Consider the following 72,089-nt stretch of genomic DNA (forward strand, 5'->3'; position numbering starts at 1 on the left):
GATGATGTCTGGTCAAGTGGAGCAGGGGAGAAAAGATAAACTTCTGAGACTCCGTATGTTGTTCATACCCGTGTTTGCAACCATTAATTCCTGCAATGCAATTTTCCATTACCACCACCAGAGGGTGAAATCTAACTCCAGTTCATAACTGTACACTAGTCAGTTTTAAAATTTCAGTGGAATGGGGACTGGACATTGTTGCTTTATGGATAACTTCCTTTAATTAGTGCTTAGAGATTATTCCTATCTTACATTATCTACATCAGTGGTTCTCACACCTTTTAGACGGAGACCCACTTTGGAGAATGACAATCTGTCTGGGACCCACCGGAAGTGATGTCATCAACCTGGAAGTGATGTCATGGCTGAAAGTGACATCATCAGGCAGGAAATGACATCACTGTTTTCACCTAGTAATTCATAAACTGCAAATGACAAGAGAAAATAGTCCAGCTCAGAAGTTTGTTTCAATTCTCACCACACACATGCACACCCATTTCTACAAAGCATCCCACCTGCTGACTGTATTAAAGGGAGAGTATCTCATGGTATTTTATTAGCTTTTATTGGGTTATTTCTCAGCCATTTTCCAATTGCAAAGTATATTGGAGAAAAAATTGCAAAGTATATAAGGAGAAAAAACCTATTTACAACCTTGACACAAGCAAAATATCCTGGACTACAGGATTGCCAGAGCAAATATTCTGCAAAAGTCAGCTTGGAAGAATATCAGCATCTCAGCTTATCAGAGCCACAAAAGCTGTAGGAAGGGCTTTCTACTGCACCACTTGCAAATCAGGCTTGAAAAACTGTGTCTTGCTCACACACCAGCCAGTATTTTCACTAATAAGTAAAAAGCCAAACAGATAGGCTGCAAAGGAGAGTAAAGGGACAGACTGCTACCTTGCATTTCAAAGACTGTTCCTGGCATAAGACCAACAGATGTACCTTCCCTCCCTACATCTCTAAACAACTGCATCAGCTTACTATAAAGATTCCATAATTAAATGCAAGGACCAAATCCATATCACCTGACCAGTTATTTAGGTTTTGCTTGTATGTTTTCACACAAAAGAATGGTATGCTACAAATAGGCCTGTGTGAACACACCACCAACACCAAGCATCAATATATACGCTTGATAAGCCAAGGGCGCAATCCTAACCCCTTATGTCAGTCCTCAAGTCACAGTTACAATCAGGGGGCTTCCCAGATATATAATTTTTAAAAGTTCATAAATTGAGACATCTATTTCATTTTTAAAAAATGCACAGGACTCCAGAAAAAGCAAAAATCTGCTGAGGTCTAAGTTCCTGGAGGGGGGTGGGAAAGGCAGAGCTTGGGCTGTATAGAAGTGGGGGGAGAGAGGAAAAATGCCCCCACTTACAGGGATCTGCTGAGGCTGAAGTGCCTGCAGGGGGTGGGGAAGGCAGGCCTTGGGCTAGATGGAAGTGGGGGGGGGAGAGGGGGAAAATGCCCCCGCTTACAGGGATCTGCTGAGGCTGAAGTGCCTGCAGGGGGTGGGGAAGGCAGGCCTTGGGCTAGATGGAAGTGGGGGGGGGGAGAGGGGGAAAATGCCCCCGCTTACAGGGATCTGCTGAGGCTGAAGTGCCTGCAGGGGGTGGGGAAGGCAGGCCTTGGGCTTGATGGAAGTGGGGGGGGAGAGGGGGAAAATGCCCCCGCTTACAGGGATCTGCTGAGGCTGAAGTGCCTGCAGGGGGTGGGGAAGGCAGGCCTTGGGCTAGATGGAAGTGGGGGGGGAGAGGGGGAAAATGCCCCCGCTTACAGGGATCTGCTGAGGCTGAAGTGCCTGCAGGGGGTGGGGAAGGCAGGCCTTGGGCTTGATGGAAGTGGGGGGGGAGAGGGGGAAAATGCCCCCGCTTACAGGGATCTGCTGAGGCTGAAGTGCCTGCAGGGGGTGGGGAAGGCAGGCCTTGGGCTAGATGGAAGTGGGGGGGGAGAGGGGGAAAATGCCCCCGCTTACAGGGATCTGCTGAGGCTGAAGTGCCTGCAGGGGGTGGGGAAGGCAGGCCTTGGGCTTGATGGAAGTGGGGGGGGGGAGAGGGGGAAAATGCCCCCGCTTACAGGGATCTGCTGAGGCTGAAGTGCCTGCAGGGGGTGGGGAAGGCAGGCCTTGGGCTTGATGGAAGTGGGGGGGGGAGAGGGGGAAAATGCCCCCGCTTACAGGGATCTGCTGAGGCTGAAGTGCCTGCAGGGGGTGGGGAAGGCAGGCCTTGGGCTTGATGGAAGTGGGGGGGGAGAGGGGGAAAATGCCCCCACTTACAGGGAGGGTTGCAGCCCACCTCAAGATAAACCAGCTCCCTGAAGAGACTCAATAGACACACTCACTCCTGTGCAAGCTGCTCTTTTGCTCCTGGGAGGAGCTTTGAGTACATGCACGCAAGCTGAGGCCAAGGCTGTTCCAGCTTCAAAGATGGCTGCCTGCCCCATTTGCCAGTTTCCAACATGGCCTCGCACATACATCACTTCCTAATGACATCATCTCTGGCCCTCAGCAGGCATAATGAATGCTATTTGGCCCTCGGTATGAAACCAGTTTGACACCCCTGGCTTAGGCAAAGGCAATTCCAGCTTCCAACATGGTGTCACCTGCCTACTTTGCCAGTTTCCAAGATGGTGGTGCACAGGTTTCTGCGACCCACCTGTCCTCAGGTCGTGACCCACAGTTTGAGAAACAATGATCTACATGGTCTAGATTAGAATACCAGTGTATCATGTACTAGTTTGTATTCCAGTCTGCTTTGATTTTCCTGGAACATACTCAGATTAAACACACACACACACACACACAAAGAACCAGGCTTCACTTGCGGGCTTACAATACAATAGACAAGCAAAGAAAATACTAAATGTTTATTAAACTTTACATATATTAGATACAATCAGGTTCACAGTATGGTTTTCTTATAATAATATCGTAATATGCCAAAAGAAGGCACATGAAATTATCTTTAAATGTTTCATTATCTTCTTTCTGTGTACAAAACACGGGTATCATCCTTGGCTCAACAGTCCCAAAGCTCACAGACATTCCCTTTCTTACAAGTAGCCTGTTACCCTGTTGTGCATAGCCTTGTGAGCACCAAAGACACAATGCAAGAAAGGTTTTAGCTCAGTATGTATATATTTGTTATATCACAAATAATACAGTAACATTGATATAAATATTACATTGAAATGAATTTTGCAGCCACCCCCAGAAGTAGGACTATTGTGGCACAACTGGTGCAAGAAAGTCACAGCCCAATCCTGAGCTGCCTGGCATGCAGGGCTGCAGTGGCACAGAAAATGGCTGCCGTTGCATCCTGCGTGCTTTGCAGGCACCACTGGCGGCTCCTCAGGAGAAGGGGACATTTGTTCCCTTCCCCCAGGTAAGCCAGGTTGCCCCGGACAGGGGCTACTCGATTCCATGCCGACCCTTGGGTTGGTGTAGAATTTTGAGCCTCTGTGTCGGGTCAGCAGCCTGAAACAGGCTCAGGATCCAGTGGAGTAAAGCTCATCTGGTCCCGCCTCCCTCCCACCCTCCCCCTGGCATGCCTTCTTCCCACCCTCTCCCCACCCTCCCTACGCCTGCCCCTGCCCCAGGACACCTCCTCCCCGCCTCTCTCCACACCTCCACTTGCCTCACCGCTACCTGGCAGTCCCGCGTGACTGCCAAGTAGCAGAGCTCCAGTGGTCACCCAGCACTACCCCAGCGCCAGTGGTAGCCGGCGCTGGGCTACCACTGGCAGAGCACTGGTGCTAGCGCACACTGAGCTCAGGATTGGGCTCTCAGCCATAGCTTCATATGTAATAAAATTCTGTCCTATAGACATATGTGACTTTCAGTGTTAGCTAAGCATGAATAAAGTTTGCTGTGAAGTATCCCAACTGCAAAAGTCAGTTCTGTTACCAGACTCCAGCACGCTGATTCTTATTTTGTCCTGTGTGTTCAAAAAACATGAAATCCTAAAGAGAAAGAAAAGAAATTGTTATTTAGACAAACTGCAAATTCAATTTTGTTTCCATTTTTGTTTTGTTTTTGTTTTGTTTCCATTTTTATTGACATGACATTTCAGAAATTAAAACTCTATTAGAGAGCAAAACCTTAGCGTGAGAACTACAGAACCCACTTTTTAGTAATATGCATGAAAAGGTAGAATAAAATTCCAGTGTGTTCTGGTTCTTAGAAAATCCCAAACTTGCAACAAATCCCAGGCTTGTACTGCATCCTTAAACTGCCGGCTAAAGAATCATGCATTCCATCATCCTAAACACATTCCATTATGTTAACAATTCCATTTAGTTCCCTAATGGTCTACCACTGGATCAATGGGATTCTGGCAATTACATTTTAGAGCTGGTTGCTGCACAACAGTGCAATTCTACAGATCGGTTTAATCTGTAGCAATGAAAACAATAGTTTAAGCCAGAGGTTCCCAAACTTTTAGCACCAGGACTCACTTTTTAGAATGAAAATCTGTCAGGATCCACCGGAAGTGATGTCATTTTTTTCTCCAAATGCAGTTACATATCATGGTAGCATCAAGTCTTACATATTTTTTAAAAAGCATTGAAATGAATGGGGACCCACATGAAATTGGCTCGCAACCCATCTAATGAGTCCCAACTCACAGTTTGAGAAACACTTGCTTAAGCCAAAGCTCGGTTGCCAACTACTGGAGTAAGAAGTTCTGGCAATTCTGTCCTGCTTTTCAAAACTATCATCTGGGGATTTTGCTCACAGGAAGACCTTTACACCCAATTCAAAAGCAACTGCTTCATTTAATTCAGCATGTGCTGAGATGGTGCCATTAGCAGAGGTTGAGATCATCATACTTACAATGAGGAAGCAAGCCCCAAGCATGACGGCTTTCATTTTAACATCAAGGTTCATTGGGAACTGGATTCCGAAGTTGTCTGCATCAGTAAAGGCCTCCTTCACAAAGCCAGTCCACTGCTTTGAAATTCTTCCAACATTTTCTTTCTCATCTACTGACATCACCTAGTTTTTAAAATGGAAATCTTGTAACAGGGAAAGCTAATTCATACACACTTGCATTTGCCACCAATACCAGCATTTTATATAAGCTTAAAATAAAAATTATGACTAGGTATTCTATATTATAATCTGATTTGAAAATAGAATTTGCTATGATCTATAGAAATAAGCCAAGGGTAAATCTTAGGGGTGTATGAATTTATTTGAATTCTTTGAAAGCAACTTACCATTACATTGTTCTGTGGCAGAAACAGAGAGCCAAAAAGGGGGGGAAAGGATCCATTTTACCTTCTTCTCCAAACAGGAAAGGAGATGAAGACACTTATGGGATCTACAGATACAAACCCCCTGTACTGTATTCCTCACAGAGGCTGCAACTCCCATATCTGTGGTTTCACATATCCACGAATCAGGGATCAGCAGGGCCCTCTGCCCCCCCCACCTTATCCAGATCTTCTGAGGGTCTTCTAAGCCCTCCAGGTCTTCCCTGGTCCTATAATCTTTTAAAGGCATATAAACGTCGCTTCCGGTTTTGGAAAAAAAACAAAAACAAAACTCCATAAGTGCTATTTTCAGTCATTCAGAGCCCAGCAGAGGCCATGGGCAGACGTGGACGGCTGCGTGCTCAGAAGACCCTCTGGAGGTGAGAGGAGGCATCCCCCATACTCATGGATGCGGAGGCACACCAGTACAGTACTTCCATAGCAGCGGCCCACATAAAGACTACAATTCCCATAGGAAGCTTCATCTCTCTTCCAGTTTGAAGAAGAAGCTAAAGTGGCTACCGATTTTTTATTTGCTTTCAGTTTTACCTCAGAGCAATGACTGTTAAGTAAAATGGCTCCGTTTTAATCACCCCCCGAACCCTGTTTCTCAGTCCAGTTCCCCCTCTTCAGCCTTAAGCAGCTGCTCTTAGAAGCTTTCTTGACCATATCAGCTCATGTATAAGTTGACCCACATTTTCTGCGTCAATTTTTCAACTTATGCACACTTAAATGCAGTGTGTGTCCTTGCTTGTGTAAGGAAAAGGTGCAGGGGAGAAGAAAATGCGCTGGAAAAGGAAGAGAGAAGTGTAGTACCTGTTCTGGGTGCTGGCTAGTACCACATTTCTTGGGTAATAGAGGGAACAGGGAGCTTGACATAGCACCAGCAGATGACTGAGCAATTCACAAGCAACACATAACAGTATGCAAGTGAATAGCAAACAGCAGACACGAGGGGTCCGTGACTGAACTTTTTATTACCAAAATTTCTCTAGGAAAGCATAGAGGCTGTTGTGGTATGTACACATCAGGGATCTTTGTTTTGTGCCTTGATGGCCCTGACAGTCCGTCCTTGGCTAGAGAAGGATGCCTCTATTGTACTGCACCACAAATAGGTGGTGACAGAGGGTTACTCCCTGGCTACTTGGGAGGCCTGTGCCTTAATTATTGCGCACCCCTTAACTGAGGTTGCAATGGGGTTGGTGAGGAAAGTCAGGGCTGAAGGCTCTCTTTTGCTAACAACTCTATTTACTCAATGTCGCAAACTTAGGGGGGTTTGGGGTGCTCAGAGTTCTTGGTTCTCGAACCCTAAAGCCCTCAAGGCCTCTCTGTTTAGTAGCATTGCCACCACCCTGTATGTGCCAATGCCTCAGTCCAGGGACACTGAGACCCTCTAGGCTTAACTCTATCCCTTGCAGGCACTGAGCTCTTTCTCCAATTAAAGCTTCAGTCCTCAAGTTACTAGACCTCAATGAGCACTTGGTAGCTTGCTGAACAGCTAGGCAGTATTCTGAAACTTTGCCCCCAACAGACAATGAAACAACTTGGTAAAAGGGATTTTAGTTTATTAAGTACATAAGGTTACATAAGGCAGTAAATGCTAGAGGCATAAACATCTAGGAAATATATCAGCAATAAAATAATAAAGCTAGCTGGCTATCTCTATTAACACCTATCTCTCACCTGGGTCAGTTACTGTTGTAGATCTCTTAGCTCCAGGCTACCTGTGAGGCCAGATGCCAATGGTAGACAATGGAGCTCACAGCGTGCAGGATGTTGCACCCAAAACCTCTGCCCAAGAAGAACCGGACACACCCCTTGGGGCACTCATTATTATACTTCTTATGCTAATAGTTCTGAGGTGACGTCATACTTATTTAGACTGTCCAATCAGAAACTTTTGAGGACAGAACCTTCTCAGAGTGGGTCTGGTTGCTAGCCCTCCTAGTTCTTACCCCTCCCAACTGGAGATCCATAGCTGCATTCCATTCCGTTTGATCAGGCACCCCTCAGTCTACTGAGGTGTTAAACATTCCAATGGGTTGTAATTCTTGTTGTCTGTCCTTTCTAGCCAGCAAAGGAGAGACAACAATCTTTTTGTTTGTTTACTCACATTCTTGCAGCTAGGAACTGCTAGCCACTTCTCCGTTACTGACTTAGTTTGGTTCAGACTTCACATGCTAACCTAGGCCTAAACTGTACGTATTCATGACACTCCAAAGTTTCCACAATGTGACTTGTGTACAGGTTTAAATCTGCTGACCAAGCAAGGTGCTGTTGGCCATGGAATGTTCTAAAAAGAGAAAAGGATTCACTTAAGCCAGCCAGCTAGAATTGGGGGGGGGGGGTGCTCTGAAAAACCAAAGTTTGGCCTTCTCCTAACACCTGTGGAACCTGATACATCCTTGCCATTGCAAAACAGAACGTCGCAAGACTGATCTAGGTCATGTACATGTATGTACAGACAAACATAACACGTGTCACAGGAAAGAATATCAGACAACACACTTTTCTACTAATAGAGTTCCCAAAACAACTGAAGTTATTTTTAAAAAACCACTGAATAATTTTAAAAATCAACAGATAAGCAGCCAGAAGACAGTAGCTTAGACATGAAAAATGCCATCAAATCAAAAGTTAAAAGCTGTCAAATCTTGGGTAAAGATTTGAGTTGGTGCCTGATATATACACAATCAGCTGAACGTTTTGAACGCTGCTCTTAGACACATCAACACATTAATCCACATCGTTAGTCAGATATGAATGAATATGACTGAAACATGGGCTGCTAGCAATGGATACCATTAAATTGGCTTTCCATGTTAATGGGGCCGGATATGTTGCACGTCTGATAAGCAACTCAGAACGACTCGGTACACAGGGATGAAGATTCACAGGCTTTTATTTGAATTTATACAGTTGGTCCACGGGACTCATATCCAAATCACGGACCCGGTTTTGACTGTGTCCAGAACTCTTATAAGACTCTTGGCCCTTTGTCTGAAAATCTAGACTTCCCATTCGCTGAAAATTTGACATCATACATGGGGCTAATTCCTAATAGGATATAGATAAGATACCATTTACATAAAAGATAGAAAATAGGTGGGCAGTAAGTGGGCAAAACCATTGATTGGCTCTGATTTACATACAGGTGGGGTTTCACCTCAAAACTTAGCCAAAATTACACAATGTCCAAAAGTTTTCAAGAACCAGTAGGGTACATTATAATATCATTTTATCCAGTACTGACCCAGTACTGACCCTTACTCGCATCCATCAATCCGATTAGGGACTTTCTTGACAGGTCTCTGTACCATCCTCATTAAGAGGTGACCATTATCTATCTCTGCATGCCTTTCTCCTATGCTAATGTCAACATAGAAACACCTGTGAAGCCTTCCTGCTATGTTGAGATTTTTGTCTGTTCTTAAGTCTTTTCTAAAATCAAGCATTTTGGTTCTTTAAGAATTACTTCTATGGCTAATTCTATATAACTATTGTGACCCTTTTACTTTGGGTACATACGTTGGTTTGGCATCAAAGGTAACTTAGTCTCCATATGTATTGAAAGTATGAAATCTAAAAGTTACAGAGTCTCTCTTGTGCATTCTGGCATTAAGTGTATTTTCTGCCAAGGTCGTGAGGCCCATTTCTCCTGCTTACATTCCAGACTTTGAGGCCTAACTGCTTCTGTAAAACTTCTGTGAAACTAACAAACAGCTTCAAACAGCTTTTCACTATTCTCTGTGTTTCCATGCTTTAGCAATGTGGCTTTTAAGCTTTCTGTACAAATGGTATGCTTTTAAAATCAAGCAGCTCTTTAGCATTGTGTGTATGCTATAGTGTTTCTGGGCTATCCAGTGGCTCTAGGGTCAAAGGTCACCATGCCTCAGCTAAACTAACAGAACAGATATGAAAGCAACGAAATTGGAATTGGGCATTCCTTCTCAGTTTCAACCATTTGAAGGATAGGCAGACGGCCATTGTAAATGTCATAGAGTGAAACAGATATTCTGAGTGTTAACTTACCTCAAAATGAATATCTGCACAACAGCTGCACACTACACAGGGTCCAACAATTTTAAGGATGTCTTCTCTGGCTTCATTTTGGATAACAAATTTAGGCAGACAGGGGTGCCATATCTGTTTAATATATCCAACTGGTGTGCCGGGGGGAGCATGCACCTCAAGCTTAAAAGAAGTTTAAACGCATAATCAGTGTCAATGTTATTCTTCAGTACCTTTAGCAAGCTCACAATATCTGCAAAAGGCATTGTCTTGCAAAGCAACTTGTGTCTGTTTTGAAGGCAGGTGCTTTACTGACAAAAGCACCTGTCAGTTTGTGTGACTGACATTTTTGTGAATGCACACACATGCGCCACCACCAGAAAATTATAGTTGGCATAGAATTGCATAAGGTAGAGGTCTTTAACAGGTGGAAAGAGAGCCAGATGTGGGTTTTGATTTAACCTCAGGTAGGTCACAGTGCTGCCACCATTGTATTTTGAGGCTCAGGCCTGCACAGTTTCCAGGACAAGGGTCTTAAATGAGGAGAACCCACCAGAGGCCTGAGGCTTTTGTCCAAGCCTCCCCCCCAGTCTTCAGGGGGCCCTGTAAGCCTTCCATCCATCTACCAATCTGGCCCTGCTGTGGCACACCTTCTGCTTCATTTCCTCTTTTTTTCTCACCACCTTTCAATATTGAGGGCATGCTGTTGCCATGTCATACTTTGTCTTCTTCTCCCAATTGGACAGACAGGAAAGAAAGGGAAGAAGGAGACAGTACAAGTGCATAGTGCTTGGCCTCTACTCAGTGGGGAAAAAAAAGAGGAACTACATCCATGAAGTTCTTGAGGGTGGGTCCCTCAAGAGGGGAGTTACAGATTAGGGTCTGAGGCGGGTCCCAGCTGTTAACAAATTGAAGACCACCAAGTATACAGGATTCTGACTCTCTCTCTCTCTCTCTCTCTCTCTCTCTCTCTCTCTCTCTCTCTCTCATTGGCATATTAGGAGTTTACAAAGAATAAATATGACATAATAAAATAGATACAGGATGCTCATAAATGGAAAAAAAACAAGAAGAGGGATGAAAGATGGACAAAGAATGGGCTAACTATTAACCAGAAAAACAGACCAGATTATATTATCCCAGGTCAGGCAGGGAGCAGAAGGCGGGGATGGGATCTGGCAGATACGCTGAATCCTAGACTCCATTCCCAAGCAGCGCGGAGCAGCTGCAAACCACTCTGCTCTCCTCAGACTTATGCCACCTCCAGAGGTGTCACAACTCCAAGGAGACCCATTGGGGCTGCAGTGGCTTACCCGGGGTAAGGGGAAGAATTTCCCCTTGCCTCCGGTTGAGCCAATGAATGGTTAACAGTGATTTATATACAGTAATTGTGTTTATCATTCTGAAGGCAGCAAACAATGTATGATCTACTAACTTGAACAATGAGAAAAAGAAGGGCTAAAAGGAAAAGAGAAAAATGATCACTGGTGTTCACATACACACGCTCAACACACAACAAAGATCAATCAGCCTTTGATGGTTGGCCAACCCAATGCCAATTCAATTACATGAGAAGGTAACCCAAGTATTTACATCTTGATTATTAGAAAATGAAGTTTTAAAAGCAAAGAAACAGAGCAACGGCTTAGCCAGAAGGGTGTTTCAACAGTAATTATTGATGGCACTACAACGTGCCATGCAATTGGCCTCTCCTCCTCGCTGCTGGAGCCATACAGGGCAGTGAAAGCAATACACAGGAGATGCCTCCACATTGCTCTCACCACCCGGTTTGGCTCAGATGACAAGGGGGAGAGGCCAATTACATGGCACATTGAGGTAGCATCAATACTTATTATTGTGACCCACCCCTGGATATGCTACTGAAACAGAGCCTCAAGGTGCAACATGATATTTACCTCTTGCAAGCAGCAAGGGAAGCAGCACGAGGAGCATCTCAGAGGTCTTATGAGCTCTATGATGTGTTGGCCCAAATTATCGACGATCTTCATCGTAAAGGGCCGCGATGCCCCACAACAGTTGAGTGTGCAGCAATCATTTTCCTCTGCTGCAAAGTATATCCTTTGCCCCAAAGCATTTTTTATTTCATATTTGTTGGCAGTTTCAAAACCGGTTAATACTGAAAAAGAAGGAACAGAAACAGAACTGTTTATTTGCTCTAATGGCTCATCCACTGAGGTATGCTTCCTTCCCCCTCCCATTTCAATTATATGAGTTAGAAAGATGGAGAATATCATCACGGGCTGGCTCCTATGATACTTTTACCTTCTGTTTAGGCTTCACTCAATTACAAATGGCTGTGCACACACATATAGAATGCAAACCTTAGTTTCTTTCCTTGCTTTATATTTAATTTCTGCCACTGTGGTGGTGTGGGAGTTTGTCTAAACCATTGTGCACAGAGAGGCAGTTGAACAATCCCTACCATGCAGTTATCACAATTATCAGACTAATTAATCTGCAATTAACGGGTTAACATGCAACTAACAGACATTAATAGAGTGAGGGAACCGGTCAAGATGTGCAAGTATGAGAACGTACATTCCTAAATGTGTGGGGCCACTGAGTGCTAAACGCATTATCCAAATTGGTCTAAGATCACAACAGAGATATATGATACTAAACACTACAGGCAGGCGGAGGGAGGGAGGGAGAGGGAAGAGATGCATAGTGTCCATGTTTGGTTGCAGCTACATAACATCTAGTCTGGCTCCAAGAAACATCCTTTAAGTTCAAAACAACAAAAATACAAGAGCCCCATTCCCAAAACTTCCTTGCACTCAGCAAGCATATGAGTGGGATGATGGTGTAGAAAGCATCGTATATCAGTGAGATCTGTGCACAGAGCCTAAAGAATGTACAAAATAGTATGTATATAAGCCCTACCATGTCATCCCCACAAGGATACAAATACATGAGGGCTCCTAGGAGTATGCCAGTCATGTACATGATTAGGCCTGTCCTCTCCACAACAAGTCTCTGTGAGATCAGGTGACAATATTATGGTCAAGATTGAACATACAGTCAATTCTTATTGACTGGGGGGATTATAAGAACATAAGAACATAAGAACATAAGAACAGCCCCACTGGATCAGGCCATAGGCCCATCTAGTCCAGCTTCCTGTATCTCACAGCGGCCCACCAAATGCCCCAGGGAGCACACCAGATAACAAGAGACCTCATCCTGGTGCCCTCCCCTACATCTGGCATTCTGACTTAACCCATTTCTAAAATCAGGAGGTTGCGCATACACATCATGGCTTGTACCCCATAATGGATTTTTCCTCCAGAAACTCGTCCAATCCCCTTTTAAAGGCATCTAGGCTAGACGCCAGCACCACATCCTGTGGCAAGGAGTTCCACAGACCGACCACGCGCTGAGTAAAGAAATATTTTCTTTTGTCTGTCCTAACCCGCCCAACACTCAATTTTAGTGGATGTCCCCTGGTTCTGGTATTATGTGAGAGTGTAAAGAGCATCTCCCTATCCACTCTGTCCATCCCCTGCATAATTTTGTATGTCTCAATCATGTCCCCCCTCAAGCGTCTCTTTTCTAGGCTGAAGAGGCCCAAACGCCGTAGCCTTTCCTCATAAGGAAGGTGCCCCAGCCCCGTAATCATCTTAGTCGCTCTCTTTTGCACCTTTTCCATTTCCACTATGTCTTTCTTGAGATGCGGCGACCAGAACTGGACACAATACTCCAGGTGTGGCCTTACCATCGATTTGTACAACGGCATTATAATACTAACCGTTTTGTTCATTATGTTACTGGAAAATCCTGTGGTTAGCTTTGATCTTATGGGAAAGATGAAAGTAGATTCCCACAGACCCTCTTCACAATACACTTTTGCTATCCATTATAATAAACACATAATTTTGTGTACTGTTCTTGTAAAGACCACTTCCCATACGACAGTACACAAAGATTCATGCAGAGATTTACAAAAAATCTTAGCTTCTCTTAGTGGGGCTCATGTCAATTCTGCATGATAGGCATCTCAGAATTTTTTTCACTACTGTGCATGGACTCAAATGGGTAAAAAGGGACTGTGGCTGTGAATTGGGGTACACTTTTACAGAAGCAAGTAAGTGAATCCACAGGATAGGAATCAGTGGATAACAAGGATTTATGGTACAGAATTTTTTTAAACATATAGACATTGTGCACATGTTCTGCTGTGGGGTATCACAAGAAGCTGTTTATGATATTGTGCATGTCTTTTTAACAAGTCAACAGTGAAGCAAGTTGTTTGTTCAGTGTGATCTGTGATAAAGAAACCTTTTCTTTTGGTTTGGAATGACATTTTAAAAAGGAAAGAAGCTAGAGAAATCAAGGGGAAATACTGAAACACTGAGAAGGGAAGATGTGAGGGGCTGGAAAAGCTTGAGAAAGTCTAGAAAGAAGTAAATGTTTGAGTGCTTCCAAGCTCCAGAGACACACAGACAGGTGGCTTCAGCCCACACTCCGGACTTTTCACACAATATCAGGGCAGTATTTCTCACCTCTTTGGAAAAGCAAACACTGTCAGCAGTGTGGAGAAAAGAAAGTGCATAGAAAAAGAATTCAGAAGACAAGGTCAGTTTAGAGAAAAGGAAGTTCTACAGGAACAAGTTAAAAGGCACTGTAAATGTCAGCCATGTGCACACCCATTCAAAAATGCACCAGTGTGAACTTATTTTGTGCCTTAATGAAACATCAGCATTAAAAGCAGCAGTTCTCTTTCTCAGTGGTAACTGTTCAGTTGTATTGTTTAGGAATTAATGACAATTCTGTTACTAACTTTATATCAAAAGTTGCACGTGTATAGTGCTTTGACATCATAAACCTCTAATCGCTCTCCAAGAAATAAATTAAAAATCCAATTAATAGATTTTAGATTAATTTAATTTAAACTAGATTTTCGATTAATAGATTAATTTAATTTAATTAAAATTAAATTAAGAGTACAGACAGGACCCAAATCCGCTTGTTGATGCATGTGTGCTAAGGAGGCGTGTGCAGCATCTTATGGGGGGAGCAGTCCTGAAGGTCTCCTCAAGGTAAGGGAACCTCCAGTTCCTTACCTTGAGGAAAATCTCAGCTCCCCCTGTGAGTCTCCTCAGTTCTGCTCCAGCTATTTTGCTGGAGCAGAACCAACTGTAGTGGCGGTGGTGCCAATGATCCCACCTCCTCCTCCCCATTCTGCCTCCCTCCCCACCCAGGAACTCCCTCATTCCTCCTCCCTACCCAACCCAACCACTGCCTGACCTGATTTCAGCAGACTGTCCTTAACGCCGGCACAGCTGCCACGACTGCACTGACAACTTTGTTGTGCTCACCAGCAGCATTGTACACTACTGCTTGGATCCTGTCGCTTCCACTGGTGGAATGTTTATTCTGTCAGCAGAACACTTTTAACGGGATTGGGCTGACAATCATTTAAAATATATTTGAATGCACCAATAATATCAAGTAGCATGAGAAGATACATACTTTCCAGAAGCTCAATCTGCTGATGAATTAATAGCTGGTCAATCTAAATCGGAGTAAAAGAAAATATTGAAGCTGAAGTGTCATCAGAAATCATCTTACACAATTATTTTACATTTTCTTGTTCTCCAATCACAAAGTCCTTTGGCACTTAGGAATAAAATAAGGTGAGGCATCTTATTGAGAGGCATCTTATGAATAAAATAAGGTGAGGCCATTCATTCAGTGAGGCATCTTTTCAAGCACAGATACTTGCAGATAATGTCCTTCACTTGATTTGAATATCCAGGATATGTCAGTGGTGTTATCTTATCCAACAGTCTATTTTTCACTCTGGGAGTAAGGGTAGTAGTCTCTACATTTTAGCCTTATGCAGTGCTTGTTTTGGTAGTTTGTTAGAGCATCCTTGCACGTTCAACTACTCATTTAACATCTTAACTTGCTTTAGAAAATCTGGCAGGTTCCTACAGTTTCTTGGCAAGTACAGGTGGAGCCCTTTTAAAGCCTCCAAAGGTGACCATCTTGGCCTCTGCCATTTCCATCTTGTAATTCTCCTGGTCACCAACAGAGTTTATTACTGGGTCTGAATCCATAGTAGACACTATAACATCTGCCTTAAGCCTGCCTCCGCTATGGCCAGGGCATAATTATGAAAGGGGTGAGAAGCCCAGAGTAGAAGGGGCTTGTTTGGCTCTTAAGGCTGACCTACGCAGAGTCTTTAAAAAATTTAGAGAAACTAGGTGTCCAGCCATACTAGCTCATTATTTTGCATTGAGGTCGCACCTGAAAAAGGCTATAGTTTTGAGCCGGCATCACTCAAATATGAATCCTTGGAAGGCACTTTACAATGCAATTCTCTCAAAAAATTCCAAGCAGTTCTGGGGGGGTGGTCTCAGGTTTCTTTTGTAAACCGCCCAGGGGACCTTCGCAGATCTCTGCATCTTTGTGGGAGTCCCATTTTAAATCAATCTTTTTTGATGAGAAGTACCAAGAACCAACCATAGATTATGCCTCCTTAGCGGATGTTCAGGAATGGCCCCCGGTAACAGCCTCAGATATTAAAAAAGCTTATTAGCGGCCTCAGTGTAGAAAAGGCTGCCAGCCCAGACAGTCTACCCTCCGACCTGTTTAAGTTGAATCCGGATTGTTGGGCTCCACTTCTAGTGGATCTGTTCACTCAGGTGGACAGGTCAGGAATTATGCCTGCATCCTGGACAAAATCGATTTTGGTTCCACTACACAAAAAAGGCAACATAAGATCCCCAGAAAATTTTCGACCAATAAGTCTTTTGTCAGTGGTAGCCAAGATATACTCCAAACACTTGCTTGACAAGCTTTTAGGTTGGTTATTAGAGAATAATGTTATAGGCTCTGAGCAGGCTGAGTTTTGAGCAGGGAAGTCAACCTTAAATAATTGTCTGATTCTGTCTCATCTTGCAACAAAGTATGCCTCGCAGCGAAATTCACATCTATATGCCGTTTTTTTAGATCTTAAGGGTGCATTTGATTCGGTGGATCGGGGGATTTTGTGGGGCAAGCTAACTAAAATGGGTCTAGACAGAAGTTTGATTTTGTTGATACAGAGACTTCACTCTGGCACCTCTGGTCATATCAAGTTGTCCTCGTGTGGCGATTTGTCTGGGGAGGTTCCCCTGAATAAGGGAGTAAAGCAGGGTTGCGTGCTTGCCCCCACCTTGTTTAATTTGTATGTTAATGATTTCGCCACCCACTTGCATGAGATTTGATGCTCACTGCCCTAAAGTTGGCTCCATAAAAGTCCCTGTACTGCTATATGCAGATTATATGGTTCTGCTCTCCAGAACCAGAATCGGTTTACGGCGCCTGATTCAATCTAGTTTTACCTATTTTGAACAGAACAAGCTCTCTTTAAACTGTGAAAAGTCCAAAATCATGGTATTCGGTAGATCATGGAAACCCCGACTTTTAATGGCAAAGTGATCAAGCAAGTAAAGGAATTCAGGTATTTGGGTATAAGTGAGTAAGGGCAATGTATTGGTTTGATTTATGGGGGCTGTTTTAGGTATTGTTTAAGTGTATTGTTCTATGTTTTTATGTTTTATTTTATGCCAATAAAAGGTTCCTGAATTTGAATCTGAACCTTGGCCTCTGTGGGCTTCAGAATGACCTAAAAGGCTGAAAAAGTGACTTCTGGTTTTTGGAGGGAAACCAGAAGGGATGCTTTTAATGCCTTATAAGGCATTAAAAAGTGACTTCCACTTTCCAGAGAAAAGCCAAAAGTCACGTTTTTTCAGCCTTTAAGACCAATCTGAAGCCCACAGAAGCCACGGGCAGACACGCACAGCCTCTGTGGGTTTCAGAAAGTCCTCCAGAGGCATCTGGAGTTGTGCTCTGGTCGCCTTTGGAGAATTCAGGTGGGACCAGGTCTGGCTCAATTCAGTCTGATAATTCAGGTGGGGCCGGGGAACCTGCATTGAGCCAGATCTATGGATATAAAATCTGCAGGTAAACAGGCTCCACCTGGTATTATGAATATGAAAGGCAGATGCTGAAGGTGACAGCTTTCATATTGCACATGAACAGATAAGCAACTGACATCTGTTGTTTACTGTGCATGGCCCTGATCAAATGGTCATTCTCATTTCTAATCTCCATGTTCAGAAAATGTATACTTTCCCTACTGCATGCAGGATTAACTTTAATACGAGCATGTTCCCCATGAATTAAAGTGCCAAAATGAACAAGTATACTTTCAATTCATGAATAAAAGTCCAATTCCAAGTTACGAGTAGCTAACTTTCATGCAATATACATGATTTTTCAAACTGATTCATAAATAACATAGCTAACTCAGATACAAAGCCATCCTAAATATTTGTCAGAAGAACTGATCTAAAACAGGAGAAAAAAAATAATCAGTTATATAAAATGTTCCTAAACTGAGGGTCACAACCTGATTTTTGGTAAATTGCCAAAGTGTGATGGAAAGATGAGATAACTAATTGCCTTAAGCCCCGAGGCTGTTCAAAATCAGATACTGTAGCTGTTAATTACCCTGTAAAGAGCTTAGCTTCTGCAGTTTGCAAGCATGTGTAAATGCAGGCAGATAAATGTATAAGGGCATTTTTTTTCTGGTTATTACTTATAAAAAGTTTGGGAACCACTGAGCTATATCATCCTTTGGGTATTTAGACTTTTAAACCTAATGGGAATCCTACAGATCCTACAGATAATCCTACAGGGAAGGCATGAATATTTCTTGTGTAATGGGGAGTGGGTGCTCTCTGTATGAGGAAACAGGTAATTAAGGTTTTGCATTTTTCCACCTGATGCCGGATACAAGACTAGCAAATTATATTCTTTTCAAGGCTGAACTTTTAAACAGTACAACTGAGTGAGATTTCTTTGTATATAGTTGCAGAGGTATCCCTGTAGCTATGGACAAATATCTGAACAACTCTGACAATAAGTTGTGTCAGGGATTTATATTTCTGTCTTGGTAAGCATTATCCAGCAAAATCAGTAATGCATTTACCACTTTACAGAGGGATTCATAAAAGGCATATAGAAAAAAAGGGCAAAGATTTTTTTTCTTGTACCTTTAAAGTGTACTACATTGGGATGCATCATTTCTGAATGAGTTTCAATAACTAATCATCTAAGCCAGTGTTTCTGAAACTGTGGGTCGGGACCCACTTGGTGGGTTGCAAGCCATTTTCAGGTGGGTCCCCATTCATTTCAATATTTTATTTTGAATATACTAGACTTGATGCTACCATAGTATGTGACTGCATTTGGGGAAATCTTACAGACCTGTACTTTCAACAAGCTAATATGTATATTCTTTTAACAATGGGACGTACTCCTGGGTGAGTGTGGGTAGGATTGCAGCCTAGGATTGTTAAAAATGTTCCTGCTTGATGATGTCACTTCTGATCATGACATCACTTCTGGTGGGTCTTGACAGATTCTCATTCCAAAAAGTGGTTCCCAGTACTAAATGTGTGAGAACCACTGATCTAAGCCATTGTGAAGTCAACAGAGCTGAAAGGTATATGACACAGATGAATATTTGAATTTTGTTATCAGATACCCAGAAACGATAACCCACTTGGACAATACATAATTTCCCACTGAATCGTCATTATTTTTCTACAGCCCAATCCTACCATCTTCTCCCCATTTATACAGCTGTGCCAAAAACAGGTGCACTGTATCCAGCAAGGGGGACAGGAGCCTTTGGAGGGGAAAGGGGATATAAGACTCTTTACACCTCCACAAACTCCTGCTCCGCATTGGGTCACCTTAGGTGTGTACCCATGATTTCACTAGGAGAGAAAGGGGGAAGGAAGGAAAAAGGGGGTTAGAATCCAACACATACCATCATGCCAGATCCACTCCCCCCGCAGCCTCTCCACCCCATCCTCCCCTACCCAATTCCACTCCCTTTCTGCCCCCACCCCTCCTGCCTCCCCAGTACCTTACCATAATCAGTGGACAGCCACGGATCCGCTGGAGCACGCAGGAAGGCTCCAGGCTTCCTGACAGCACTCTGGCAGTGCGCTACTCAGCTAGCTGCCAAAGTGCCCTTTACAGACCTTTTTACATACTTTTGCAGCAGTTGCAGCCAACAGAATGTGCGTTCCACAGGCAGTGAGACCCAAAAGGACTGAACTGTTGGTCTGGCTGTGGAACTAGGGGCTCCATTTTTACTCCTTGTAAAAGTATCTAAACTTGCCCTGCTTTGGGCTCTACAATGTAGATGCCTGTTGTAGTACCTGACTGAGGGCCAATTCTTGGTAATCTGTCTTGAGTCTTTGGCTCAAGTCTTTGACTCCTAAATATTGTTATTTTGGGTAAGAAGTGATAGCAACAGTAACAACTAATCCTAATCAGGAAAATGCCCAGGTGTAGAGCTTTACGCTTTTCAAAATTAAGCAGTCATATCAATGGCAATGAGAGATACTGAATCTCTTCATTTCTGCTCCTGTGTGCAGCTGAGCTGATGCTTTAACTCTGTCCTTTATGCAACTGGACCTATGGATTTTCACAAACTCCCAAAAGCATTCTGTATTTTTTTCGATATAAAAATAAATAAATTTGAAAATAGAGATACCTGGGTTAAGTATTCCAAGCCAGGAGGGCAGTTGGGAATTGTAGGTGGTGCAGGCATCCACATTGCACCACCAGGTGCATTAGGCTGACCTGTAACTGCCGGACTGCTATAAACCCCTGGATAACTCTGAGTTACGTATGGTGGTTGTCCTGGAGCACCTTGGGAAAAGAATCCAAATGTTAATTTTAGCCTCTGAATTGTGGAAGACCCATTGCGTAAAACAACCAACACCACAGTTTCAAAACATTGAGATAATTGCTTCCTGGGACACTTTTTGTAAATTACAAACATCCTAAGTGCAGATTCCAAGAAAAGGGAAGCAAATTTGTGTGTGGGATTCTCAACCAGTGTTCTGGCAGGTTGGAATGCAGGGGAAGAAGGCACTTCACCTCAAATGGTATTCTGTATCTGTTACCATTTCTCCTCCGTGTTGGATAAATGTTTAATGTGGTACAGACAGAATGAACATTTCTGTGGAAATTTTATGGCTCTAATACTGAAAGATCTTCCCTGCCTTCAAGTTTGTTTCCAGGCACAATTCAAAGTCTGACCTTTAAAGATTTCAACAGTCTGGGACCAGATCGTCTGAAGGACTTCCTGCTCCTCTGTGCAGCTGCCCGTCAATCAAGATCTTTGCTCAAGTAAATCTTTCGGCCACCCTTCACTGTTGAGAGTTGGGCAAATGCTGCTAGACAGAAGACCTTTTTGTGGGGGCACGTCAGCTCTGGAATACTTTGCACCCCACAATATCCCAATCAGTAAGCTTCCCAATTCTGGGCACCTATGTTGTTTCTGGATTAAGTTGGATATTGTCCACCTTCACATTTGTGACATCCAGCACTAACATAAGACTGGTGCAACGAGATCAAGACTGGAATCTAAGACAGTAACAAAAGCAGCGGGCACACCAAACTGGCCACAGCCACCCCCTGCAAAGCCAGAAGCAAAGGTGGATTCAGGAGCAGTCCAATGATCTGTGCCTAATCTGTCTGAGGAAGCACAATCCTATGAAGGAAAGCTTGACATACTAGCACTGACTCAGTCGTTCTCTTGACCAGAAGCATTTCTGTCTGTCTTGTCCACATTTAATTTGAGCTCATTTGCCCTCATTCAACCCTTCACATGCTCCAAGTTCAGAACTTCCACAACATCTCCAGCTGGAAATGGCACAGCCGGATATAGATGCATCAGACAGAGAATATGTAGACATCCCCTAGACATGTCTGCATTTCTGTGGTTGTGTCTGAAAGTTTGTGTACACACAGGAAGCTGCCTGATCTCAAGATGGACCATCAGCCTGATTACTTACCTGGAAAACTTTGTCCTGGGGCATACTGAGGATATCCATGTTGAGCTTGTGCTCCAGGATATCCAGGTCCAGGATATCCAGGTCCAGGATAGCCAGGGGTTGGCTGACCAGGTGCAGAGGCTTTTGCTGGAAGAATGTATAAAACATGGTTGCATCACACGGTGCTTATAATTTCCAAATGTGTTATTAAGGTTATTTCCACTTTCCTTACACCTCCCACCTTCCTTCCTGCCAGAGGCCTTAAACAGCTAAGTTTACAGACCAAAATGTGACACTGCTCTTTTTTCTGCCATGGTAATATAGGAATGGGGTAGAGTTTCACCTGCTGAATTTTTCTCGTGGTGCATTTGCCAGAGATTCAGAGTCTCTGTTAGTGCAAAAAGAGAGTTCAGAATCCTGCTTCCCCCATGTTGTTCAATGGAAACTAACAAATCAAATTCTTATAAGACTTTCCATTCAACTTCCAATTTTCCACTATTTTATCTCAAATTGAATGTAATGACTTTGACCCCAATCCTAAATTGCTGGCTCACTGCCGGCATGCAGTGTCACAAATGTGCTGTAAAGCACATTTGCGAGCCCTCAGCACCATGCCAGTGCCGGAGCTAGCCTTGCACTAGCCAGCGCTGGGCTAGTACTGGTGGAAAGTCGGTGATCTACTGCTTGGCAGTTGCCCAAACCGCTAGGTGGAGGCATGGGGGGAGGTGAAGAGAAGGTGTTCTGGGTTGGGTGGAGGGTGGGCAGAGGGTGGGAAGGAGGCATGCTAGGGGAGAGAGCAGGGTAGGACGAGGGCGGGACCAGGATCTTGAGCTCCGTGTCGGGCCCTGCGGCCCAACACAGAGGCTCTTGATTCTGCAACAGCCTAAGGGGGCTTTCCATATCTGGGTAAGGAGACAAACATCCTCCCCAGGAGCCACCTGGCAGCTACCCAGTGCGCTTAGAATACCGCAGCAGCTATTTTTGGCGCTGCAACAGTCCTGCACACCAGGCAACTTAGGATTGGACTGCCCAGTCCGTGACCCTCGTACTGTTGGTTCCAAAATAATTCCACTGCTTTGAATGGTGTTGCTGTTTAGACAATAAAATGGCAACCCTGGTAATATTAGTTCCAACTCCCTTAAATTCCTAATTAAAAGTAATTTCAATTCAAATATTTGTCTATGCAGGAAAAATGCATTTGCCAGAGCATTCCTGCTTCTGTAATTATTGTTTCACATCCTTTCTTTGAGCAGTAAGAGGCAAAACAAATTTGGGGGGGGGGGCATCCAAACAAACAAGGCTGTACAGATGGCCCTGATAGGAGGTGATTGTGATAAAATCTCAGTTAAGAAAGACAAGAGACAAGATATAGTACTCACATTGCATTTCCAAGGATTGGTGTACAATTGTATCTGAAAAAAAGACAATTGTATTTACAACATGATCATGTTCTTTTCCCATTCACATTTCCTTTTTGTTTAGTACTTATGAGCCATTAGCTAATGAAAAAATATAACAACTGAGCAATCCTTATGCAAAGATTGGGCAGTCCCTGGAAGTTACTTTGTTTCCAATGGGTCCTTCTCGGGATGCAGAACAGAGCATCCAGATATGCAGACTTTGAGTGAAAAAAACATTCAGAACCATGCTTTGTGCATGACACATTACATGCCATAACCACTGTTGGAAATGTACAGCAGATGGTAGAATTCTAATTCATATTTTCTGATCATGCCCTACGAGCGCTCCATGCTAGTATGCTACTATGCTGTGGATTAATTTGGCGTGGGATTCAATGCTCAAATTTTCTGCAATACATTCAGCTTTGTAAGTATTTGCAAATGGAGTGGAATATTAATTCTGATAAACCATCTTGGATTCTACAATTTGTTATTGTTATGAATTTAAGAAATGTTAAATCTTGCTGCCAAAGGAAAAATAATGTGTATCAAAAGGTGTGGGAAAAGGGAAAAATATTTGTTCTTTGTTTCTGGACATGTCTTGTTATTTAAGCAATAATACTGGAGTCTTCCACGCTCACCTTCATGTGACAGACCTTACAACTATTCCCTTCCACTTGTTTCCACTTTCATTTGGGTCTGTTTTATTTTTGCTTCTTTTCAATTTGCTTCACTCATTTGGCATAAAGGGTTTATCATATGACGTTGAAAGGGAGAGTAAGAGCAATCATTTTATAAGTGCAGGGATGGGTGGAATAAAACCAACAGTCTGAGATCTGTGATTTTTTTTTAATACATATTTTAAATTCAGACTCTGAATTTGTACCACTACATCTATTCAGAAGAATGCGAAAGCAAGCCTCCTTGATCAGAATCCAAAATGTTCCATCTTGTCCTGCATCCTGTTTTCTACTATGACCAGAGAGATGTCCCTGGAAATCCACAGTTAGGGCAGGAATGCATGATTTATTTTATTTACTTACAATATTTATACCATGTCTTTCCAAAAGTTCAAGCCTTCTCCCACCCTCTGTTGTCCCCCAACAATTGTTCTTCAGGAATATAACTATTTAGTTGTTGAAAGACTAGTGCCAGCATGATGCCATCCCAATGGTGACATGTTAATTTTTTAATGTGTCAGTGAGCCCTAGTTTGGACACATTCAGGAGTCTTAGCAACTGTATAATAAACATCAAGGTTAGGGAGTGGGCAGGTCGGGGCTTGCAACCATGATCCTGCTTTCCCTCCCTCTGCTATACATATGTTTGCTGTACATACAGTACTAGTCTGACATATCTTGGGCACTGTGTTGACCAGCATTAATATTAGTTTGCCATATTAACAACTTTAGTGTAACAACATACAATTTGCTCCTAGAAGCAAGCACAGATTTTTTTCCTTATAAACAGAAAAAAGACAACCATGAGAAAGATGCTGTCATACCTGCTGTACAACCAATGGTTCTTCACTGGAATGTAAACCAGGGGTCTCCAAACTGTGGTCCGGGGGCTGCATCTGGCCCACCACAAGATTTGATCCAGCCTGTAGCAACTTTTTTTTTTTTTGCCAGAGCATTTGCTAATTTTGACATTTTTCCTCATTATATTATCATTTATCAATCTCAGCAAGGCATTGTTTCATCGTACAGGCTTGTGCCACTTTGCAACCATTTGCTTAACAATGGACCGTATATATGTCAGTGGTAAAAGCACAATAAAGATGCTCTTAATGAGGCAATCGCATCTCCCATGGCCTGCAGCAGAGTGTCTGTTTACACAACAGAGAGGCTCTTAAGGCAAAGAAGAGACAATCTATCCCCAGTAGCCACTATCTCTAGTGTCTGTTGACACAACAAAGGCACTAGGCGGGGCTGAAAGTTTGCTTAATGACCTAATCGCATAACAACGGGGATTGGAGCATGTATCCCTGTATGCACACACCTGTAATTGACACATTACTCTTTTTCTGAATCGTATCATGCTGATAACATAAAAGATGAAAGAAAAATTTATTCATTCATTTATGAAACTTTTTTCAGCCTGTGAAATTGTGTAAAATAGAAGATATGGCCCTCATATGGAAACGTTTGGAGACCCCTGGTGTAAACAGAGTCCACCTTGAACTCTGATTTGCACAATGAAAAACTATGTGGTCCTTGTGGACCATACACCTACACAGGCTCCCTGTCTGTGTATGTCTACTTCTATGAACCTTGAACCTTGGGGTCAGCAGCTTCTACCCTTTTCCAACACTTCCAACTTTCCAAGAATTCCAACACTTTTGCCCATCAAACTGCCTTTTTAAAGTGAATTCCATTACAGACAACTTGAGCAACATTCACCTGCTTATGTGAGGATGAAACAAGTGGTACAAAGATTGCTGCTGTAATTCACAGCACGTTTTGCAAGAGGAAATTCCTGCCTGAGCCAAGTGCAATGAGGTAGTGCGCTGCCAGGATCTGTGGCCCTTTCACTTCATTGCTCAGGGTCAGTTCTACAAGGGAAAACAAAGCTGTTGCGGAGTTGAATGAAATGACTTGCTATTATAGAGAGCTGCCTTTTTCCATTCCTTTGAGAAACTCAACAAACACATCAGGAAGGAAACTGGTTGTAATCCCAGCATTACAAAAGATAATCAAAAAGCAAATAAAGACTTCCATCTGTTGCAACAGCTGATACACTGAAGGAACTGAAGATTGGCTAGATCAGTGGCATAGCTAGAGGGGGTGCAAAGCACTAAGTTTTGCAGGTGCCTGAACGCGCCGTGCAAGCGGACCCTCCCCCTCCTCTTTGGAGCGGAACACTTCCATTTTGCTGCCACTGCCCAGAACAAATCCGAAGGGGAAAGGGGAAGGTCCGAACTCAATGGGTCTACTTGGCAAGCTCAATGGGTCTACTTGGATCTGTGCCAGTGAAATTATGGCACAAATCCAAGCAGCCCGGTGTAATGCCAGGCTGCTTGGGAGGGGGGTTAGGATCCCACCTCAGTGCCAGAGGTCGATCCCATGCTCTCCCAGGCCTGGTCCACCCACTGGCCTGCGGCCATCTGCCCTCCCCCACCTCAAAACACCCCTGAAACACCCTCCCCAAGCCCCCACTCTAACCTCCCCAAGCCGGCACTTCTTTACTCTCTCCGCCTTTGGATCTGGTGGGAGCAGGCCAACACACTGGGAGCAGGCCAGCAGTGCCTTCCACTGACACGGCCTGCTCCTGAGTCATTGCAGACGTTTCCAATGGGCTGGGGTAAAGTTGTTGCAGACATTTCCCAGGCTGGGTAAAGGCTTATGCCGGCCCAGTGCTCTATTAAAGTCGGTGGAGCCATTGTCAACAATCCAATATGCACCTGAACTTTACATTATTCTCTGGACACCTGCACGTTAGATTGTTCTATTCAAAGCACAAAAGTTCCAGCATGCACACCTACATGTTACTGTAAAGTATGTAAGAAAAAGAGGAAACTTCAGGAAAATGCCCGTGGCTCACAAGGGGAATTCATCATTCCTCCTACACAGGAACAGTAGATGGAGTTCATCTGCTACCACATCTATGGTTCACCTATGGACCACAAAGACTGTGTAAAAGTGATCTTGCCAAAACTTGTCATCTGAATGGACTGGAAATAGAACACCTACTTCTTTTAACTTCCTGTTGCAGGTTCAACACTTTCTATTGTTTCCTTGTTCTGCAGGGTTGGCAAATTAGTACTTAATTGCCCCTTAATTGCCTCTTATCCAGCCAGGTTTCGTTCCTTGCAGATTTTTTTTTCACTTTTTCCTTCTATGGTGAAATATGATTACTGCGCCATAAAAGAAAAGAGAAAGAAATGGAAAGAAATCAGATCATTGCCATGCACACCCCATGCAGGACAAACTGACTGAACCTGTAATCATATACACACTTACCTGTAAATAAGTTACAGTAAATTCAATGGGAGTTATTTTAAGTAGACATGTACTGTATAGGGTTGCAATGTAAATAAGGAGCAATTCCAGCAATACTACCATCCCCTGCAGCCATGCTGAATAGGAAGATATAAAAGCCTGCAAATAGGAGACTTTTAATTAGCACTTGTACTGATACCTGTACTGACTGGAATTGCCTGAGAGCACACAGTATAAAAGGATCTTGGTCAAGGGCATTGCTGGATAATATAAGGGTATACTAAGTGTTGTATAGAACCGTGGCTTTGGTTCCACTTCCTGCTAATTGCAGAAAAGTAATATCTCAGCAATGTTAAAGAGGTGTGGAAGTAGCACCATTGCCAAAGAACTGTACACTCCTTCTGTCTGGGATAATCATCCTCTTCCACTGAGCGCGCAGTTTCGGAAGGGATGCACATGGAGCAGTGAAGAAGGAAGGGGACACCTGCCTAGCCAGCCAGATCAGCTGAATCAACCCTGACAATCAATGGAGTGACAGATGTCACAGCCAGATCACCTCCACAACTCTGCTCTCAGATGCAAGTATATAGAATCCTGAATTAAAGATGACTTGATATTGAACATCAAACCCTTCACTCTTCTGCCCTTAGGGTTTGTTCCCCTCTATATTTCCGTATTTCAATGCCTTTGAGTCAGTTACTATCTTACTTGTCCTTCCTAAGGGGTGGTCTCTTATGCCAGGTTTAATGTTGCCTGCTCTGAAATTTCTCTGGAAAGATATTGCAAGACCCCATTCGCTGATCGCCACTGCCCTTCAGGTGCCATGGACACGCTATCTCATTTTCTTTTATACTGTGCAATTCATGCTGAATCTCAAGCTATTTATTTAAATCCTGTTTTACGCAACATATCTGATCTTCTAGATGCAGAGAAACTGTTTTTTTCCCCTTAATGATGGGCCTTCAGGTGTTATTGGAAGAGATGCAAAATTTATTTTGATGGTTGAACAAAGGTTTAGGGCAGGGCGATGCCCCATCCTGAGGGCCCTGGCCTCTGCCCCCTTAAGGGGAGGGGGCAGGGAGGAGGCAGCGACGTCCAGGATCGTGTCACTAAGGGGACTGCAGGGACTGGCATTTACTTAACAGTCCCTGCAGCAGCCTCCCAGGAGTGCGGGAACCCCTGCACAACCCTCCACAGGGCTCCCCAGCCTTCAAAAATGAAAGCAGAGCAATCATGCTCAACTTCTGGTTTTGCGGACATGGAGCACAATCAATTCGCATTCACTTTCTGGACACTAGGGAGGGTTGTGCAGGGCTCTTTGCACCCTCCCCCCCACAGGGGGGACTGGTAAGTAAATGCCAGGGACTGGTAAGTAAATGCCATTCCCTGCAGCCCCCTTAGCGACAGGATCCTTGGGATCACATCACTGCCTTCCCCCTGCTGCCTTCCCCACTCTCACACAATAACTTACTGTGCTCCTCAAACTCCCTGAGAGTTTGAGAATTGCAGATTTAGGGTTAATCTGCTGTAAACTGTTTACCTGTATGACTAATACCCCCTTGAAGGGGGACAGTTTGTATGCCAATAAAGGCTGATTTGATTTGATTTCAATCACTGCAATTTATTTCTCATAAGGAGGCATAACAGGCTATTTTTTACTTTTCCAAAAATAAAGATGTTTTTTTTTCTTCTTTAGACATAATTTCTTATTAGGAACTTATTTGCCATGACAACTAACAACACTAAAAACAGATTTCAGATCTCTCCCCAGACTACCCAGTTTGATAGTGTATCTGGGTACAGTTTTGCTATGATTTCTTTGAACACTACATTTGTTTGTCAAAAAAAATACATATAATGTGAAAAATGTACTTGACAGATATGTTGACAGCCATATCCAGGCATTGTGGATCTACTTAACAAAACTAGCTTTCATCCAACTACCATTCTTGTTAAAAATTGTTCAGTTGTTTTGAGAAACTGTAGCATTTTGGAACACACTTAAAAACACAAGACATCCACACTCACAGAGATACAAATGCCCACAGAAGCTACTCACAAGATATCTCAAAACATCACCAGACCCAGCGATCTGAAGTTGAAGGACATCAAAGCCTATGGCACACCTGAATGCAAGTGAAGGTGTCAGTTGTCAGTATTTGCACTTCCTGGACTGGCAGACTAGCCTGGATGATGTCAGTATTTGCACTGACTTCAACCAGGCTACAGGAAGTTTAAAAATAGTATCACATGTTTTTAAGAACATCCGTTGAACAGAGCTGAAAGAAATTAGTTCCTAAACTTTACAGAGACTCACAGCCCAATCCTATGAATGTCTACTCAGAAGTAAGTCCCATTAGAGTCAATGGGGCTTACTCCCAGGAAAGTGTGGATAGGATTGGGCTGTCAAACAACACTGAGTTTAAAAAAAAAAAAACTCATCTCAACTCCCCTTCTCTCATGCTGTCCTATTAGTATCAAGTGGGGTGGGGGGGGGGGAGGAAGAGACTGCAATCGGCAGCAGGATCAACTCCTCACCACATCCCAGTTCTCAGAACACAGAATATAAACTTGGAGCCAGTGTGGACAATGTTTACTTTAAAGATTTAAATGATGTCCAATTCTGAAGATACTCAAGGGATCTCACAGAAAAAATTACATATACACACACACGAAATATAACTACAGACTATTAGAAAACATAAACACAGCTAAACAGCGGGAAAGACAGAACAATAAGTCAATCTTTTTGGATGCAGGAAAAAATGGGATAAGTGTATTCCTCCATCTGTTTGTGGACTACAACTGGTGGGACACTGATAAGATAGGCTGCTGGACTAGCCTTTGGCCTGATCCAGTTGGGTTCTTCTTCTGATGTTCCCTCTTTTATCACAGAACAGTAAAATATCAAATCAATAAAACAGCAGCCCCATATAACAGCTATAGGTTAAAAGTATCTTGGCACCATGACAAAAGGGCAGCAGTACAGGGGTTAAGAAAACTTTTCTAGAGACTAAATTCTAGAGCTACCAAGGGATGCTGGTACCCTTGGTACCCTTGGTGCTGGTACCCTTGGATGCTGGTACCAAGGGATGCAGAGCTGAACTTTGCCCACAAATGGTTAGAAATGCACATAAGTACATCCCCCTCCCCATTCCCCTCTCCTATTTGCAAGGGGGGTTAGATGTGGTGGAACTTAAACAGATTGTTGTATTGTTGTATTAATGACTCTATCTTAACATCACAAAGGTCAGCAAGGGGCAAAGAAACTTTGTTTTTTAAATTGATTTGCTATAGTGCATTTTTTGCCATCCAGGTGAGTGCTTGGAATGGAACCCACATGAATAATTAGTCTCAACCTGTATATTGATTTCATGCGGTTAATTTAAGCACTATATTACTTATCATTAAACTTAAAACTATATTATATGTACTTTATTACATATAATTTATTAATTATAAAAAAGCTATGTGCTCCCTGCTCACAAGGAAAAGGAGGGCATTTAAGTTCTTTTCCAGGACATGCAGCTTAAAAAAGAGGACATGACCTGGGAAAAGAGGACATGTCTGGTCACCCTGAATTAGGAGAAGGCCAGCAGTGTGCCAGCCACAGAATTCAGCCGCCTGGTCTGCCATCACAACAGGGCTGGTGCCAAAGGAGGCTTGTCGCCATGCCTGCGTTGCCAAACCACCGCTGCATCCACTGCTCCGGCGGAAGCAAGGCCAGAGGAACGGTGAATGTGGAACTCCTGGCGACAAGAGCGCCAGGAGCGCTAACCAAGTGGAGAGGCTGTGCGCTGTGGGGTTGGGCGGCTCAAACCCCCGCTTTGGGCTCCAAACGAGGGGAGCGATGCCTGGCTGGGAGGGAGGATGGAAGCCGGGGAAGGGAAACCGAAAGCACTGCTCCGAGTGGAGCGCAGCAACTTTCCCCGAGGGGGCAAGTCAACGAGCTGCTGCTGCTGCAGGGAGCCGAAGCATCCCTGGGATGGAGGCAGGAAAGACGGGGGTGGCATCGCTCCCCCACCGGCCCCCTATCCGGGCTGCCCGCACCCCCGCCGCACTGCCCTCTCCCTTACCTCGGGGACGTCTCCGGGCGCGCCTCTCCTCCCTTGGCTGCGCACTGCAGGCTGCCACCCCTCGCTCCGCTTCAACCCCTGAGCTCCGCCCTTGCCTGGCAGGGAAGGCGGGGCGGCGCGGCCAGGTAGGGGAACACAGGCGGCTGGCAGCGCCTTCGACGGCAAGGACCAACCCAAAGGCGCTGCGCCCCGAGGCGCCTCCAGTTCAGACAGCCTCCGCGGCAGACTTGGAACTCCGTCGTCCAGGCTTGTGTTAGGGGAGACTCCAGACCGAGGAAGCCCTTATCTCCTCGGAGCAGATGCCTGCCAGTTCTCCCTGGCAGAAAGCGGAGATTGCCATTTGTGCGCACAGCCCAATCCTGTCCACACTTCCCTGGGAGTAAGCCCCATTGACTCTAATGGGACTTACTTCTGAGTAGACATGCATAGGCTGGGGCTCTCGGCAGTCAGTGAGCTCTTGACAAGTGGGTCACTCAGGCAGCTGGTAGAGAACAATAAACACTTCCTATGGGCTGGAAATACTGTATATATACAGGGTGACCCAAAAGTAGGTGGACAATAAATGATAACATTTATTCCACCTACTGTCCACCTGCTTTTGGGTCACCCTGTATATAACTGCGTTGATGATGTTGCCAACTTACCTGCTTGGAAGAATGGAACCCACCTGATCCCTGCATCTAAGCCCCTTCACCTAGTTTGGCTAAGCACATACGTTGTGATTAATGCATTGAAACCGGCAACATCTACAGCAGCATATTGGCTGAGGAAGATGACCTGTTGTTCCAAGCATCTGCTAAAGGAATAAGAAAAAGAAGCACATACCAATCTGAAGGGGAGGGGTACCCATTCTAGGCAGGAAGAAGAGCCAAATCCTACATAAGAACAGCCCCACTGGATCAGGCCATAGGCCCATCTAGTCCAGCTTCCTGTATCTCACAGTGGCTCACCAAATGCCCCAGCACATGGTTGGGGAATAATGGAGTTACGAAACAAAGGATAAAGGCTACTTGCAAGGGATGCCCTCAAAGCTCTTTAGGCTGCTGAGCCTGCATCGGAGCTTGTGGGGAGTTAAAAGCATCGAACAGTACAGAAAAAAATAGGCAGGCATAAAAATGGGGAGAAACAGGGCATTCGTCACATGGGTCATTTTGGGTGGTGGCCCCTTGTTCTTTGTAATGTAGTTCCATCTTATGTTTGACAAGTATGTTCAAAAATTAAGACAATTATAAAAATGAATGGTGGGAAGAGCATACTCTTTCACCAAATTACCAGTACCTGCAGAGCCTTCTGGAGTTGCGCATGCCATGCCTCTCCCCTGCAGAAATGACCCAGCAATGCACAACAGAGACCCTGCTTTCCGGGGCTGACTAGTTCCGGCACTGCAAGGCCACAATAAGATTAGGACAAAAATCATTCAAGTAGCACAGATCTGGTCATTGTTTTAAGATCTCCAAAGAGAAGGCAAATGCATAGCCTGTATTCCCAAGTGAAAGGTTGTAAAGTTCAATATTATTATATATTGAAGGTTTAAGGTTGTCATATTCAAATTGTTTCTAGGACCTAAAATCTAAGAAGCCAGGTTGAGCTGAGCAAAATCTGGTGTAAAATAATCATATCCCCCCTCCATCTGTTGCATAATATTAGGTTGCCCTTTATTCTTTGCATAGAATATTTTTTGTGCGCCTGCCTTCCTCCTCTGTCTTCACAGTGGTTTCATATGTTGAAATTCGCTGGTGAAGTTTTGCATAATATAAGATGAGCGTTGCCACCAGCTAGTTAACTGCAGATAGTGCTGCTGGAGATCAGAAATACAAGCAGAACACGCACCAGTATTACAGAAATGATTTTAAGTCTGTAATATGACACTTTTGGTAACCCGTGAAATAAGGGGTAGAATTCCAAAGCCAGAATAAGTCCCTGTGAACCATTTTGGGAGAAGAGGTGTAACTTGTGTGTGCTCTATCTGGGGAGCCCCAGAATGTATGCATGAAAGTTCTCATGCCCACACTATCGGATTCAAATCACATTGATTATATTAATATTAATTATTGCTTTTGGGCCATCATTCAGCATTAAGCACCCAGGTCTAGAGGTGAACCAAACAAACATATGACAAAAAACAGAGGGGGTTGGAGTCCTATTTAGTGGTAAACTCTCTCTCTCTCTCTCTCTCTCTCTCTCTCTCTCTCTCTCTCTCTGTTTAAACTAAAATCATTACTTGGAACTTTCATTTTCTACAACTGCAGCCTCTAGTACTCCCTGTGCAGTGATGTCGCTGCACTGATGGGGTTTCAGGCCCCAGAGGCCTCCTTGGAAGGAGATTCAGGCCCCAGAGGCCTTCTTGCGGGTAAGGGAACATTTCCACGCCCTTGCCAGCCATTAAGTCACTTGAACCTGTGCCAGCTATAAGTGGTATGTTGTATTCTGTAACAGGCCCTTTGAGCTTTGGGCAATAAATAATTACCATGTTTTCTGTTTACTTAACATCAATAAAAAAAATTAAATAGCAAAGGTAACAGCTAAGCAGGCTGGGAGTGTCCAGTCCACTCACAGTTCCACCCCTGAGTGAAATACACTTGAGAAGGGGAATGTCATCTACAGATTCTAGCTTTTGGAAACAAATGTTTAACATTATGAAGTTGTCCAATATCATGTTTAAGCATCTACAATCTCCCAGTCACCTTTAGGAATTTGAGAGCCTGATCCTGAGGCCCACGGCTCAGCTCCGTGCCGCAGACCTCGGCTGCAAATGTGCTGTAAGGCACAATTGCGGGGCTTACCGCCAGGCTCCCACTGGAGCTAGCCCAGCGCTGGCCGGAGCTGGGCTGGCATGTGGCGGGAGCCCAGGTTCCACAGCTCGGTGGTCCCCCGGACTGCCGGGCTGCAGAACAGGAGGTGGGGGCGTGACTGAAGGCATGGGGAGGCGTGGCCAGGGGCGTAGGGGGCGTGTCAGGGGAGAAGGATAGGCGGATTCATGGAGCTGAGCGCCACAGGATCCAAGGTGCTCGGGCTGCTCGCCCTACATGAGCGCCTTTACGTTAGCGCCAACCTTTTGGTTGGCACTAAAGTGAGTAGCCCCATTGCGGCGCTGCTTCCCTTACTCGGGGGAAGGGGACGAACGTCCCCTTCTCCTGAGGTGTCTCCTGTGGTAGCGCAGAAGGCGCAGGATCCAGCGGGAGCCCTCCATGGAGCCGCCAGGTCCGGGAGCTCCGGGCAGCTCAGGATTGGACTGTGATGTATCCCTGAAGGATCTGCCACTGTTCACACTATACGGAACCCCTCAAAACCAACCATCCAACACACAAAATGAAATCCACAAAATGAAAAAAATGGTCAAATTATTGGCTCAAGTAAGTTTTATGAAAGTGGAACATTCTGCTGCTGTAATTAGTCATATGGTGATGTACACAGTGCCTGTTGGTGGACATTTTGGAACCACAGCTGCAAATAGTGATGATGTTTGGCCTGCTGTCACAGCCAGCTACCGGTGGGAGCACAGGTAAGTCAGCACTGGGGGTGGGTGGTGGGAGGAACATGGCATGAAGGGGGATGAATGGCAGAATGTCTAGCCAGGGGGTCAGAGAGCCAGGGGGTCTCTAGCCAGGGGGTCAGGGAGGAAGAACAGGGGAGTGGATCCCAGAGGCACCAGCGTGTACCAGGATCCTATCTCCGTTCTCCTCCCATTTCCTCCCTCTTACTCCCCTCAGTTCTGTGTCAGTAAAATGACTTGCGCAGACCCGAGGAGAACTGTTCAGGAACACTGAGGAGACCTCCACTCTGTTGGTGCAGCTGCATTGCTGGGGAAAAGCGTTAGTTAGGATTGGGCTGTTAAAGTAATAATAATAATAATAATAATAATAATAATAAAACTTTATTTATATCCCGCCCTTCTCCCTAAAAGGGACCCAGGGCTGCTTACAACATGTTAAAAACAGATTAAAAACATAATTTAACCAACAGATAAAAAAAATAAAACAGATAAAGTACTTGTTATATTAGCAGGGTAATATAATTTAGGGGCTGGAGAGACTGATGTTGTCTTACCTTAGGATAAAATGTCACTTAACAGGTTTATAGAGAGTTAGAGTGTTTATAGAGAGGTTCATAGAGTGTTAGACAGATTTATAGAGAGTGTTGGGAGAGTTAGAACAGACAAAAGAAAATATTTCTTTACTCAGCGTGTGGTTGGTCTGTGGAACTCCTTGCCACAGGATGTGGTGATGGCGTCTGGCCTGGACGCCTTTAAAAGGGGATTGGACAAGTTTCTGGAGGAAAAATCCATTACGGGTTACAAGCCATGATGTGTATGTGCAACCTCCTGATTTTAGAAATGGGCTATGTTAGAATGCCAGATGCAAGGGAGGGCACCAAGATGCAGGTCTCTTGTTATCTGGTGTGCTCCCTGGGGCATTTGGTGGGGCCGCTGTGAGATACAGGAAGCTGGACTAAATGGGCCTATGGCCTGATCCAGTGGGGCTGTTCTTATGTTCTTATCTCTTTGTGCTTCAGCATTCCTGGTGTGGTGACAAATGCATTGTTAAATACTGGAAAAATAATAAAAAAATTACAAGTACAATATATTCATTTATACTTCCTTAAATATAAACTTGTAAGAGGAAGTAGACTTTAATTTTTTTCACTTGCGACATCATGAGTCGCAATCTAGGACCCAATAAAGAACAGGATATTGCTAACAATAAAACTCAGGAAATTACCCTGCCCTCCTTGCCTGGAACTCATGTCAGTGCAGCCTTCTGCTTGTTTAGTCAAATGAATTGCATTAGAATCTGAGTGTGAGAGAAACTCACTGCCTTCTTACTGCGCTGCCTTCCTCTTCAAGGTACAGAGCTCCTGGTTCTTGGTCCAGAGGTCCCAGCCAGAGAGTGGTGCCAGACTCCCTCCAATACTAACATTACTAGTGGGCTTGCTTTCGGTGGGCAAAAGTGAATCAATACGGATCACATCTGCAGTGGGCTGTAGGGAGGGGGCAGCAGCAGCAGACTCAGGGTGAACAGAACACCGTAACTGCCATGCTCTCACCCCCTTGCAATTTGCTCCAAATGAAGGGGGAGGGGCCGCTGACATGTTGCATTCAGGTGTCTGCCAAACTTAGCGCTGTGCCCCCCCTCTGGGGACACTACTGACTGCATGAGAGTTTAATCCCAGTCTAATTGACATTTTCTTCTTGTACAGACTTTGGGGTTGCTAACTATGGTATTTGATTTCCCAAGAAACAGATCATTCCAAGGCCAATACAATATCAGGTAGCAAAGGGTTTTTTTTTTTTTTTTTTAAATACAGGAAAGGGACAGCTTGAGCCAAAAGGAAGATAAAACATAATTAGTCATATACTTAGATATTTCCACTTTTTAATCTGATCTTCCTCTTTCTAATTTGCTTTCTGTCCTGAATTGCATAATCAGCAGTGCAGCTGAACTCATGCCCCTGATACCTTGACTTGTATTTCTAAGAACATATACTAGAAAGTAAATCTAGTTGTCCTAGGGTGGGGCAAGTTATAAATCTACACAAACCTGTTTCAATAGAGAAGGGTTGTGCTTGACCATTGAACCCTGCAGGGCACCAAGTTATAAGGCCTCTGGGCAGTTTAGGCTTATGACATTCATGTATCCTGATTGATCTGTGAATACTCTTGAGGTGACTTGCTTTAACTGCAGGCTGATCTAGAGGAAAAGATGTTTTTATCCCACTGTTTGCCTGAGTGAGAACATAGGGTGTAGCTGTCCATCTGAGATCTATGCAGTGCTACCCTAAATTTGTTTACTCAGAAGTAAAGTGAAAGTCAGATAAATGTAGACATTATGTAGGGAGGAGGCAAGAAAAGGGTAATGATAGAGCAACAAAATGAGCAAAGGGGATAGGTTGCCTTCCTACATGCTGAATTGATGTGAAGATTTCTGGGAATGGGAGCAGTGGCGTCACTAGTGTGGGAGGCCTGCGCATCACCCCATGTAGTGGGTGGGGCAACGCCCCAGGTGGGCATGGTGATGTACCATTGCCCCGCCCCCACCAGTTTTTTGGCTGTACCTTTTGTTAGAACACAGATATTTCAATGTGGTTTGTTTCATTGCATTCTGCATGAAATTACACATTGATTGATATATATATAACATGATGGTCTTATTCCTCCAACCCCGATTTTACTGATTTTGAAAACTTGTAGAGTCTCAGACACACACACCCTGTGCCAACTTACTAACACCTTATTGCAGCAGTTCTCAAACTTTTAGCACTGGGACCCACTTTTCAGAATGACAATCTGTCCAGGACCCATTGGAAGTGATGTCATGGCCAGAAGTGACATCATCAAGCAAATTAAAATAAATAATTTTAAATAATTAAATTAAAATAAAAGAAATAATTAAATAAGGGGGAGCCAGTCCTGTTCCACCAAGTGAATCTACTCTGAAGTAAGTCCCACAGTGGTCAATGGAGTTTACTCTGTAGTCTGCCTGCAATAACAACCCCCCAAAAAGAATCAGTGAGATTTCCAGCCCTCCCCAGTGCCCAGTTTAAGTTCTTCTATTTCAGGCATATCAAGATAAAGACCCACCTGGCTTTGCAAGTGCAAAATAGAAAACTTCCCCTTACCAGTTCAAGCCACTTTTTTGTCCTTTTTTGGGGGGGGGGAGGCTGCCTCTGGACATTTGTTGCACTCCAGCTCCATCGGAATGGGACCATTCTGGTGTCCTCACATTCCCCTTTGTTGGCCTGACCATCAGCCAAGGCACGCCTGTCTACTCACGAGTAAACGCGACATGCGGCTGCTTCACTTTCCATAGAGCTCCATAGACTCACAGCTGGGAGGGGGGACCTCCTTCTCCGTGTTTTTTGGGGCTGCATTCATTGGATCAGGACCATTCTGACCTCTTTGGAGTCCTCTCAGCCTGCCTCTCAGCCTGCCTTGACTAAGGCAAGTCTGCCTACTTGCGATTAAACATGACCATGTGGCTTCGTTTTGGGCTCAGACTCGCAGCTGGGAGGGAGGAGCTTCTCAGGTGTTTTTTTGGGGCTGCATTCATTGGATCGGGACCATTGTGGTGTCGTTGGATTCGTCTCAGCCTACCCTTTTCGACGGACTATGGCAAGTATGCCTACTCGCGAGTAAACGCGCGATACGGCTCACTTTCACTTTCCATAGGGCTCCGTGCATTTTTTCCTTCCAGTTTTTTGGTCATAACTTTTGAATGAAAGGAGTGATTTCAATTCTGCTTTTGCATTGCACTCCGCTGGCCATTCCGCATCCAATGGTGTATGGCATGACGGGCTAGCTCCTAACCCTGTGATGTTAGCGCGTCCTCCCCCAGGGCGCGTCACTCCCACCCTGCGCGTCACCTGGTGCAGTCCGCACCCCCCGCACTCTCCTAGCGACGCCAGTGAATGGGAGTGTGATGCAGCAGGGTCGGGGAGGGGGGATAAGATACATGAAAAGGGGTGACTTTTTTGAACCCGGCTTGTATTTGATGCATTCCTAGCACCACCCTTAGACAAATAGCACATCAGTCTGTCTTGGGCTCCATGCAATTCTAGCATTGGCCCTTGATCAATGATGCGTGTCAGGCCACCCCTAAAGATGGTGGATAACAATCCCATGCCAAAAATTGCTTCCCTCCTGAAAAATGAATATGCCAGAGAGTAGAGGTCAAACTCCTGGGTGCCATATGATATCTCATGCAAAATTCCCATCATATAATATCATTCAGTAATAAATATTTGAATCAATCAGGATTAAACTGCCTGTTACTCTTAATGTGTGGGTTGACCTTGCATGCCTCAGTTGCTTGTATAAATAGCATGCATGGGGAGTCCTGATCCAGATCTGAACCATAGTGGGCTGTAGATTGGCTTTAACATATTGCTGTGGAATGGTCCCAATCTGGAAGGGACCCCTGCAAGGGCTATTAACTTTGGAGCAAAGTTATATATGTGCCCAGTCAGCCTATAGCAGTAACACCTTAAAAGCATCCAGTTCCATCTGAGCTTGGAAGTTAAGCTGGGCTGGATCTGGTTAGTACATTGGTGGGAATTATGCCCCATTGGGACTGGGATCTGGTGGGGCCAAAGCATTAGAGCCCCATTATGCCCATCATGGACTCCATCTGACTTGGGCCTCCACAGGAAAACTTAATGCCTTGTCAAGTTACACATTAAAAACAACATGTAGTTTGACCTTCAAACACACCTATAAACTGTACATCATTCCACCCTAAGCAATGACACATATCCCTGGCTTTTTGCATCATTTATGTTGTCTCTTTATAGCCTGGAAATGACATTGCAGTAAACTTTAGTTAAACAATAACATGTTATGATAAGAAACACATAAAGAGTCTTAACTGTAGCCAGCTGGGATAATTTGAAATGTGCATTTTTGGGGGAGAAGAATTCTGTCACTTGAAAAATATGCAGTGTAAATTTCCCCCAATTTGTAATATAACAATCATGAGAGCTGTAACAATACAGGTTGAGTCTCATTATTCTCAAGGGTTCCATTCCCAGAACTCAAGTGGATGGCAAAAATCGCACTATAGTAAATCAATTTAAAAAGTGAAGTCCCTTTGATTGAAAAACAGCCTTGCTGACCTTTGTGATGTCAGAGTCATGAAGAGGACAATCCAACAATCAGTCTCTCTCCAGGTTATAAGAACATAAGAACATAAGAACAGCCCCACTGGATCAGGCCATAGGCCCATCTAGTCCAGCTTCCTGTATCTCACAGCGGCCCACCAAATGCCCCAGGGAGCACACCAGATAACAAGAGACCTCATCCTGGTGCCCTCCCCTACATCTGGCATTCTGACTTAACCCATTCCTAAAATCAGGAGGTTGCGCATACACATCATGGCTTGTACCCCATAATGGATTTTTCCTCCAGAAATTCGTCCAATCCCTTTTTAAAGGCGTCTAAGCTAGACACCAGCACCACATCCTGTGGCAAGGAGTTCCACAGACCGACCACACGCTGAGTAAAGAAATATTTTCTTTTGTCTGTCCTAACCCGCCCAACACTCAATTTTAGTGGATGTCCCCTGGTTCTGGTATTATGTGAGAGTGTAAAGAGCATCTCCCTATCCACTCTGTCCATCCCCTGCATAATTTTGTATGTCTCAATCATGTCCCCCCTCAAGCGTCTCTTTTCTAGGCTGAAGAGGCCCAAACACCGTAACCTTTCCTCATAAGGAAGGTGCCCCAGCCCCGTAATCATCTTAGTCGCTCTCTTTTGCACCTTTTCCATTTCCACTATGTCTTTTTTGAGATGCGGCGACCAGAACTGGACACAATACTCCAGGTGTGGCCTTACCATTGATTTGTACAACGGCATTATAATACTAGCCGTTTTGTTCTCAATACCCTTCCTAATGATCCCAAGCATAGAATTGGCCTTCTTCACTGCCGCCGCACATTGGGTCGACACTTTCATCGACCTGTCCACCACCACCCCAAGATCTCTCTCCTGATCTGTCACAGACAGCTCAGAACCCATCAGCCTATATCTAAAGTTTTGATTTTTTGCCCCAATGTGCATGACTTTAGACTTACTGACATTGAAGCGCATCTGCCATTTTGCTGCCCATTCTGCCAGTCTGGAGAGATCCTTCTGGAGCTCCTCACAATCACTTCTGGTCTTCACCACTCGGAAAAGTTTGGTGTCGTCTGCAAACTTAGCCACTTCACTGCTCAACCCTGTCTCCAGGTCATTTATGAAGAGGTTGAAAAGCACAGGTCCCAGGACAGATCCTTGGGGCACACCGCTTTTCACCTCTCTCCATTGTGAAAATTGCCCATTGACACCCACTCTCTGCTTCCTGGCCTCCAACCAGTTCTCAATCCACGAGAGGACCTGTCCTCTAATTCCCTGACTGTGGAGTTTTTTCAGTAGCCTTTGGTGAGGGACCGTGTCAAACGCCTTCTGAAAGTCCAGATATATAATGTCCACGGGTTCTCCCGCATCCACATGCCTGTTGACCTTTTCAAGAATTCTATAAGGTTTGTGAGGCAAGACTTACCCTTACAGAAGCCATGCTGACTCTCCCTCAGCAAGGCCTGTTCGTCTATGTGTTTTGAGATCCTATCTTTGATGAGGCATTCCACCATCTTACCCGGTATGGATGTTAGGCTGACCGGCCTATAGTTTCCCGGGTCCCCCCTCTTTCCCTTTTTAAAAATAGGCGTGACATTTGCTATCCTCCAATCTTCTGGCACCGTGGCCGTTTTGAGGGACAAGTTGCATACCTTAGTCAAGAGATCTGCAACTTCATTCTTCAATTCCTTAATAACCCTTGGGTGGATGCCATCAGGTCCCGGTGACTTATTGATCTTTAATTTATCAATGAGGTCTGAAACATCTTCTCTTTTAACCTCTATCTGACTTAACTCCTCGGTTAGGAGGGGCTGTTCGGGCAGCGGTATCTGCCCGAGGTCTTCTGCCGTGAAGACAGATGCAAAGAACTCATTTAATTTCTCTGCCATCTCTAAGTCTCCTTTTATCTCCCCTTTCCCTCCCTCACCATCCAGAGGGCCAACCGCTTCTCTGGCAGGTTTCCTGCTTCTAACATATTTGAAGAAGCTTTTATTATTCCCCTTAATGTTGCTGGCCATGCGTTCCTCATAGTCTCGCTTGGCCTCCCATATCACCTTCTTACATTTCTTTTGCCACAGTTTATGTTCCTTTTTATTCTAAGGTTCTAAGAAAGAACCTAAGAAAGAACCTAAGAAAGGTTCTAAGAAATTCTAAGGTTCTAAGAAAGGATTATCTTTCTTTCACATGTTCAGGGGGAAGAGAGGGGGTTGGTTGGAGAGAGAATGATTGATGGATTGTCAGCTGGCTGCCCTCTCTCTACCTATTGTAAAGGACTGTTTTCCTTTAATTTAAAGGGCCCTTCTCATAGTGTTGAGATAAAAATCTCCACAACACTAAGAAAAGCATTTTAAAGGGGTGCATTTTTCCCCTTCTCCAGGGATCAGCACATTCCTTCTCATTTGCAGTGGCCATTCATGTTGAGCCAAATCCGTGAATAAAAAATCAGTGTATGACAAGGTTGGACCTGTAGCTAGTTCCCACACTTTTTTTGTCCCCTTGCTTTCACTTCTGTTTTGCCTGTCTTAACTTTTGGTTTCTGCCAAAAGTCTCAAGATCTGACCATGTCTGTTTGCTTATATGACTTTAAAAGTGAGTTATACACTTCGTAGAGGAAAAGGTCCATCACCAGTTATTAGCCACCAAAGTTCCATGGCCACAGAAGCCCAGTTTTGGAAGAAAGAGGGAAGAATTCAGAGGGGAGGCTATTGTGCCTTCATGTTACCAGAAGCATCTCTCTGGCTGCTGGAGCACTGAACCTTTGACTTGATGCTGTAGAGCAGTGGTTCTCACACATTTAGGAGACCGCCTGGGAGTACTGGGTGCTGTAGGCTTATACCATAGTCTTTTGAGACTGAAGGTTGCCAACCAGCATCAGGGACCCACTTTTTAGAATGAGAATCTGTCAGGACCCACTGGAAGTGATGTCATGACCGAAAGTGACATCATCAAGCAGGAAAATTTTTAACAATCATAGGCGGAAAGCCTACCTACACTTACCCAGGAGTAAGTCCCATTTACTATCATTGTTAAAAGAGTATACATAGTAGCTTGTTAAAATTACAGGTCTGTAACACTTCCCCAAATTAGCATCAAGTAATATATTAAAAATAAAATATTAAAATGAATGGGGACCCACCTGAAATTGGCTCGTGACCCAACTTGTGAACAAACACTTGATGTACTTTCATGGTCTCTTTTGTCTAGATATGCACCAAGGAAAAAATGAGTTAAAGTTTATCAACAGGGCGGTCAGATTCATGCATGGCAACTTCTGATATAATGCTTTTCTTAAGGGATTAATGGGGGGGGGGGAATGCTTACACTAAAAAAATACCTACTCAAAAGCCTGCCAAAAATGGTGGTCATATGGAAGTAGCAGAGGGTCAGAGATTACAGAAATAATATTACTCTTTAGTTCTCCAGCAGCATGAAAAATCAAACTAGCTACTTTTTTTCCCCCTGCCAGGGCCGCTAAGTATAAATTCAAAATGGGCTCTGTGTGTGTGTGTGTGTGCGCGCGTGCGTGCGCACATGCCCCAAGGGACAGAAAGCAGTTAAGTGAACCCAAACTGTTTTTGTACAGACCAGATTCAGAGCTCATCAAATTTCTCCTCCACCATTTCAGCCTTACTGTAAACAACACTCTCTTCTTCCAGTATTTGGCTGATGCAAGTAAAGCAGAAACAACCTATTTCTTGCCCAGTGTCCATCAAAAATGCTATTTGTTGCATGCTTCCCTTGATGTAAACCCCACGGAAGACAGCAGGGCTTTCATCTGAGTAAACACATTTAGGATTTCACTGTATGGGACTCAAGTGGATAGTTACGCTCTCTGTCCTCACTAGAGATGTAAAATTTCCAGAAATTTTGAAGCTCAGAAAAAACCCAGATTCTTTCTGGTTTTTTTTTGTTGTTTTTTTTTTTTTGAAAAAAACAGAACAAACGCATCGGTAAAGCAGCTACCATGTTTTCCAGACTCACAAAGAGAGTCTGGTCCAACAAGAAGCTGACGGAACATACCAAGATCCAGGTCTACAGAGCTTGTGTCCTGAGTACACTTCTGTACTGCAGCGAGTCATGGACTCTTCGCTCACAACAGGAGAGGAAACTGAACGCATTCCACATGCGCTGCCTCCAACGCATCCTCGGCATCACCTGGCAGGACAAAGTTCCAAACAACACAGTCCTGGAACGAGCTGGAATCCCTAGCATGTATGCACTGCTGAAACAGAGACGCCTGCGTTGGCTTGGCCATGTTGTGAGAATAGATGATGGCCGGATCCCAAAGGATCTCCTCTATGGAGAACTCGTGCAAGGAAAGCGCACTACAGGTAGACCACAGCTGCGATACAAGGACATCTGCAAGAGGGATCTGAAGGCCTTAGGAGTGGACCTCAACAGATGGGAATCCTTGGCCTCTGAGCGGCCCGCTTGGAGGCAGGCTGTGCAGCATGGCCTTTCCCAGTTTGAAGAGACACTTGGCCAACAGTCTGAGGCTAAGAGGCAAAGAAGGAAGGCCCATAGCCAGGGAGACAGACCAGGGACAGACTGCACTTGCTCCCAGTGTGGAAGGGATTGTCACTCCCGAATCGGCCTTTTCAGCCACACTAGACGCTGTGCCAGAACCACCATCCAGAGCGCGATCCCATAGTCTTCCGAGACTGAAGGTTGCCAACGTTTCCCCTGGTTCTGGTGTTATGGGAGAGTGTAAAGAGCATCACTCTATCCACTTTATCCTTCCCATGCCTAATTTTGTATGTTTCAATCATGTCCGCCCTCAGGCGTCTCTTTTCTAGGCTGAAGAGGCCCGAACGCCGTAACCTTTCCTCATAAGGAAGGTGCCCCAGTCCAGTAATCATCTTAGTTGCCCTCTTTTGTACCGTTTCCATTTCCACTATATCCTTTTTGAGATGCAGCGACCAGAACTGGACACAATTCTCCAGGTGTGGCCTTACCATCGATTTGTACAACGGCATTATAATATTAGCTGTTTTGTTCTCAATACCTTTTCTAATGATCCCAAGCATAGAATTGGCCTTCTTCACTGCCGCCGCACATTGGGTCGACACTTTCATCGACCGGTCCACCACCACCCCAAGATCTCTCTCCTGATCTGTCACAGACAGCTCAGAGCCCATCAGCCTATATGTGAAGTTTTCATTTTTTCCCCAATGTGCATGACTTTACACTTACTTACATTGAAACGCATTTGCCATTTTGCTGCCCATTCTGCCAGTTTGGAGAGATCCTTCTGGAGCTCCTCACAAGCACTTCTGGTCTTCATCACTCGGAAAAGTTTGGTGTCGTCTGCAAACTTAGCCACCTCACTGCTCACCCCTGTCTCCAGGTCATTTATGAAGAGGTTGAAGAGCACCAGTCCGAGGACAGATCCTTGGGGCACACCGCTTTTCACTTCTCTCCATTGTGAAAATTGCCCATTGACACCCACTCTGTTTCCTGGTCTTCAACCAGGTCTCAACCCAGCCCTCTAATTCCCTGACTGCGGAGTTTTTTCAGTAGCCTTTGATGAGGGACCGTGTCGAACGCCTTCTGAAAGTCCAGATATATAATGTCTACAGTTTCTCCCGCATCCACATGCCTGTTGACCTTTTCAAAGAATTCTATAAGGTTCGTGAGGCAAGACTTACCCTTACAGAAGCCATGCTGATTCTCCCTCAGCAAGGCCTGTTCGTCTATGTGTTTTGAGATTCTATCTTTGATGAGGCATTCCACCATCTTACCCGGTATAGATGTTAGGCTGACTGGCCTATAGTTTCCCAGGTCCCCCCTCTTTCCCTTTTTAAAGATAGGCGTGACATTTGCTATCCTCTAATCCTCTGGCACCGTGGCCGTTTTGAGGGACAAGTTGCATATTTTAGTCAAGAGATCAGCATCTTCATTCTTCAATTCCTTAACTCTTGGGTGGATGCCATCAGGGCCTGGTGACTTATTGAGATTTAATTTATCAATGAGGTCTGAAACATCTTCTCTTTTAACCTCTATCTGACTTAACTCCTCGGTCAGGAGGGGCCATTCGGGCAGCGGTATCTGCCCGAGGTCTTCTGCCGTGAGGAGAGATGCAAAGAACCCATTCAATTTCTCTGCCATCTCTAAGCCTCCTTTTATTTCCCCTTTCCCTCCCTCACCATCCAGAGGGCCAACCACTTCTCTGGCAGGTTTTCTGCTTCTAACGTATTTGAAGAAGCTTTTATTATTCCCCTTAATGCTGCTGGCCATGTGTTCCTCATAGTCTCTCTTGGCCTCCCGTATCACCTTCTTACATTTCTTTTACCACAGTTTATGTTCCTTTTTATTCTCCTCATTAGGGCAAGACTTCCATTTATGAAAGGAAGGAAGCTTCCTTGCCCTTTACGGCCTCTCTAACTTGGCTGGTTAGCCATGCGGGCACCCTCATGGTCTTAGTTTAGCCCTTCTTCCTTTGCGGTATACACTTCTGCTGGGCCTCTATTACTGTTGATTTGAGCAGCCTCCATGCTTTCTGTAGAGATTGAACTCTTTTTACCTTCCCTTTCAATCTCCTTCTAACCAGCCTCCTCATTTGAGGGAAGTCTGCTCGTCAGAAGTCAAGGGTTTTTGTGAGAGTTTTGCCCAGTATTCTTCCCCCGACGTGCATGTCGAAATGGATCGCAGCATGATCACTGCTCCCCAAAGGCTCAGTAACATTTACATCTCTAACCAGGTCCTGAGTACTGCACAATATTAAATCCAAAGTCACCTGTCCTCTGGTGGGCTCCATGACTAGCTGCTCTAAGGCACAGTCATTTAGTATGTCAAGGAATCCGGTCTCCTTTTTGTGACCAGAACACAAATTGACCCAGTCTATATGAGGATAATTGAAGTCCCCCATGATTACAACCCTGTCCCTCCTTGTCACCTCCTTTCAGCCCCGCCTCCCGCTACCCACCTGCACACCTCTAGGACTGCCCTCCACCTGCCCTCCCCTGCCCTGAAATGCCTCCCTCCCACCTCCCTCCCCAGACCCCTCCTGCCCTCCTCAGACACCTGCATTGGCCAAACTTGGCCGACGCAAGACTCCCTCCCCAAATCGGCGCAAAGGCTGGATTCAGCTTCCGTGGACCAGCATGCATCCCTGCGCTAGCCCAGCCAACTCCCAAGGAGATGTAAACATGTTTTATGAAATGTTTGTAACCCTCCTGGACCGACACAAGGGACTTGCCCGGGCTTAGGGCGCAGTTAGAATTGCGCCCTTAGTGAGGCACCATGCAAACAGAAGGTCCTGTGTGTGCCTGTAGTGGTTCCATCCAGAGCTTGAATGAGCTCTGTAGGTAAACACTGCAGGAGCCTTCCAAAACTAGGTCCTCTTGGGGAGCTCACTGCTTCCCACCCACCACCATCTCAGTAGCCTTACCCTGTCTTACTTGAATCAGGAACAAGGAATTGCCAGTTGAGCTGGTAACCTCTTTTGTTTCTAGCTCTGAAAAGGTAGAAGATTGGACCCTCCCATCCCATTCACAGACTCTTCTGACTTCTAATTTCGCTTCGATCCTTTTTGCTTTGTTGCTTGGCAGTAACTGAAAAAAGACACATCCATAGTGGTGTATAAGAGCCCAAGTCTATGCCTGTCTACTCAAAAGTCAGTCCCATTATAGTCAATAAGGCTTACTCCCAGGAAAGTGTGGATAGGATTGCAGCTTCAGTGGGGTCTTAAAGTTATTGGCTGTTCTCTAACCTGCAGGCAGGCATTTGTATTTGCAAATGCCATTCAAACTGAACAATTAGCCGAGGTGTGGTATGGGTAAGGTGCCAAGTATTGGTGAATTAAACATTCAGAACCCAACTGCAAGGTGTAGAAGATCCCCATATTCTAGGACCATGAAATGTGGGCTTATCCAATATTAGGAGCTTGTACCTGTAAAAGGTGATATCAAGCAGAGGAAATGAATTACCTACAATTCCTGAAATGCCAAGCAGGCAGCAGTGCACAAAGTTGCTATTTGACAATAATCTAAAGTAAATTGCAACATGTATAGGACAAAGGGGATACTAAACATGAATGAAAATGTATATAACTATACATGCACTTCCGAGAGAGAGAGAGAGAGAGAGAGAGAGAGAGAGAGAGAGAGAGAGAGGGGCAAGAAGTAGCAGCTGGACATTTTTGCAGATTCAATGACTGTGACATGCTCTATGTGTGCATATTGGAAAACAGCAGGCATGTAAGTTTCAATAATGTGCAACCCCACCCTTTTCTCAGCCAGTCCAGGGACATCCATAGCCAGCTATATGCAGCTGTTTGGGAGCATAATATACTCTTATGCTGCCACCTTGTGGTGCCTTGACATTATTCACATTTTTGTGTTTCTATGGCGCTGTTTTCATTCAGCTGAAGGCCACTTCAGTGTTGCAGCAGAAAGCTGTGCAATTAATGTATGTGTGTTTTCGCCTTGAGAAATGTGCACATGTGTTTTCACATATAAGAGAATCTGCATGGATTCTGTAGAAACTGGAGCAGAAACTCCTTATCTCCGTGCTGTGCTAGATCTCCGCATAGAGTTTAGAGTTTAAAGGAAATGTGTCCCTTTAAACTTTAAACTCTGTACAAGTATGGAGTTAGGGGAGGAGATAGTGAAGCGTTTCATCCTTATGCAATGCTTAAAGTTTATGGAAAACAGGATGACAGAATGCAGAGAAGGAATTGGGTGATCTGGTTCTAGCAAGTAGGGAATGGGTCAATGTGACTTACTTCTATGACAGACTGCAGGGAGGTGGTGACAGACTCAGGATGAAGAGCAGCCCAAATCGACAACCTTTTGGTTCCCCTCCACCCACTATTCACCACTGTTGTAAGGTTGATACCTGGTTGGGTCAGCCATGTTTCCAGTGTATGTGTGCCTGCAATTAAAAAAACAAACAAAAAACAGATATGTAGCTAGGACTGTAGCCACTATTATTTAGAAGCAACTGGGCTCTGCATTGTTAACACAGATTCAGTTTACTATTACTGGCAAAATGATCCTCAGTTTAGAAGTAGATAAAAACTTTGGTGTTAGAGAAGCAAGCTGGCCTTGGAAACTGAGACACTTTTAGACTGAAATGCTACTCATGGATTACTTATTTTTATTAAAGAAGCTTAGATTGTACACCTTGAAAATTGTCCAAAGTGGCTTGCAAAAAAAAAAAGGGAGTGACCACCACAACAATAATGAATAGAATAAATATTTAATTTATTTAAAAAATAGCACAACAGTGAATAAAACAATCTAGATCAACATTCAGGTTTAGTTTTTAAAACTAAAATGAAAGTTCAAAACCAGTAGCCACAAACATACATATGCTGAACTTAAAATGCCTGGGCAAATAGAACATTGTCACACAACACAGCATAGAATGAGCTGTGCTTGGAAACACCTGGGGAGTCTGGGAAGCTGTGCTTGATGCTTGCCCCTGCACTGGATTGTGGAGACTGTGAGTTGTGTGGACACTGTCAATTCAGTCATGCCACACTTCACTTGCTGCAAGGTGGATATACTGTAGAGAAGCAAAGTTCCTTTCAGCAAGGGACCTTGGCTGTTGCACCTTGGCTGCTCCCAGTGTAAAGCATTATCTATGGCAACAACAAATCGTCACTACTGGCAAGGTCAATTTTGAGCTGTCTCCCTCTCCAGGAATATAGCCGAGTGTGTGAAAAGTCAGATATGGGTCAACCCACCTCAGTTTCTGCTGTTGAACAATAATGTGTTTTTCAGAAAGCCTCAAAGTTGTGTTCACATTTTAATGTAAAAGGGAACAACACTGGCACACTTTCAGGTTTCTTCAGCTTCATAGGGAGTTGATTATGCAAGTTCAGAAGAATCAATCGCAGGTTATGGGAGTAAAGCCAGTTTAAAAAATGCTGTACTAGTAGATTAAAGCTGGCAAAAAAGAAAAATTGCAATAATGGAGCCATAGCAATTCAAAAGATTGCTGGCACTTGAACCTGGGAACCAGCCTTATGCTGCATCAGAGACAATTGGTCCACTTAGCATAGTATTGTTAGCTCAGACTGTCACATACTCCCTAGGGGCGGGGCTGTCAAACATAAGGCCTGGGGGGCTGGATGCAGCTCGAGGAAGTTTTTTGTCTGGCCCTTGGACTCTCAGCTGCAGAAGTGTTACTTCTGAAAGGGTGACCCACAAGATAATTGGGCTCTCCCATATCTTGAAATATGATCAAGATTTGTGTATTTTCTCTTCTGTCATTTGCAGCTAATGTGTTCCTAAGCGAGAAAAAGTGCTTATTGCTTATGACCTGTTTAATGACATCACGCACTGACTAATGACATCACTTCTGGCCCTCAGCAGGCATCATAAATGCCATTTAGCCCACTGTATGAAATGAGTTTGACATTCCTGCCCTAGGGATTCAGGTAAGGATCTTTTCCCAGGCCTGGAGATGCCAGGAATTGAAATTGGGACCTCCTTCATACAATGCATGTGCACTGCTACTAAGCTATGATCCCTCCCCTCAAGAGTACTTCACTTCAGATCTAATTTGCACTAGTTGCCAGTTTGCATGTGGGCTCCCTTCAAGGTGCTGTTTTTAACCTTGGAGGTCCTGAACAGCTCTGGAGCCAAGCTACCTGAAGAACTGGCTTCTCAAACACTTACTCAATCTACATCCAAAGGCCTGTCCCCAGTGGCTCTGCCAAATGAGATCCTGGATTTAGTGAAAAGATTTACCATCTTTTAGTGATGGTACCAACTTTATGGAATATGCTCTGCTGAAAATCTCCCCATGCTTCTTCTTTGCTTCTGGTATCAGACAAAACTGGGTTTTTTGTGAATCCTTTGGGCCCTGCTGAATCCATTTATAGATCCTGGTTTGTTGCTAGATTTTGTTTTCTTCAAAACTGGCCAGGGTTTTTGTGCCTGCTGCTTTACTGTTCTTCTGCTGCTGGCTTGTTTTTAGTGTGTTCTGTAGATTTGACTTACTACAGCTTCTGAACCCGCAGCTGGAAGACTTCACCAGCCTCCCAGATGTGACCGGAGGCTACATCTTCCAGTTGTATCTGGGAAGTATTCTGAGGTGTGTGGAGGTTGCACAGAGCATTCTACATTCTGAGGTGCATGGAGGCTGCATGTGGCCTCCCCATACCTCAGAACACCTACAGATGCAATCTGGAGATCCAAGGGACCCCCGCATATATTGTTATCTGTGGGTTTGGTATCTGTAGGGGTTTTACTGTGTATTTACTGTATATGAAACCATCAAGAGAACATAAGAACATAAGAACAGCCCCACTGGATCAGGCCATAGGCCCATCTAGTTCAGCTTCCTGTATCTCACAGCGGCCCACCAAATGCCCCAGGGAGCACACCAGATAACAAGAGACCTCATCCTGGTGCCCTCCCTTGCATCTGGCATTCTGACATAGCCCATTTCTAAAATCAGGAAGTTGCGCATACACATCATGGCTTGTACCCCATAATGGATTTTTCCTCCAGAAACTTGTCCAATCCCTTTTTAAAGGCATCCAGGCCAGACGCCATCACCACATCCTATGGCAAGGAGTTCCACATACCAACCACACATTGAGTAAAGAAATATTTTCTTTTGTCTGTTCCAACTCTCCCAACACTCAATTTTAGTGGATGTCCCCTGGTTCTGGTGTTATGTGAGAGTGTAAAGGGCAGCTCTCTATCCACTCTGTCCATCCCCTGCATAATTTTGTATGTCTCAATCATGTCCCCCTTCAGGCGCCTCTTTTCTAGGCTGCAAAGGCCCAAACGCCATAGCCTTTCCTCATAAGGAAGGAGCCCCAGCCCAGTAATCATCTTACTCGCTCTCTTTTGTACCTTTTACATTTCCACTATGTCTTTTTTGAGATGTGGCGACAAGAACTGGACACAATACTTCAGGTGTGGCCTTACCATCGATTTGTACAACGGCATTATAATATTAGCTGTTTTGTTCTCAATACCTTTGCTAATGATCCCAAGCATAGAATTGGCCTTCTTTACTGCTGCCGTACATTAAGTCGACACTTTCATCGACCTGCCCACCACCACCCCAAGATCTTTCTCCTGATCTGTCACAGACAGCTCAGAACCCATCAGCCTATATGTAAAGTTTTGATTTTTTGCCCCAATGTGCATGACCTTACACTTACTGACATTGAAGCACATCTGCCATTTTGCTGCCCATTCTGCCAGTCTGGAGAGATCCTTCTAGAGCTCCTCACAATCACTTCTAGTCTTCACCACGCCGAGAAGTTTAGTGTCATCTACAAACTTAGCCACCTCACTGCTCACCCCTGTCTCCAGGTCATTTATGAAGAGGTTGAAAAGCACCGGTCCCAGGACAGATCCTTGGGGCACACCGCTTTTCACTTCTCTCCATTGTGAAAATTGCCCATTGACACCCACTCTCTGTTTCCTGGTCTTCAACCAGTTCTCAATCCATGAGAGGACATGTCCTCTAATTCCCTGACCGTGGAGTTTTTTTTAGTAGCCTTTGGTGAGGGACCGTGTCGAACGCCTTCTGAAAGTCCAGATATATAATGTCCACAGGTTCTCCCGCAACCACATGCCTGTTGACCTTTTCATTGTATAAGATTCCTGAGGCAAGACTTACCCTTACAGAAGCCATGCTGACTCTCCCTCAGCAAGGCCCGTTCGTCTATGTGTTTTGAGATTCTATCTTTGATGAGGCATTCCACCATCTTACCCGGTATGGATGTTAGGCTGACCGGCCTATAGTTTTCTGGGTCCCCCCTCTTTCCCTTTTTGAAGATAGGTGTGACATTTGCTATCCTCCAATCTTCTGGCACCGTGGCCGTTTTGAGGGACAAGTTGCAACTTCATTCTTCAATTCCTTAATAACTCTAGGGTGGATGCCATCAGGGCCCAGTGACTTATTGATCTTTAATTTATCAATGAAGCCTGAAACATCTTCTCTTTTAACCTCTATCTGACTTAATTCCTCAGTCAGGAGGGTCCGTTCGGGCAGCGGTATCTGCCCGAGGTCTTCTGCCATGAAGATAGATGCAAAGAACTCATCTAATTTCTCTGCCATTTCGAAGTCTCCTTTTATCTCCCCTTTCCCTCCCTCACCATCCAGAGGGCCAACCGCTTCTCTGGCGGGTTTCCTGCTTCTAACATATTTGAAGAAGCTTTTATTATTCCCCTTAATGTTGCTGGCCATACGTTCCTCATAGTTTCGCTTGGCCTCCCGTATCACCTTCTTCAATTTCTTTTGCCACAGTTTATGTTCCTTTTTATTCTCCTCATTTGGGCAAGACTTCCATTTACGGAAGGAAGCTTCCTTGTCCTTTACAACCTCTCTAACTTGGCTGGTTAGCCATGCAGGCACCCTCCTGGATTAAGTGGAACCTTTCTTTCTTTGTGGTATACACCTCTGCTAGGCCTCTATTACTGTTGTTTTAAGCAGCCTCCATGCACTCTGGAGAGATTGGACTCTTTTTACCTTCCCTTTCAACCTCCTTCTAACCAGCCTCCTCATTTGAGGGAAGTCCGCTCATCAGAAGTCAAGGGTTTTTGTGAGAGATTTGCCTGGTATTCTTCCCCCAACGTGCATGTCGAAACGCATCGCAGCATGAGCACTGTTCCCCAATTGCTCCGTAAAATTGACATCTCTAACCAGGTCTTGTGTACCGCACAATATTAAATCCATAGTCACCTGTCCTCTGGTGGGCTCCATGACTAGCTGCTCTAAGGCACAGTCATTTAGCATGTCAAGAAAACATATACCTTTACTATGTCCAAGAGATTTCAGACTTGGATATATTAATAATGTCCATAATAATGAACATATTAATGAACATATTAATGATCCATATTAATACCTTGCAGTTTTTCCTGTTGAGACTGTTTTGTAACCAACATCTCCAAGTAAAAATGGAGCTGATGGTAAAGAAACTGCATGAGTACTATCTCCTTAGAAATGAACATATTAGCTGATTAATGCATGGCCCTTGAAGAACTCATCTTATGTGTGTGCTGGGATCAGTACACTCAGGCAACCTTGCGTCCCATTACTTAGGCTCATCAATTATACTAGGTACTGATATTCTGTGAAATTTTTGGCAGTTCCTACATCTGGCATTCCAGATAACTCGATTCCCTCCATTTTATCTGCTTGCACACAACCTAAATGCAGTGTCATCACTAGGTTTGGCATCCCCACCATTAACTTTATTTATTTAACTATAAAACAGCACAGGTCACCCAACAAATCAGTCACTGACACACACAAAAAAAGTGGCCAGTGTATTGACACACAACTGAATAAGAGTTCTAGTATCAGCTCTGATACATGGAAATGAGAGCTGACTCATACCAACACTTTATTGGTTCCCTGCTGTGTCATAACAACACCTCATTGGCTCTCAGAACAATCAGTCTCATTTGTCAGTTTTGAGTTAAGAAAATCCTCTTATTGTTAAAGAAGGCAGTTGTGTTTTCCTTTTCTGGTTATTTGGTCATAACATTTAATAAAATACATAGGAGGGTTGCCCAGAAAGTAATGCACCACATTTTTTTTTCTCAGCCTACAGTAATGGTACGAATGCGAAACTTTAGATATACATTATTTGAATTTTCAGGAGTGCGCACACAAATTTTTGGTTTCTTCAGACAGATAGCATAGCTGCAGCAGTGTTTCAAAATGGCGTCTGTAAGTGATGTACGTTACAAGCAGCGTGTCGTCATTGAATTTCTCACTGCGGAGAAATAAACTGTTGGGAACATTCACAAACGTTTGTGTACAGTTTATGGAGAATCTGCAGTCGACAGAAGTATGGTTAGTCGCTGGGCACAGAGGGTGAGGCCATTAGAAGGCGGTTCGGCAGAGATTTGCAGCGTTAGGGGCGGACATCCACGGCTGTCACACCTGACAGCATTCGGGGTGGCCATCCACAGCTGTCACACCTGACACACCTGTCACACCTGACAAGACGCAGCTTGCTGATGTGCTCATTCGCAAGGACCAACGCATAATGACTAGGCAGTTGGCGCTGAAGCTGTGGATGCAATCATCCGTGCTTTTGATTACTCAAAAGTGTGTGCACGATGGGTTCCGAGCTGTCTTATGGTGGACCACAAATCTCTCAGAAAAAACATTTCTTCTGAGTTGCTGAAACGTTTTGAAGATGAGGGGGAAGCGTTCTTGTCCAGGATTGTGACAGGTGATGAAACCTGGGTTCATCATTTTGAGCCCGAAACAAAACGACAGTCGATGGAATGGCGTCATCCTCAATCTCCACAGAAGAAAAAATTCAAAGCAACTACTTCTGCCGGTCATGATCACTGTGTTTTGGGACTGTGAGGGCATCATACTCATTGATGTGATGCCAAGAGGCAGCACCATTAATTCTGAAGCTTATGTGAAGACATTAACCAAACTCAAGAAGCGCTTCCAGTGACTTCGGCGCCATAACAACCCAGGTGAATGTTTGATTCAACATGATAACGCTCGGCCTCACACAAGTTTGAGGACTTCGGAACACATCACTAAACAGGGTTGGACTGTGTTACCCCATCCACCCTACAGCCCTGACCTAGCTCCCTCAGACTTCCACTTGTTTGGGCCATTAAAGGATGCCATTCGCAGAAGACATTTTGAGGATGAAGAAGAGGTGATTCGCACAGTGCAGAAATGACTTCGTGACCAGAACAAGGAGTGGTACCGACAGGGCATACATGCCCTTGTGTCTCGCTGGAAGCAGGCCATAGAACTGGATGGAGATTACGTGGAAAAATAGGGAGTGTAGAAGAAAGATCATTCTTTCTTGTGTGTAAGTTTCATTGTGTTCAATAAATAATTGTTGAAGAAAAAAAAATGTGGTGCATTACTTTCTGGGCGACCCTCGTATATCTAAATGGAGTTTGTTTCATTGCAGTCTGCATGTAATTTCACATCAACTGATATACAGGTTATTCACGAGGTTATTCCATTCCCAGAACTCATGTGGATGGCAAAAACTGCAGTAAAGCAAATCAATTTAAAAAACAATGTCCTTTTACTCAGCAATTTTAAAACAGCCTTGCTGACTTTTTGTAATGCACACAGAGGCACTCAGTCTCTCTCCAGGTGCTTAGAAAGCCTTTACTCTGAGGCACCCCTCCCTTCCCTGGGAGCCCAGGGCAGGAAAAGAATGCAGGAGGTTATAATGACTTGCATTCTTTCATATGCTTGGGGGGGGGGGGGAGGGAGGGGTCACTTGCCTGGGAGTGAGGCTGTTCTAAGTGCCTGGAGAGAGAATGATTGATGGATTGTCTGCTGCCCTCTTCCCATTAATGAGGTTATTGTTAAACACCTTTTTTCCTTTGATTTAAAGGGCCCTTCTCATCACGTTGAGATAAAACTGTAGGTGAAAAATTCATGGATAATTAGGCTATACCTGTATAAAATGATGGTAAGTACTGGTGTATTCAAAAATACCAAGTTTTTACAATTTTGGTCACTAGTGGTGTCACCCCCCCCAAGTACCACCTGGTGTGGTCCACACCTCCCACACTCCCCTAGCAACATCATTGGTGAGAATGTCCCTATCATTTTATGTTTATGCTTGTAGATTCTACAATGTGCATTGAAACAATGTTCTGTCCGAATGTGCTATTTCTATGGGGTGGAGATGGAAGTTTAGAAGGTACTAACTTTTTGGGTTGCCCTAAGCACCACTGGCGTACCTAGAGGGGGGCAAATGGGGCAAAACATGTGCTGACTGTCCAGGGGCTCCTCCCCAAGCCTCGCCACCCCGCTGGAGGAGGAGCGCCCAGGAGCGCTGTGGAGAGGCAGCGAGAAGCGCCTGAACGCCAACTGAGCCACCCCCCTGCTCCCCTTTTATAGGAGGATAGGAGACAGATGCCCTAGAGAGGCAGCACGTTCGGAGATTCGACTCTCATCACGCTGACGCTCTAGGGTTACCGGTGTCGTATCTTCCAGACGAAGAGGGAGGGCACCCTAGAGAAAATGCTTCTCTAGGGCACCCTCCCCCCTCCTCCGGAGGATACGAGACGGGTGCCCTAGAGTGTCAGTGTGACGGGAGTCGCATCTACTGTTGTGCTGACGCTCTAGGTCAGGGGTGTCAAACATAAGGCCCGGGTGCCAGATGCCCTACTTCTTAGAGTTCTGAGTGTGCACAGAGTTCCTAGGCAGCCTTCTAGAAGACAAGCATCAGCAATGCTTGGCTTCCAGCAATTAGAAATACTAGGATTCAGGATTTTGGAACAGTAAAAGAATTGGATTGTAGAAAGAAAGTGCATACACCTTGAAAGAACACATGGTGAACAAGATCAGTGGACAGTCATTGTTAGTTGCTCTGGGTTAAGACAGATGGGCTGCGGTTCTCACCTCTAGTCCTTTGAAAATGCTCACCATAGTTGTGGGCAAAACATTAGGAAATGAAAATCTTCCCAAACTATAATAATCTATGAAGATTTTCATAGATTATAGATTAAAACTCTCATAGCAATGGGACTGGGGACCCCTCAGCCCCTGGCCCTGAATGGAGGGTGTCTCCTTCCTTGTTGTACTCACAGTACCCACTTGCTGGGCACGTGGGTCATCCTTCTCTATTCACCTGGCAAGTATCCTACTGCCCCTCCTGGAGAGCTGTCCCCTGCTGCTTCAGACTGGTTTCAGGATGGGAGGGGGTTATGAAGCAGATGCTTCTCTCCACAGAGTACATCCTCCTCCAGTGGCTGTGGAGACAGAACCCTGAGCCTTGTGTTCAACACTGACTGAACTCTTCATGCTGGGACCTGCCTTATGGATAGCCCCACCATTTTCCAGCCTAGGATCCACTGCCCTAATGTCCCTGACACCCCAGCAACCAGGAGGCTTGCCTTGGAAAAGGTAGAAGTAGTGGTAGGACCTACATGGGGCCCACCTACTTGCTTCAGTGCTTGCTGTGGGATTAGTGACTGTTTTGATAGCAGTGCGCTACTTGATTATCTAGGTGATCATGGCGCAGGGCTTACCGGCTGAGCATGGGCTGGCAGACCATCCTAAGGGGCTTGGTGGACCCAAAGATGGGAGCAACACTACTGCTCTGGGAAAGGAACATGAATTTGTAAGTTGAAATTGAACAAGTTGATTACTGCAACTATTATCCCCTTCCATCATGAAGTTCTTGTTGGCATCCTTCAGTCTCGGAAGACTATGGTGTCACGCTCTGAATGGTGGTTCTGGAACAGAGTGTCCTCTCCAGTGCGTGAAACCTGGGTAAAGTAGGTATGGAGGATAGGCTGTTACCCATGCAGCAAATCCCCCCTCTCCACGTTGCCGAAATGGTCCAATGGAAAGGCAAATACGGTTGGTTCCAGCGGCGTCGCAGGAATTGCCAGAACGTGACTGTGTTGCCATGTTCATTGCCATGAACTGCCTCAGGGACTCCGGCTCCGGATTTTGCCTCGAGGTTGACTCCTGAAGCCTTTTCCGTAACTGGATGTAGCCACAAGGCAGTGGAGGTTTGGGATCAGAGTTTTCCTTTTCTCAGATGAGCTGCTTTCCCAGACTGACGAGTCCCATCTACCCGGTGGCTGTTTAGTCGCCTCTTACGACAAGTACAGCCAAACTGAGGGCCTATTCTTATCCCCAGCCCCCAGGTGTTTCACTTCATGAAACACCATGAAGTGTTTCACCTTATACCCTTGGAAGACCTGATCCTGGAGCAAGTAATCCCTGCCATTAGCATGTGTGTGTATTGAAAAGCCACTTCAGAACCTCAGATTTTTTTTAAAAAAATTTCTTTTCATTATCATATGCCTGCCAAATGATTTGGTTTTATTCATTTTGATCCATCATCTATTTCAGGGAAGAGACAATTGCCACCAGTGAACCTATAAATTTTAACTGTGTTGTTTTAAGTGTCTCTTAAATCTGAGCAATTAACACCATCACCCACGAGCATTCCTACAGACATCAGTCTTTGGCTCTCCCAGTGGATGACATCTCTATTAGTTGACCTCTAATTCTGAAAGCTTATTGGGATATAGTGAAATAAACCCACCCTTTTTTTCCCCCCTTTTGGCTAATAGCTGGGACCAACATTCACAAAACTTCAAAGAGATCTGTAAGTAAAGATTTTTTTCATCAGTGGAGCAGTGTGCCTTAGTTCTAATCTTTCATGCTTTCTGGCGCAAAGACATCAAACAAGTCCAAAGAGAATTGCCATATGACAAAGTCAGCTTGTGTTTCCTCTTCCCCTCATTCTCTTCCTTTGTAAACTGTATGTTTAGCAAGAATCTGCACAATTAAAACGAGGAAATGACTATTTACATAAGTTATCGTTTAATAAACATGGACATTGCCTCCCCTTTTTTCCCCTTACAAAAAACTGAGGATTGTACAGTTCAAAAGTAATATCCAAAGCTCAAGGGACTGCTGGAAGAAAATGAAAAAGAATTAGAAAGTGTCTTCAGTATAAGTCTTCAAAGTAAAGGCAACCAATTTATGTTTCATTCTTACTTACGGAAATGTAGTTTGCATATTTTATTGTTTCTGTCATCTTCCTTGTTACAATCCATCCAAGGAGTTCTCAAAGAACATTAAGTCCTGCAAATAAATAAACTGTGAGTGATGAGGAAGATACAAGAAGGCAACAATTAATATCAAAAGGCTGACTTGTAGGCTTTTATTATACCAGTGTCTTTTTATTATTATAGTGGTTCTTGCGTTTGATGCCTCTGCATAAAGAAGGTTTCTGTGTTGGGAGTAGCAGGAAAGCTGTAAGTGTCAGGAGAGTTTTATTTCTAGATTTGTTGGACTAAAGTGATGGAATAAAAACCTCCTACCTGTGCTGGCAGAGCCAGGCTGCATGGTGGCTGGAGATCTCCTTGGGGTAAAGGGATATTTTTCCATTTACCCAAAGTAACACCCCAGCTGGCCCAATGGGCTTCTTGGATCCGAGCCCGCTGTAACACCGGGTTGCCCAGGAAGGGGGTTAGGATACAGAGGAGGAGTATCTGCCAATCCCATTCCCTTCCCAAACCTGATATGCCCAGATAGGCCCCCCTCCCCACCACCCTCCATTCCCCTGCACCACTTGATGGCTTACCTCCTTTTGCCAGCTGCTGGGGGCAGCTGGGGCTCCAGAGGTAGTGCTAGCTGGATGGGGCAGGCCTTCCTGCTGGAGCTGCTGGTTCCTGACTTGTTGCAGATGTGCCTTACAGAACATTTGCAACACTCGGAACCAGTGCAGGGATGATCTCACCAGCTCATAGGCAGGTTTGAATTGCACTATGAATCATTTTCTGATTTATATCTCAGCACTTAAAAAAAGATGTATCCAAGATGAGCTTTGTATGTCTTACCAACTTCGTTGACCAACCCGCAGTAGTTTGAAATAATCACATGGCACATTTCTGTGATGCTTGCACAGTACATGTACTGAACAATGAGAAAGTACAGTCACAGAGTAGAGAATGCTCACTGGCCTTATTAACTCTGAAACAATCCACAATTGTGCTTTATTCTTGACTCTGTGAATTACCACCTTTTAAAGTTTCAGTCACATTGATCTACTGCAGAGATGTCTAGCTCAGCCAGTCCAATAAAAAAGTTCCTACCTACACTTACCCAGGAGTAAGTCCCATTTACTATCATTGTTAAAAGAATATACATAGTAGCTTGTTAAAAGTACAGGTCTGTAACACTTTCCCAAATTAGCATAAAGTCTAACCTATTAAACATAAAATATTGAAATGATTGGGGACCCACCTGAAATTGGCTCATGCCCCATTTATTGGGTCCTGACCCACAGTTTGAGAAACACTGCCATAGAGGAGTTTTGGTCTCCAGAGTTTTGGTAACATTTGTTACCTTGCCCCAGGAAGGTTCCTGCCAGCCTAGTGGGTCTACTCAGACCTGAGCCGCTGATATCTCTGGCACAAGTTCGCGTGGATGCATGAAGGCAGACTGAACCCAGGAAGGGGGTTAGGATCTGGACACTGCTGCTGCCAAACCTCTCCCAGGCCCGATCCACCTTGCCGTTAATAGAGTTGTTAACAGAGCTCAGTTTTAGGACTGGGTATTTTTTGTGTGCAGTTGTACATATGGCTGAAGCTGTTTCTGTGCATCCTTCATTTACACAAATAGTTCTTCACTTATTGGTATATGGAGGCATAGACTCACACATTTGAATTGGCTGTTAGAGAAGAAGATGGGACACAAACCAGTATGGTATAGTAGCAGTGGCATAGCTAAGGGGGTGCAGGGGGTAGCAGTTGCACCAGGCATCAAGCTTAAGGGGGGCAGCAAGCTGAGCTTGATACTAGTGACCAAACTTGTGAAAATCTTGGTATGTAAGAATAATACCATCATGTTATATATCATTGGAAAGGTAATTTAATGCAGAAAGCAATGAAATAAACTGTATTGGAATATTTGTATTCTATCAAAAGTTATAGCCAATTAACCAGAGAATGAAAACACAACTGCCTTATGGAACAAAAAGTGGATTTGTTTAACTCAAAACTGCCTGTGATACTGATTGTTCTGAGTGCCAATGAGATGTTATTATGATACAGCATGGAATCCATAACTTTTTATTTATTTACTTAATTAATTAAATTAGATTTTGTCATGGAGGAGGAGCTACAAGTCTTTGATTCCAGGTAGCAGATAGATGCTTTAGCTATGCCACTGACTGGGGGGAGGCAGCAGAGTAAATGGGTGGTGAGCTGCTGGGGGGAGCAGGTGGGTTTCAATTTTCACTTTTTAAAAAACCCAGGTGTGATGTCACTTCCAGTTGTGACATAACTTCCAGGGCAACATTTTGAGCTTGGCACCGGGCTACGTGATCATTAGCTATGTCACTGTATAGTAGCAAGTTGGACTTGGACAATGGAAGCCCAAATTCAAGTCATTAGTCAGAATAATGCAAGGGAGAACACCAGAATGCAGGTCTTTAGTTGTCTTGTATGCTCCCTGAGGCATTTGGTGGGCCACTGTGAGATACAGGAAGCTGGACTAGATGGGCGTTTGGCTGATTCAGCGAGGATGTTCTTATGTTCTTATATTCTTATAACTTATTTCACAAGACTGTTGTAATTCTGAACTGTCTCCAGAACATGTTGGACAAAGTATAGGATGCATACTCACTAGGAGAAAGCAAGCACCAATCATTATAGCCTTGATCTTTACATCAAGATCTACAGGAAACTGAATACCGAAGTTGGCTGTATTAGTAAAGATATTATTGACAAATCCAGACCAATACTTGGAAATCCTGCCAATTGTTGCTGTTTCATTTAGAGATTTTACCTGCAGAAAACCAAAACAAAAGAGAAGATTGGAAAGAATCCTGCAGCCATTTGTGCTTTCAATGGAACATAAGGAAAATAAGGGTGTCATGCACAAACTATTAACTTCAAATACTTTTAAAGCCTCCCAATCATGGTTTAAGGCTGCAACCCTACACATGCTTACCTGGGAGTAACTACCATTGATGTGGCTTACTTCTGACTAGAACTTACACTAATGGATTAGTGTATGAAAACTAAACATTATGAAAATGTTTTGAAATTATGAAAATAGCCACAGTGTTTGTGGCTCTTCAGTCTAGAAAAAAAGGCACCTGAGGGGGGGGGGGCAGGATTGAGACACAAAATTATGCAGGGGATGTATAAAGTGGATGGAGGGATGTTCTTTTCTCTCTCACACAACACCAGAACCAGGGGACATCCACTAAAATTGAGTGTTGGGGGAGTTAGGACAAAAGAAAATATAATTAGTCTGTGGAACTCCTTGCCACAGGATGTGGTGATGGCATCCTGCCTAGATGCCTTTAAAAGGGGACTGGACAAATTTCTGGAGAAAAAGTCCATCACAGGTTACAAGTCATGATGTGTATGTGCAATCACCTGGTTTTATAAGCCGGCTACTTAAGAATGCCAGATGCAAGGAAGTGGCAACAGGATGCAGGTCTCTTGTTGTCTTGTGTGCTCCCTGAGACATCTGGTGGGCCACTGTGAGATACAGGAGGCTGGACTAGATGGCCTTTTGGCCTGATTCAGCCATGCTCTTCTAATGTTCTTAAAATGTCTTCGTTTAGATAGCATTAAGGATTTTGCCTTGTGTGTTTTTCTCTCAGAAACATTGCTTGCTAGTAGCATAAATTGGCTCTGTTGAGGGACATCAACTTTATTTATTCTACATATCTCATGTTGCCTGACAATATTTCGTGTAGGTTTAAAACCCCAAAAAATTGAATGCCAAGCAGCGTTATGAAAAAAGTACCTCAAAATCAACATCTCCAAAGCAACCGCATGTTGCACAAGGGCCAATTATCTTCAACACATCTTCGTTGCTCTCATTCCTGATCGTGAATTTAGGCAGAACAGGGTCCCATTTTTGCACTACATAGCCGACTGTGGTCCCAGGAGGAGACTGGACTTCTAGCTATTGGATAATCAGAAAATGTGACAAACTATCATGTACCTTACAAAGATAATTACTATTATTTCATTTTCATTTTCAATTTAAAAACTAAAATTTTCATTTTAAAAAAATCTGCACTGCTAACAACATTGCAAATATATTCACAGCACCATCCCATGCATGTTTACTCAGAAGTAGATCTCAGGTTGCAACCCTATCCATGCTTGCGTGGGAGTAAGCCCCAATGACTATAATGGGACTTCTGAGGAAACATGCATAGGATTGTGCTTTCACTGTATCTAATGGGGCTTATTCCCAGGTAAGTGCATATAAAATTGCTTTGTTGGTTTAGTTATGTTCTCTAACAAAATAATTATCTGTTTCATATAAAGTTGGAACTGTACTTTCCTTCTTCACCCTTTATCATCTCCTCTACTGTCTATAAGATTATTCAACACTGCCGTCTGCTGAATCAGTGACCAGTCTATCAGTTGCTCTACCATCTAGGTAGACAATATTGTCTACCCAGTCTGCATCAGCTCTTCAGGGTTTCAGACAAGGGTTTTTTCAGTCTTATTTGGAGATGTCAAGATCAAACATGGAATCTTCTGCCTGCCATGTGCTCCCTATGACCCCAGGACTGGCCCCAAACCTCCTGACAATCTGTGGTGGCATGCCAAATGCTGTCTCTCCCTTAACTGGTGATTTGCCTGCCTCTGCTTCTCCCCCTCCAAGGAAGAGGGTGATAGAAATGTGGAGGATATGCTTCAGCCCATCTCTCTGATATTGCTAATCGTGAGATTGTTGTACCACATGGGGGAGAAATTGGTCTCAGAAAAATCATGCCCTCATGCATCATTCCCCAAGCCTAACTCTTCTCCAGTAGGATCCTTTAAACTGCAAAGGAGAGTACCTCCTTTATTTAATTTAAAGGACTGTGGCAGTGGTTCCCAAACTGTGAGCCATGACTCCCCAGGGAGTCATGGAAACCAGCCAGAGGAGCTGTGGAATCCTCATGAAAAATCTGCTGCCCTATACAATGTATAGGATTGTAACCCTAATGGGGAGCCATGACCAATGACCCAAAAGGTCAAGGAAGCCGCAAGTCAAAACAGTTTGGGAACCACTGCATTGTAGGATAAATGGGACTTGAAATGTGCACTAAGGTGTGGATGTGGTCTATCTTACATTGCATTGCTTCCAGTGCTTGCATACACATCTGAGCACAAAAATACATGCAAAGTACATTGGTTAATAGATGAAAGAGGTTGTTAGGATCTACTAACCTCTTGTAGGTAACATGGAAACCAACAGCTATTGCATCTTAAAGGCCTATTCACAGTAATCACCTCTCGACCGGCATTGTCTGTAATCCTTATGGTGAAAGACCGTAAGGGTGAGCAGAAGTTGCGATCAAAGCAGCCATTTTCCTCCACTGCAAAGTAAACTCTTTGTCCCAAGCAGTTTTTTATCTCATATTTGCTGCAGGTCTCAGTCCCAAGTACAACTAAATAAGGCCAAACATGCAGAAATGTATTTAGCGTCCAAATAATTGGTTCGGGCCCAATCTCATCCCCCCCACTGGTACAGCTACACCACAATTGAAGGCACTGTATCCAGCAGAGGCGGTGGATCAGGAAGCTTCCAAATCCCTTACCCCTCTGTAAGTATCCTGTTCTGCAATAGGTCTTTGAACCTGCACCAGCTCTGTAGCAGGTGCAAGTCTGAGGGACAGCAAGGGGGCAGGGAGGCTGCAGAATTAAGGGATAGGATCTGGCATGCACAGTTGCCGCTGCATCCACCCATCCCGCAATCTCCCCACCCTGTTGCTTCCCCTCCCAACGCAGTTTTGTCCCCTCCCCACTTCATTTTGCCCCTTCCCCACCTTCACCGCTGCCTTACCTGCTCTGTTGGGTGTGATGAAGCAGCGTTCCCAGAACGGCCACCAACACAACACTTTGTGCCCCATTGGCAGCCATTTGTGACAGCAGAACTCTGTTTCGCTGTTACAAAGTGCTCCAGCCGGCAGCCCAGTCCAGCATAGGATTGGGCTGTAAGAAAGATCTCTGATGAACTTTTAGATTCAGTTCTATAGGTGAACTTATATCTGAGTCTGTTTTCTTCTAGATTCATATTCTAATGTGATCATTTAATATTTTTATAGGCTGTTAGCACATCTGAGCACAGACCAGCTGTTAAGAATTTTCATATCCCAGTCCTTTCAGAGAGGGAGAGGGAGTTTCAGAGAAACTCTCTCCTGTTCAAATAAAATCTATTCCCCTGACTGGGCCTATTAATTGCCACCACTGTGTCTCAGCCAGTTTTTACTTTTTACAAACATTGGCTGAACTTCATACCTTGAAGAAGCTCTACTTGCTGGTGAATAATGATCTGGTCCAACTGTTCAGAAAAGAAAATAAATAAGACAACATAAGGACTGTGGAAAGCTGATGACATTTCAAAACTTTCACTTTGATCCATACTAGATGCTACTAAACAGGAATAGTTTGCATAGTGTGGTATAGTAGAAGGAACCCAAAGGAGGTCTGGTCAAATCTATCTTGTGCTGGGATCAGTTTGAAAAAAATTATCAGAAGTTCTTATAAGGCAATAATAATAATAATAATAATAATAATAATAATAATAATAATAATAATAATAATAGTACAGGTATTTCTATACCGCCTTTCTTGGTCCTCAGATTTCTTCTTAGACTTTATTCAAGGCGGTTTACATAGGCAGGCAATTTAAATCCCCATAGGGATTTTTACAATTTGAAAGAAGGTTTCTGTCTTTCAAGAAACCACAACATTCAGATGTTTCTTTCTTGATCTGGTCGCACATTCTGGCCTCCATCCTCCCACACTCAGAGCAGATGGAATAGCTCGGCTCAGCTTGTCATCTGCTTCAAGGTCGCACGGTGCCGCTGGCCTCGAACTGGTGACCTTCGGATGTTATCTTCAGGCAAATGGAGGCTCAACCCTCTAGACCAGGCCTCCTGCCCTGTAAAAAGTACATTCTACCAAAAGATATGAAAGATAGAAATTTATGCCAGTGGCCCATGCCATATGTTTTCGGTCATGAAACCGAAAGTGTTTTCTAAACATTATTTTTACATAGTCAGAAGCTTTGGGAGCCCGGCACCCCCAGGAATCCAGCGATGACTTTTGTAAATTAACCCCCCTTCTGACCCTGGCAGCAGTGCAATCCTGAGGATTGCATCCCTGCCATTGTCCTGTCCCCACCCCTTAAGAGGCCAGAGAGGAGTGCTTTCCTGTCTAGTGGGTTAGAGCATTACTGGGGGTAAGGGGGAAAATATTCTCGTATTCCAGGGAACCTCCAGCTTCCTCTTTACCTGTGCTGGAATCAGTGGAGGCCATGCAGTCCTACTGCACCAGCACAGGTTAGGATTGGGCTGCCCAAGAAAGATGAGGTGTATGACAGTGATGCTTTACAGTCAAGTTATTTCTCAGTTTGGTTTGAAAGGGAGGTAAGTAAGGGCCAAATCCTATCCAATTTTCCAGCACTGGTGCAGTTGTGCCAATGGGACATGAGGTGCATCCTGCAGTAGGGGGACCATCATGGAGGTCTCCTCCGGGTAAGGGAATGTTTGTTCCTTTTCCTCTCGGCTGCATTGCGGCTGCACCAGATTTGAAAGTTGGATAGGATTGGGCCCTAAATTATCTCATGCTCAATTACTGAAATGACTCCCCAGACATCCAGAACATCTAAACCAGTGTTTCTCAACCAGTACGTGTACCACCAGTGGTACCTGAGCTACTGCCCAGTGGTATGCAAAGCTATTCCTCCTCACAAAGCTCCGTCTCTGCTGCCCAAGCCATTTTGGTGAAGGATCAACTTCTGTCTCAGGTAGGTTCCTGCTTACCAGCTGATTGTTGGCAGCAGTCAGACAATCAGCTGGTGAGCTGCTGGCCAGTAAGAGATCAAACATTTCCCACCTTCTCCCTTCCTAGGGAACTTCTTAATGGTGGGACCAGAAGGGGCGGGGCCATGGGTTGACGTCACCATGTTTGTGGTACTTAAGATAGACCATGAGATGTGGTACATTGTAGATCAAAGGCTGAGAAACACTGATCTAGGCAATCAAAATCAAAACAAAATGGTGACTTGAGGAAGCAATTTGTTGTACGTCCACTTTGCAGAATGCGGAAATTCAGTGATCAAGAGAAAACGACATTAAAATCAGAAACACAACTACCTAGAATAGAAATGCAACTCTAGTTCCAATAGTGCCTTTGGCAGGATCACTTTTGACAGTGTTTGTCTTTGATTCTTTAATATCACTCTCTCGTACTTCAGGATCCAGAACAGTCAGGAAAATGTGGGGGCAAACTCCAAGTGCAGTTCCAAAACTTGCTTTCTGAAGCAGCTCTGCCCTTGTTGTTGTAAGGTTTTCTATTAATAATTTTCTTGGAGTATTTGAAAGTGTTTGATCAGACATGATATTCCCAGGCAAGAACCCTTAGATCTAAGTACAGTGGTGGTGTGACAAGAGTTCTAAGCCTTCATTTTTTAGGTTTGATTTCACCAGAGTTCGGTCCAGCTAAAAATCAAAAGTTTTGCTTTTTAAGAAAACCTCAAAGCCAGCTTCTTTAAATCTACAAACCTGATCCTGCAGAAGAAGATCAGATGGAATGAGTGAGTCCTTTGCAGGAATAGCTACACAACATCAACATACCTTAGAAATCTTTGCTCTTCTCCCAAACATACAGTCAGAATCATGGACAGTTATACCAAGCATTATAAAATGGCTTCCATATCCTTGTTGGTGCTTTGGTAATATTCACCCTCTATGCTATACATACAAACCCACAACATGCAGCCCAATAATGCCATTTATAATGCCATTTGATCTCATCAAATCAAATTTACTATTTGCTGGCTAATACAAGGGCACAATCCAATAGAGTCAAGTGCACTTGAGACAATGGATTTATTGCACAGTGCTTTGCATGTCTATTCAGAAGTAACTTCCATTGAGTTCAGTAGATTTACTCCCAGGTAACCTTGTATACGATTTCAGCCTTGCTAAAATCAAATCAAGCCAAGTACCAAGGACACACAAGTCTCTATCTAAAATGTTATATCTATTATTAGGTCTAAGCTGATTGTATGTTGACAGGTTTATAGCAAAACACAACAACACATCGAGCTGTTCCAAACACAATCTATGTTTCAAATCTGAAGATACAATCAGGATGCATTTTCACATCAGCCTTAGGAAACTCACCCAACACTAACCTTTGGGAGGCAATAGCTTGCCAGGATACTTCTATTATACCATAGTTAACATTAAGCATTTTAAATCAGAAAAGAAATTATACAGAATACTATGTTCAAGAAAACTGGCCTATATTTGTTGATATCCCATCTGTCATCATGGAATTCAAGGTGGTGTAAGTGGCTTTCTCAGGCAGTCACCTATGCAGGCAGTGACATCACCTAGATTTGCTTAGGTGCTGCAATATGGCTATCATCTGCCCTCAGATCTTGTTCTGGGATCAGTTTTGGTCTCTGATTCTTTGTCTTTTCTTGGCAGTTGAGTAATTAGAAGTGGTCCTCAACGACTCGGTAACTGGTGGTAGCCAGAAGTACCATTCATGGATCTGACATTTTTGGCTTTGATGGAAAAAGTAAAATTTTGGGAAACATTAAAAGTTTGGGGTTCTGCTAGGCTACGCATCCTAACACACAAAGTAAGAGAATGCCTTGCCTTCACCACTCACTGAGAAAAAGTGGCAGATGGGATGGATGGAAAATACAACGCCACCATTCTATCCCCCTGGAGCAAGCAATGCTTGTCACTTGGTTTCTCCACTGCAGTATGGTTTGCACATTGTCTTGATGTGTGGCATCCCTAAGGAGTTTGCAAAGGCATTTCAAAACTACTCCAAGGGAAAAAACAGAGCACCATATGGCATTACTCTGTATTACTGAGGAAAAAAAAATGTTATGAAAATGGAGAGTAAATTATAAGAGAAGAGAGCCTAGCATGATCCCAAATTGAAATGAAATAAATGATTACAGAATCACAGGGGATAAAAGCATGGCCAATCATTTCAGTAAAGGTAGAAGCAGCAGCAAGATAAGCCTTTTGAAAACATCTACTACAACTTTAACATTAGTGTTTGGAAAGACAACAGAACCTGGTTTAGGTATTCTAGACCCGGAGGCAAAGCGGCAGGAGATTGGGCTTGTTTCCAGACAACGGACGTTTCTGAAGGGTTAGATTGATCTAGAGGCTCTGGAGAACCAGGAAGAGGCTCTTGTGTGGTTTTATGTATTTGGCTTGGAGGATCTGCAAGAAACCGAGTTAACAAATCATTGACGAAAATAGGTGGTCATGTGTTGTCAATTATAGGATCGTAGGAGTAATGAGGAGTCTGTTCCTGTGCATGTTCACTCTGAAATGAGCCCCGCTGAATTTCATGGGACTTACAGACATAGGACTTTGCATAGGACTTCAGCTGGAGTGTATTATTTTACAAAAGTCTTGTCTCTGGGCTGATTTCACGTGGCACAATGATAGAATTACACACAAGTTTAGAGTAGATGCACTGTCACAGTGTGACATCCCTCAGTAAGTGCCTGATATTATCATCTGGAAAGATACGCTGTTATAGTAGGGTCAGCAATAGGGCTGGATACTAATTTAAAAAAAAACAAAAAACTGTTGACTATTCTGTTGCAGTGTTGTCCACTGCTCTCCTTTCCATTTGGCCAGTATGGTGTCAGCCTGGTTAGCCCTCATTTCAGACAGCTGGGGCATATGCTTTAAGACCCTCAAACCATAATTATTCACCCACACCCCTGATGATGAAATGAATGAAGATTCCGCATGTTGACTTTTCAACAGTGACATAAAATAACAAACCAGTTTCTACAACAGGTTGGGTAGAGACAGTGTACCATGTATTGCTTGCCTCCACTGTATATAAAATGTTATTTTTTTTTTCAGCCCGTGAAAATGTGTAAAATATATGATGCATCCCTCATACTGAAAAGTTTGTTGACCCCTACACTAAAGGAATGCAATCCCATCACACCACCCTGTGCAGCAATCTGCTTAGCCCGTAAGCGTCAAGTACATGTTACGAGGAGTAGTTTTTTTGTTTTGTTATTCCTTTTAAGAATAGCAGCCAGAAATGGGTGAAATGGAGTAGAACCATGGCGGGTGGTAGGGTTTTTTTTTTGAATTTCCATGGTCCTGATCCTGATTGCATCTTCCATGCACATATTTTTTCCTCTATAAAATAGCACCCAGGGTGGGGGTCACAATTGGAATGAGACTACTGGTAGGAGCACAGTCCTAAAGCCCCCTAGCCTTCAGCCTCTGTTTAAAAAAAACAAAAGGAAAGGCCCCCATTCCACAATGTGCATTCCACGGGATGTCTGGTTTGAGCCTCAGACTCTTTATGGTCTCCAGATTTCCCTCCCACTTCTTCTGTTACTGCCTGTCCATCTCCTTTCTATCTCCTTTCATGTCAAAGGCAACCCAGGTATCCAGATCTCTCACATGTTTTCTCCTGGACTGCAGTCTGCTCACTCTTGCTTTCTCCGGATTTTTTAAATGTCCTTCAGGTACCCCATTTTGAGACACTGTGTGTGACAATATCTCTCTGGTAATTTGGCAGCAACCTTGATGTGTTTTTTTTCCCCCCCTGTGGCTGTGGGTCTAAAAGAGACCCTTTGCTTCATCTGAATGTGACTGTTTCATCACGTAATCTCATTTTGATCTTAATTTATCATTGCAGCCACAGCTTTCTATCAAAGTCTGAGACCAGAGGAAGGAGGAGGAATCCCTTTGAATTTCTATCTGGCTTTTTAAAAATGTATAACTGGGTCGTAAATATTTCATATTATCTCCTGCATCATTTTACCTCACCGAGTCAGTCCCCGGTGCCGCAGAAACTCGTGTTACATGAAAAGCTATGGAGTTTTACTAGCCAAGTGTTGGTATCATTTGTGAAGAAAGAAAAAAGACAGACAAACCAGAGTCTCCCTTGTTGGTCAGACCAAGCTGCAGAAAATCAAGCAGCCGATGTACTAAATATTCATGGAAATTGAAAGCATTTGGAAGAGCGGCTTGCATTATTTGAAGGGGGTGGATGTGATATGGAGGCACTGAAGATTCAATTTCAGGCTTTTTCTGCAACCAAATATATACCATGTTGTAAATAAGAGGAATGATGTGCTTTGCAAACGACTTGCTGCTTACTCAGTGTGGATTTATGCATGATGTTCCTTTGCTGCTAGAAAGATGCTTTATCCTACCTGATCTTGCTCGATTCCTTCCACAGCACTATAACCCCTGATCATTTCAACATCACACTCAGTTTTTCAAACTTCTTTATCATATCTACTGAGGTTTCTTCTTCACAACAGTCCTGCAAGGCAGGCCATGACCCCATTTTACAAATAGGGAAGTGACCTCTTTCTACCTTATTGGGAAGTATATTGATTCATGCTCACCAAAGTGACCGCATATTTAGTGGTATGCCAGAAACAGTGCCATAACAGCTACTCAGCACCAAAGACTAGCCAAATTATAGGAACACTGCATATTAATTTTTCTATGAGAAGAAAATAAGTTGTTCAGTACTGTTACATAACTCTTCTGTAACTCAGTGATGCTGGAAGGTGAACGAGAAGAATTTTCCTTTGTTTTCAAAATGTGACCTTACTTTTTTTAATACAGATTTCCCATTGCCTGGATTTTTGGCTTGCAATGAGAAGTTAGCTGCCACAGATTAAGAAGAATACATGGCAAGAACTACCCATCAGTCTGATCGCCTTCAATTGTCCTTCAGAAGCTTCTTAGCAGGAATGTTGCCAACCGTGTTCGAAATGATTAGTACTTGCTGATGCAATATTCTCAAGTGAACAGCACTTGAAGGATGCTGACCTTTTAATGGAAACATGACCTTTCCATGTTTTCTATTGTGGAATAAATCACATGCACGTGCACACACAGGCAGGCACACATATAACCAACACCACACATCTGAGAGGAAATGCAAGTTAAAGTTTCTGTATCACAGTTAACATTCGGCTAGAGATTTCCACCTCCATTCGCATCATAAGGCATAACAGAAATTACCATGTCTTGGAGTTGTCACTTTCCCATTTAATCAGATTGCTGATTGCTATACTATAAGGGTGGCGTTATTTCCCCCCCCTCCCTTTCAGTAAACATCTTTTGATAGATTATATAGATTATATATAATCACTTACCTTGAGAGGCCATGAAGCTGCCTGAGTCACTTCTTCAAAGGAAGCCAGGTTAAAAGGAAAGGCTTTTCTTGTTGTAGCAAAGCATTAAAAAAAAAGCACAGCATGCACAAAACTTCAGAAGGTGTCTGTCTACTTCATGTCAGGTTACAAAACAACAGCAAGGAAATGCATCGTCCTCATGTTCCAGATTGCTGCATTTTATAACTATGGACAACAGGGGGAGATAATGCCTGTAAGCAAGAACACACACACACACACACACACACACACACACACACACACACACTCTTTAAAGGCATT

At 44.1% G+C, this 72,089-nt stretch overlaps 2 protein-coding genes across 5 annotated transcripts; both read right to left on the reverse strand.

The window, feature by feature from the left end:
• Positions 1 to 3,622: 3,622 nt before the first annotated feature.
• Positions 3,623 to 30,808, reverse strand: LOC136644044 (phospholipid scramblase 2-like). Of its 4 annotated transcripts, XM_066619536.1 has the most exons (11): positions 30,566 to 30,808; positions 28,549 to 28,615; positions 26,241 to 26,404; positions 22,529 to 22,561; positions 21,171 to 21,296; positions 19,862 to 20,019; positions 14,770 to 14,812; positions 11,193 to 11,413; positions 9,298 to 9,459; positions 4,844 to 5,005; positions 3,623 to 3,969 (listed from the first exon to the last, which is right to left on the reverse strand). In XM_066619536.1, exons 4-11 carry the CDS (start codon positions 22,533 to 22,535, stop codon positions 3,910 to 3,912), a joined length of 939 nt encoding a protein of 312 aa, XP_066475633.1. In that variant the 5' UTR covers positions 22,536 to 22,561; positions 26,241 to 26,404; positions 28,549 to 28,615; positions 30,566 to 30,808; the 3' UTR covers positions 3,623 to 3,909. The 4 variants fall into 4 exon arrangements, with proteins under 4 accessions (XP_066475633.1, XP_066475632.1, XP_066475634.1 ...); XM_066619535.1 differs by lacking the exon at positions 28,549 to 28,615; XM_066619537.1 differs by lacking the exons at positions 26,241 to 26,404; positions 28,549 to 28,615.
• A 27,862-nt stretch (positions 30,809 to 58,670) lies between these two features.
• Positions 58,671 to 71,802, reverse strand: PLSCR5 (phospholipid scramblase family member 5). Its single transcript, XM_066620364.1, has 7 exons — positions 71,790 to 71,802; positions 68,702 to 68,853; positions 64,892 to 64,934; positions 63,821 to 64,041; positions 62,394 to 62,555; positions 61,257 to 61,418; positions 58,671 to 58,709 (listed from the first exon to the last, which is right to left on the reverse strand). The coding sequence occupies exons 1-7, from the start codon at positions 71,800 to 71,802 to the stop codon at positions 58,671 to 58,673; spliced, it is 792 nt and encodes a 263-aa protein (XP_066476461.1).
• Between the last annotated feature and the right edge of the window lie 287 nt (positions 71,803 to 72,089).

The sequence above is a fragment of the Tiliqua scincoides genome, chromosome 3, assembly GCF_035046505.1.
Source record: "Tiliqua scincoides isolate rTilSci1 chromosome 3, rTilSci1.hap2, whole genome shotgun sequence".
Classification (NCBI taxonomy): domain Eukaryota; kingdom Metazoa; phylum Chordata; class Lepidosauria; order Squamata; family Scincidae; genus Tiliqua; species Tiliqua scincoides.

Excerpts from the sequence above, each read along its gene's own strand:
- LOC136644044 (XM_066619537.1), bottom strand. Across the intron at positions 20,020-21,170 it reads CCCAGGACAAAGTTTTCCAG|GTGCTCCAGGACAACCACCA; the intron begins GTAAGTAATCAG and ends TCTTTTCCCAAG. Across the intron at positions 11,414-14,769 it reads GCAGATTGAGCTTCTGGAAA|TATTAACCGGTTTTGAAACT; the intron begins GTATGTATCTTC and ends CTTCTTTTTCAG.
- PLSCR5 (XM_066620364.1), bottom strand. Across the intron at positions 64,935-68,701 it reads GTCTAGAATACCTAAACCAG|TTGGACCAGATCATTATTCA; the intron begins GTTCTGTTGTCT and ends TTTTCTGAACAG. Across the intron at positions 58,710-61,256 it reads TTGGTGCTTGCTTTCTCCTA|GACTTAATGTTCTTTGAGAA; the intron begins GTGAGTATGCAT and ends ATTTATTTGCAG.